The sequence below is a fragment of the Mchenga conophoros genome, linkage group LG1 (assembly GCF_057382185.1).
Source record: "Mchenga conophoros isolate Kocher_MC1m ecotype Shallow Benthic linkage group LG1, M_conophoros_male_GT1.1, whole genome shotgun sequence".
NCBI lineage: Eukaryota > Metazoa > Chordata > Actinopteri > Cichliformes > Cichlidae > Mchenga > Mchenga conophoros.
In genome coordinates this window covers 24,909,938-24,978,034 of record NC_140526.1, presented here as the reverse complement: position 1 = coordinate 24,978,034, position 68,097 = coordinate 24,909,938, and the positions used below count along the sequence as shown (strand labels likewise).

The window sequence follows — 68,097 nt, the reverse complement described above, 5'->3', positions numbered from 1 at the left end:
CAATGATATTCTCGATCGTCTGAATCAGTTTTCATCTTGGACAAAACTCATAAAGGTGGTTGCAAGAATCAAAAGACTGAGATCTCAACAAAAGCATACTGAACATGTGACGATCGAGGAGCGTGAGAAGGCTGCTGAAGCAGTGATAAAGATCGTACAGCAGCACGCGTTCCCTCATGAAATAAAAACGTTTCAAGCCAAAGGTGACCTTCCAAACTCAAGCTCTCTCTTCAGTCTTGACCCCATCTGGTCTGATGGACTCTTGCGCGTTGGTGGGAGATTAAAGTGGTCGTCTCTTTGCCACAAAGTGAAGCATCCACTCATCGTACCAAGCAACAGTCATATAACCAAGCTCATTGTGTCCCACTACCATGCTAAGACATGCCATCAAGGTCGAAGCCAGACACAAATGGAGCTTAGAGCAAATGGATTCTGGGTCATTGGTGGGAGCAAGCTGGTGGCCAAAATGATACACACCTGTGTGCTTTGCAGGAAACTTCGACGACCTACAGAGAGCCAGCGAATGGCTGAACTCCCTAAAGAACGTCTTGAAGCCTCAGCACCCTTCACATTTAGCGGCATGGACTGCTTTGGCCCGTTCATTGTGAAGACAGCATGCAAAGAACACAAAAGATATGGTCTGATTTTCACGTGTCTGTATTCAAGAGCTGTCCATATTGAGATGCTTGAAGATTTGTCAACAGACTCTTTCATCAATGCATTGAGATGCTTCATCAGTCTTAGAGGAGCTGTCCAACAATTACACTGTGACCAAGGTTCTAACTTTGTTGGTGCCAGGAACGAATTCAAGGAAGCACTTAAGCAATGCGACGCCAAGCAATTGGAGACCTTCTTATCTGAAAAACAGTGCGAATTTGTCTTCAACGCCCCTTCTGCCAGCCATGCAGGAGGTGTCTGGGAAAGGCAAATAAGAACGGTTAGGAATGTGTTGAATGCAACCTTCGCACAGTGCCCAGGTCGGCTTGATGATGCCTCCCTCAGAACGCTGCTATATGAAGCCATGGCTATTGTCAACAGTCGCCCATTATCAGTTGACGGAATCAACGATCCTCATGCACTGGAACCTTTAACGCCGAATCATCTCATCACGATGAAAACAAAGGTTGCTCTTCCACCCCCCGGAGTGTTCATGAAAGAAGATTTGTATGCTACAAAAAGATGGAGAAGAGTCCAATACCTTATTGAACAGTTCTGGGGCCGCTGGAAAAGGGAGTATCTGCTCAACATATCAACAAGGCAAAAATGGCACTTACCTCGGCGTAACCTCAAAGTCAATGATATCGTTGTTATCAAGGACGACAATCTCCCACGAAACCATTGGCAACTAGGTCGAGTTGTGGAGACCTTTCAAGACCATGATGGCTTAGTCCGTCGAGTTAAAGTGCGAGTTGGAGAGAGAAAGCCTCAAAGAAAGCAAGATGCCCCTTCTAAACCTTCAGTAATTGAGAGACCAATCCAAAAACTAGTACTACTCCTTGAGAATTAAATAAAACAAAATATGTTAAGGCAATACTAGTTATGTTTATAGACTACCTTAATCCATTAAGTATACTTACCTGTATAACTCTGATAGTTCAATTCAGTCATTTATTAGTATAAGAAATACTGTACAATTCACTTGCTTTGTGAATTTGTTCGTTCATTGTATCAGGATTTGGTGGGAGTGTAAATGCCGGCAAAGCCACTTTACTTTGCACTTTTATTTTGAAGAGTACCTTAGCACTTCCTCTTTTATTGTGTCAGACTTCCTGTTCTGTTCTCGGTGAGGCGACGCAAACACGTTGCTTCAGAGTGAGTAAAAGCGTTTGTTTTTGAGGGTACTCATGCAAAACTATGTGTTTTATTTATCTGTCACATGCTATAACTTTGAAAGTTTACTCAATGTGGTTGAATTCGTTTTTTATTGTGTATGCATGTCATTTGTTTGTGGTGTGGAAAGACTGGCTAAGAGATGCGCATGGAGGAGGTTGGCTAGCTGATTCAGCATGATTAGCACCCTTGGAAGCAGAAAGAGGTTGGTTAATGATTGCAAACGATTGTTTATGTATTTAAGACACAGAAAGGTTGTTGTTAATTCATTTTATTAAATGCTGTAACATAAATAGTTTAAAAACTATTGATTTATGTCAATATCACTATTTGGGTTAATCAAAATAATTTTCTATAGTAAAATGCGAACATTTCTGCACTTTCTACTTGAATGTTTAATGGTATTTGTTTGTGCATCTTTATAGTTTTCACGGTGCCATATTGTCGGTGGTTTAAAAGAGGAGAGAATAAAGTTGCATCAGTCGAAGCTCTCTGCGTCACGAGTGGTAATTCCAAGTGGGCAGCTACATCTACTGTTATCTATTGTTAGCTAGTTTATTGTGATGGTGTTGTTTTTATTATGTTGCTCTTTGTTGTTTGTTTTCTCTTCTGTTTTTTTTATCTCCATACAGGTGATCCAGGTGTTTTGTTTGTTTTTCTTTTTTTTTCTTCCCCCCTTTCCCTGTCTCTTCTTGCCTCTATTTTTATTTCTCTCCCTCTCTTTCTTTCATTCTTTTTCCCTGTCCTATCCCCCAGTCATGTCTGTCCCAACACGAAAATAAAATAAATACATAATTATAATAAAGGTCAATCAAATGGACCAATATGGCAAGGCCATGATGAGCCACTTGGTAAAGTAAATCCACTTGGCATCTTTCTTGGCCTTCAGACAACAATTCTGATGGCTAAAGATCCAAACGGGACAGGGGAATAAATAAAAAATTTTTTTTAACTGTACACTTTAGAATGGGTTCAATTTACTTCATTCTAAAGCCAGTGGTCTCAGAGCACAAAAAACAGTGTATGTACAACACTTCCTTTAGGACCGCCACGCCATGGCTGAGTGCAGTTGACCAAGGCTGGGCTACTGATAGACTGGATGGTGTCTGAGCTGTTGCTGCAGCCTCGCATGTCGATAAACGCACCATCGCTGATCTGATTGTTCTTGGTGTAAATCTGACAGAGGCACTGAGATGAGGCGTTCTAACCTGTACTTGAGCTGTTTCAGCAGGACAGATGCGAGAGTAGCACAGGTCTTTCTGGATCAGGAGCATATGCAAACACTTCCCTGGCCAGCTTTCTGTCCTGACATGTCTCCCATTGCTGTTGCTTGGATGATGTGTTCATCAGAGGCAGTCAGTGCTGCTCCACACACTTGCGCAGTCCAAGAAGGGTAACTTCATATTAAACATCCTATATATACATACATGCGTTATTTTTTTTTAACTAGTCTATCATGAAATATAAATTTAAACCACTGAACCTACAAGGCTTTTTTGTGAAACTTTTTTTACTTTTAGCTCAAACTAAAAGTAAACTTACCTTTTTTATTAAAAACTTAATTTCATTTACATGTCAAATATATTTAGAACAAAAAACACATCCTACTGTTTGAAAATAAGGATGCAGCGATCTGATATTTTGACTGGCATTTTAAGATTTGTTGGGAACCAATGTTAATGCTATGTTGTTATGGCAACGCACCATGGCCACAGTTCCACTAACATTATCTTCACTTCACCTTTCTCTGTTTGCTTTCATGTGAGTGAGGAGGTGGACACGGTGAAACTAAGAGCAGAAAATTAAGACTGTTGCTGTGTTCCTGTTTGATGTGTCAGCACTGTGATGATTGTGATGTTTAAGAGAGAGAAGCACTTATTTGCAAGTTTAACCCATGGCCGAGCATTTTTTTTTCTTTTTTGGCTCATGTTTAGCTATATTTTCTAAGCATGAGCCATTTTCTCTCTATAAAATGGCTCTATAAGAGCTCCTGCAAGGGGATTTAAGGCAGTCAGATAACACACAAAAGCCACCCCGAACTGTATGCTATTCCAATTAGTCATTTCAAGATGAAGTTCATTGTCTGGTGGTCCCGATTAGAGTTAGGTAACTTGTAAGGATGTCGAATGCAGTATATATCAATGTATTTATGATGCTTTATTTCCAAATACACAGTTAACTCTCACTCTCAGACATAAAAGACCATGTGTGTATCTAAAAATCTCAGACAAGTTTGAATCTCAGTGACCTCAACCTAAAAGTCAAGGGTCAGAAGTCAATATTTCTAAAAATGTTATGAATGGAATAACTCAAAAAGGAAGTCACCTATGATTTTCAAATTAATTCCATAAGTGCATCTACTAAAAGTCTCAGATGAGTGACTCTCAGTGAACTCGACCTCAATTTAAAAGGTCAGAGGTCAAGTTTTCTGCAAATCTTAGGTGGTGGTTTAGTTCAGTGCATTGAGCGGGCGACCACATGCCATACCGTCGAGAGTGCCCCCCGGCCCTTTGCTGTATGTCTTCCCCTCTCGCCCCCCACTTTCCCGTCCTTTCTTCACTGTGTCTGTCAATAACGCAGAAAAGGTTTTCTGAAAATCTTACGATATGTGTGTAATTGACACTATAGGTGCGTTTAATATGAGAGTATTTTTATTCACTCTCTTGCGTTTTGGATGCTCTCTTCCTGTGTTGTGTGCAGGCACAGCTGGATCTTAAAGGAACTTTTTAGGACTAAATGGAATGCTAATCACACTTTTCCCATGACTTGTTATGCAACTGCATTTCCTCTAAAAGATGTCTCCCAATCTGTTTTAAGAGATCATTTCAATATCCTCTAATCCTACTGTGCAATTGGAATTAAAAATCCTATAGCCTATATAAACACAGATGTCTTTATGACTCTAGTCTGTTTTGTTTGCAGGTAAACCCCTCCTGCAGCATATTGAGTTAAAATCGCCCATGTTTTGTTTTCTGTCTGTTTTCCATGTGCACTAATTATAATGACCTGCACCATTGCATGTTGATACAGAATACACCATTTCCTGGAATAAACACACACACACACACACACACACTGCAAAATGCAGCAATTTTATGAAATTTATTTCCCAGGTCGGAGCATCCTGTACTATTACCCTTGACTATTACCCCATTCTCTATCACATGTCCAGACAGTGCAGCAGACACATACAGCATACAATGCATCAAATAGCCAGTGTGTGTTAGCCTTTCCTCATGTGATGGTAACCACTGTTGGTTTTCAGTCAAATCCATCAGCGTCTTGTTACAATGTAGCATAAAGAAATTACAATGTCTGTTATTTGTAGTTAACTACAACATTTTCAAAGATCGCATTTAAAGTACGTTAAGATAACAAGGCAGATTAACAAATACATTTTTTTATGTAGTATCAACATCATCTTGCGCTCATACTTTGTGATAGCTCCCATAAGAATTTCTTCTGTTTTAACGCAGTCTGTGGAATTGTGTTAATTAAAAATTCCATCTGCTTAGGAGACTCCACGGCCTCTCTGTGGTGGAAAACACTCCTTTCCGTAATATCCTCTGTGCAATCTCACAATGAAAACTAAGACGGAGCTCAATCAATTTAACTCATGAATTGCTTTCAGTAGTGTGATGAGCTATAACAATTTAATCTGCTTCCTTCTTTCGATAACATTACAGAAGGCATTTTTGGTTTTGTGTGTGTGTGTGTGTGTGTGTGTGTGTGTGTGTGTGTGTGTGTGTGTGTGTGTGTGTGTGTGTGTGTGTGTGTGTGTGTGTGTGTGCACGCGCATGTCTGCTAGCTGAATCTGTCAAAGGCACAAAAACAAGTTCTACCTGGGTTGACTGGGAGTAAAGGGAATACAACAAAGGCTGTTAATAATTCCCAGTAAAACTTATGTTTACCTGGTGACAGACACAGAGGGTGGGCTCACTGATTGAAAAAGCGCAAACTAGCACTCGGTATTTCAACACCTGCAAACAGCATCTCTGTGAGTATCTACAGAATAATTCGGTCTACAAAGCAGAGGCAATTCTGAATGCATACATTTATATGTGATAAAATCCCCTTGGATTTAAGGCCCCAGTCACAATGGTCTAGAGGCCTGTTAGTGACCTCCTGGTCAGGAAAAAAATGTGTCATCAGTCAGGAAAAAAATGTGTATTCACCAAGTGGCTGGCAAGTGGTTGCTGCTGTTTTTGAAAGTGACTGCTGAAGCTCCATTCTTGTTAGCCTAGAGACTGCTCTTCTACCCCTTGGAAATCACAGGTCATTAGGGAAAAATCTATATTCTCCAATCAGTTGGAGCGTGGTTGCTGGAAGTTGCTGGCAGTTAGTAGGTGAAATTGGTTAGAAATTCAATTCAATTCAGTTTTATTTATATAGCATCAGCAGTCACTTCAAGCTGCTTTATACTGTAAGTTAGAGATCCTACAATAATACAGAGAAAACCATAACAACCAACTGACATCCTTTCAGAAACCAGTTGGCGACAGTGGGAATGGAAAAACTCCCTTTTGAGAGGAAGCCTCCAGCAGAAACAGGCACAATCATGGAGTGGGAGCTATCTGCTGTGATAAGGGGGTGATGGGAGAGAAACGGGACAAAAAAAAGAAAATGCACTTATATGTATAAGTATATGGTTAAAAGAGGCATACGGTGCTCTGATTGCTAGCAGTTTGCCAGCGTTAAATGGTAAATGGCCTGTATTTGTATAGCGCTTTTACTAGTCCTGCCTAGGGACCCCAAAGCACTTTACACACCCAGTCATCCACCCATTCACACACTGGTGGAGGCAAGCTACAGTTGTAGCCACAGCTGCCCTGGGGCAGACTGACAGAAGCGAGGCTGCCATATTGCGCCATCAGCCCTTCTGGCCAACACCAGTAGGCGGTAGGTGAAGTGTCTTGCCCAAGGACACAACGACCGAGACTGTCCGAGCTGGGGCTCGAACCGGCAATCTTCCATTACAAGGCGAACTCCCAACTCTTGAGCCACGGTCGCCCCAACGAGTGATGCTTGTAGTTTCCATGTATGATTTTGTCTAAACACTCATCGATTACTCGGCAATTGATAATGACCAACAACACCAAGCAGTCATCTTGGTCCCTGGTTTCAAACAGTTTCACCTAACAAGAATGATTTTCACATTACTTTCAAGTTGATCCCAAAATACGTTGTATCTTTAAAGCATTGTCATGAGAAATAGAAAGACTCAGTCCCTACTATCCATTACCCTACTCCTACATAATGTTTATGTTCAATTTAGTACATTTAAGAAGAACAACGAAAACAAAATGATTGTTAAGAAAATAAAATACTACTCCCTTAAAAGTAAATACTGCCCAGAGGTCTCAGAGTGCTTTTTGTATTGTTTTATTTTATTTTTGTTTGTTTTTGGTGAGCAATTTGACAAAACCTCAGGAACAAGCCTATTTAGTAGATAAGGTGATGTTTATCAATGGCACTGGGTGATTCTTAGAGGGGTCCTATGAGATTTGCACTGGAATCTTCTAGTATCTTATCTTGTTACTTATTGCTCAATATTCATCAGTAAATTGCTAAATTGTGCCCAATGTGGTGCTGGAAAAATCTTAGAATATCTTGTTGAGATGAAAATAATCCCAGCTCTGTAACTAAAACAAATGAATTTATTTGATAAGCATTCGTGTCTTGAAGATAGTGTTTCATTTTACTAAAATGAAGTGCAAGAAAATCCTAGGAAAAGCTATTACACCAAGTAAAAATTACTTTTATATGTGGAATACTACACTGATAATACACTGAGAGGCAAGGCAAGTTTTTCCTGACTGAAATGGAGAAAGGGAGAAAATTAGTATTTATCTGGAGCTTTGTCTTTAACTATCCGGCAAATAGAAGACAGTTATATTTTTAAACCAGCTTCAGTTTCCACAAATTTCTAAAAAAGAAGTTTGGTTTTTGAAATCTTATTAGAGTTTTTGAGATGTTCCTCTGTATTCACCATTAAGTAGATAACAATGTCTGCTCCTATGTTGGCAGCAAAGAGGTGTACAAGGGATTATCAGAGCTTTCTTACATCCATTTGTATAAAAAAAAAAAAGCTGTTGCTAATTTATGTGTTTTGGTCAGACTTAAATATTAAATTCAAAAGAGAAACTAGGAGAAAGTAGCACTGATTTAGTGCTTAAACCAAAGGTCAGCAGATGTAAAGCAGGAAGCCTTCCACACCAAGGATGAGAGCTTCCTCCTACTCCTTTGTGTTTCTTGCTCCTCTTGTGCTTCTTACCTTAATATACCCTGTTTACAAGCTGTGGCTGAAGTCTGAACGGCATAACAAAAGGCACTAAAAAACAAAACTGTCTTCTAAGTCAGTGCAAAATCTAGATAAATATTTATGAGCATCTTTAATGAGTGTAATTTTCTCCCATGTTTAAAAAGGTGAGAGTGAAAAAATATTACATTTGTTAGATTTTGTAACAGATCAAGTAGTTCTACAACATTTTATTGGACATCTACTTTAAAGAGTAAAAAACAGTTTGGTACTTATGTATGCAAGTATGTAGGTAGCTTCTGAAATTGCACATTGACTTTTTTTCTCCATATGAAGGACAATGCATGATGCATTTTGGACCCTCTTGAGAGAAGTGCAAGGTCAAGTATGGTTGATAAATAGTGAGTAAGCTGCAGGACTGAGAGTGGCAGTACAGAGAAATGTTCCATATTGACCCTGTAGAAGAGGGAATGTGCCATGAAATGAGTTTCTGAGCATGGTGATGTTTAATTTAATGCAAAGTAAGCAGGATGCCACTGCTCATTCCCAGGTTATTTCATGAACGGCACTAAAATGGACTCTTTTCACAAGGGGAAAGATACTAAACAACTTGATTGGTGTATGCGTGTTTGGCAGTAGCTTAATTGGTCAGAGACTCTCTCCTTATTATCTATCACATAATAAATAAAGCAAGCACAGATCGATCTGTAAACTATAGTACTGTTAATTTTATCACTGCATTAGAAACATACATGGAGTATATTTTTTCATTCATATAATTATGATACAATTATGATTAAGTGCTAAAAAAAAAGAAAATAGAGATATGACCCCATCCGTGGCTCGAAACAAACCTAAAATCTGCAGGCCTCTCAAATAAATGCATTTTTAAAAACATATCAAAAATAGCAACACCAATAGTATGGAATTTTTTTCTAAAAAAGGAAAACATCAAAGTCAGGGATGCCCCCAATCTCACCTCCACTACATCACTGAGAAAAACCAAAATCACCTGTCGGTGGTAAACAATATTTGAAGCGCCATGGCCAGTTTTTAAAAACCCAGATGGACACTGCTCAGTTTTACACTGCTAATGGAGTGTGAGGCACAGATGCATTAAAGAATGAAGCATGTTGGCCAATTTATTCCATAAGACCTGCTCATACTGATACATACACGGAGAAGTATCTCTCACAGGGTATGACCATTAGCAGATTTTAGTGGCTGAGTCCCCGAGAAAACTGGATCACATTGCTGCTCATATAGTCACTTTTTATTAAGTGCAATAAATATGATTTTAACAAAATATGACACTTAATAATAGTCACGATAGAAGCAGACGGCATACAGACGTCTCACTGAAGCTCTCATTAACCAATTACTTTAAGTCAAGTACAAAGGTTCAGGTACCCTCTAAAGACCATATGGCATATCCAAACTAGGCTCCAGAGGGTATTAGGAGATTTTTTTTCATTTCTCTGTTCTTTCCCTCCACAATATCAGAATAAAGTAATATGCAATAAAAAAATAATCTTCTGCACTCAAGTCTCTGTGCATCTGCACAATCATCACATGAGGCAATAACAAGAAAAGGCAGAAAAAAACATAAATACATGTTAAATTAATTCATTTTATATGGTATAATAGCAATACTGTCATGGTCCTGAGTCTGAGGACTCAGTGTTTTGTGTTTCCTTATGCTTTTGTTCATTCCGAGTGTGTATTCTGTTGTGATTTTGCCATTTGTTAGGTTTCTGTTCTTTGCCTGCCTGCTCCCACTTCTCTGTGTTCCCTCTGTCTGTCCATGGTGTTATTGTGTCTGCTCATGAGTCTGCCTGTCATGTTCAGTGTCCTGTCTGATTCTCTGTGTCTGTTAGTTTCCTGTTTTATTCTGAAAGTTCATGTCTCATGTCAGTGTGTTCAGTTTTACCTCTCCCCTGTCTCGTTAGCCTTATTGCTCCCAGCTGTGTCTCCCTCCTGTGGCCCATTCCCTGATTACTCCCCGTGTATTTAAGCCCTGTGTTTTCCTGTGCTCTCTGTTGCGTCGTCTGTTTAACGCCGTGTCCGTCTGCATCATTCTGTGTAACCTGGTGTTTAGTCTGCGTCTCTCCGCCATCTTTCATTGTGTATTTTGTTCCTCCCCCTGTGCGTGTTTGGTTTAAGTTGAGTTCTTTAGTTTTCCCCAGTTTAGGTTGGTTTACTCCCCGCTCTGCTCCTCCTGTTTTTGTCCCCTTATCACCTCTGCAAATAAATATTCACTCGCACCCCAGTCAGTGCCTGCATCTTGGATCCTTTACTCAATTCACCACACGACTGCTGTGCAGCCGTGACAGTACGACGCGACCACAAGATGGATCCAGCGGCCCTGACCGGGGAGAGCGACCTCACACGGGCCCTACGCCTGGTGGACTGGGTAACCCACACCTCCAATGCACGAGCGAAGGTTGTGGGGATAAATGCCGTTGAAGCAATCCTGGCCGGAAATCCCTATCTCCACCAGGTCCGGGGATTTACAGACTTACTCGCTGAGCTGCATAAAGCCCGGGAAGCGGTGCAAGCTCGGGAAGTAGCGGATTGTGCCCAGCAACAATGGACTACGACCGCCACAAAGCATCCGTCTCAGAGTCACCCACCGGAGGTTTCACGGCCCGACCCCCCAGAGGTTTTTCCCTGCCTGTCGGAGCCGTCAACGGTTGGAAGGAAACATTCGCACCACCGGCGCTTCACCCCACAGCCGGATTCAGGGACTCCTGTGCGACCAGCTGTGGTGAGTTTTAAGGACGCTGGTGCTTCTGGGACTGTGTTTTCTGGGGCTGTTCATAGTGAAAGTAGAGACAGTACACGGCGTTTACCTACCTTCGTGGTAACTGACCTCTCACAAGTTGGCATTTTCAAAACATCCATAACAGTAACTGACTGTGTTTCATCCACTCCACCACCAACTCCAGTCTCACTTCAACCAGTACATCAGCCTTTAGCCAGTTCATTAGCCCAGCCTGCATCTATGCCATTAGCCCGATCACCCGTTCCCTCCATACTGGAGGCTGTGTCTGTGCCACCCATTTTGAATCCCGTTCCTAGCACCCATTTTAAGCGGAGAGACAAACCCATTAAAACCACTCTAGTTTCTCAGAAACTGGCTAATTTAGAGACTGTTACTCGCCCCAGGGCCTCCCCAGAGGCTGGGTCTCAGCCCCCAGCAGACTCGGGACCCCTGGCGGTTAAGAAGCCAGCTGGGGACGGCACCCGGCCGTCGCAGCCTGAGCAGACTCAATGCTCTGTGCAGCTGCCGTCTGCCATGTGTTTGCCAGAGGCCCGTGCGCCTGCTGGTTCTGTTGCGTCCCTGCCAGAGGCCCGCGCGCCTGCTGGTTCTGTTGCGTCCCTGCCAGAGGCCCGTGTGCCTGCTGGTTCTGTTGCGTTCCTGCCAGAGGCCCGTGTGCCTGCTGGTTCTGTTCTGTGTGTGCCAGGGGCTCCAGTGCCCACTGGGTCTGAGACTGTTTTTGCTGGGGGGCCCGAGGAGCCCGTCCAGCCTTCTGCCTCGTCAGCTGGGGGGCCCGAGGAGCCCGTCCAGCCATCAGCTGCAGTCTCATCACCAGCTGCAGTCTCATCACCCTCGCCTGCTGCGGCCTCAGAGTCTTCGGCCTCGCCTGGTCCGGTTTCAGCATCTGCTTTGGCTTCATCCTCGTCGCCTGGTCCAGCGTCTGCTTTGGCTTCATCCGGTCCAGCCTCTGCATCCTCATCATCTTCGTCTGGTCCAGCCTCTGCTTCATCATCCTCGTCTGGTCCAGCCTCTGCTTCATCATCCTCGTCTGGTCCAGCCTCTGCTTCATCATCCTCGTCTGGTCCAGCCTCTGCTTCATCATCCTCGTCTGGTCCAGCCTCTGCTTCATCATCCTCGTCTGGTCCAGCCTCTGCATCCTCGTCTGGTCCAGCCTCTGCTTCATCATCCTCGTCTGGTCCAGCCTCTGCTTCATCATCCTCGTCTGGTCCAGCCTCCGTGTCTTCATCCTCGTCTGGTCCAGCCTCCGTGTCTTCATCCTCGTCTGGTCCAGCCTCCGTGTCTTCATCCTCGTCGCCTGGTCCGACTCCAGCATACTCATCAGCATCGCCTGGTCCGGCTCCAGCATCCTCATCATCCTCGCCTGGTCCAGCTTCTGCTTCAGCGTCCTCATCAGCTTCGTCTGGTCCAGCCTCCGCCTCCGCCTCGTCTGGTCCAGCCTCCGCTTCGCCTGGGGCTGCAGGGGCCACGCAGCCTTCAGGTCCCCTACTACCACCTCCACATCGTCGGTCATCTGCCAGGCCGCTTGTTGGGCATCTCCGCCACCCTGGACGCCCTCCTGAACGCCCTCCTGAACGCCCTCCTGAACGCCCTCCTGAACGCCCTCCTGAACGCCGCCACTACCTTCCACGTGGCTGGCCTCCGGACTTGTTTCCACGCCGCTGTTGCCGTCCGCACGGTCAGCCCCCAGAGCTGTTTCCACGCCGCTGTTGCCGTCCGCACGGTCGGCCCCCAGAGCTGTTTCCACGCCGCTGTTGCCGTCTGCACGGTCGGCCCCCAGAACTGTTTCCACACCACTGCCTACTGCGTGGCCGGCCTCCGGACCTGCCCCACTGCCGCTGCCTTTCACACGGTCGGCCCCCGGAACTGAACTGTTTTGGCCTCCGGGTCGGCCCCCTGACCTTGTCCGTCTGGGCCTTTTCGGACTGTGTCCCTCCGTCCTGGACCCCCACCGCCCGCCCTGGTCGGGTCGTTTTCTGTTTTTTGGTTCGTGGGGGGTTTTTTTTGGTTTTGGTCCGTTTTTGTGTTTCTGTTGGGCTGTCGGGTGCCAGCCCTTGAGGGGGGGTACTGTCATGGTCCTGAGTCTGAGGACTCAGTGTTTTGTGTTTCCTTATGCTTTTGTTCATTCCGAGTGTGTATTCTGTTGTGATTTTGCCATTTGTTAGGTTTCTGTTCTTTGCCTGCCTGCTCCCACTTCTCTGTGTTCCCTCTGTCTGTCCATGGTGTTATTGTGTCTGCTCATGAGTCTGCCTGTCATGTTCAGTGTCCTGTCTGATTCTCTGTGTCTGTTAGTTTCCTGTTTTATTCTGAAAGTTCATGTCTCATGTCAGTGTGTTCAGTTTTACCTCTCCCCTGTCTCGTTAGCCTTATTGCTCCCAGCTGTGTCTCCCTCCTGTGGCCCATTCCCTGATTACTCCCCGTGTATTTAAGCCCTGTGTTTTCCTGTGCTCTCTGTTGCGTCGTCTGTTTAACTCCGTGTCCGTCTGCATCATTCTGTGTAACCTGGTGTTTAGTCTGCGTCTCTCCGCCATCTTTCATTGTGTATTTTGTTCCTCCCCCTGTGCATGTTTGGTTTAAGTTGAGTTCTTTAGTTTTCCCCAGTTTAGGTTGGTTTACTCCCCGCTCTGCTCCTCCTGTTTTTGTCCCCTTATCACCTCTGCAAATAAATATTCACTCGCACCCCAGTCAGTGCCTGCATCTTGGATCCTTTACTCAATTCACCACACGACTGCTGTGCAGCCGTGACAAATACAAGCTTTTAATTCTCTTTCTAGTTTACTACATGACCCCTTACAGCAGTAGTAGTAAATACATTCAATAATTACAATTAGTAACAAGTCTGTAGACAGTAATTTCAGTCTCAGTTTTGCTTCTAAGCTAACACGGAGTCAAAATTACAATGAAATATGTTTGATGAGACAAAAAGCACATCACTCAACATCTCAAAATTTCACACAACAAAAACGAAAGCGTTTAAAAACTACGATGAAAAAAGGTTGAAAGACAAGACAGGCTGAATATGATCGAATAGCAGTGTGTTGTATGGCTATGGTCCTTAATAATACTCCAGTTGGTCTCCATACCAAACTGTGTGCAGCCCGCCAGCAGGTTCTCAATTGTGCTTCTGCAGAAGGTTGAGGTGATGTTGACATTCATGAGAAACTACCTGAACCTTAAGAAGTATTAGAGATGACAAGCCGTCCATCCTGTGAAGAGTCTCGGTCAAATCTTTCGTAATGTTCACACCAAGAAACAGATCAATAAACTGCTGATCATTTCAACCTTGGCACCACTGATGTGGATGGGCCCGTGATCTCCTTTGTTTCGTTGACATTGGGAGACAGTTGGAGAAACCTCCAATGACATAAACACCACTACATAAAATTAGTTTGTTAGAGAACATAAATGTTTAATTTATAAGCTGGAAACAATATTTGCTGGAAGACAGGAGCAGCTTATTGCATTCCCTACAATGAATGACACGTAATGATTTTTAGGTGGTAGGGAGAGTATTAAGTGGGATTCCACAGACAGAATAAACAGTTTTCCACAAAGCTAGACCTGGGAGAACGAGTGGCAGGCAGGTACAGCACACCTATGAGCTTTAAGAAATATCACTGTTTCTACAACCAGAATGAGAAGAGTGCATTTGTTAGTCCTCTATAAAATAAGAGTTAATTGTGCTGATTTTTCTCTGGTGACACATATCCATCTGTTTTTAAAACAACACCAAGGTTTGCTTTTCACAGAAACTGAGCAGTATGTATATTTCAGACAATAATCTCTTTTTATGTTTTCTTGTCTTCATTTGCTTTCAGATCGTTAACCACCACTGACGCTGCAGCTGAAAGAATAAAGACTGAAACTGTCTTTTAAACATTAACCTAATGAAATACTCAATTATAATCCATCAGATTCTCCTGTCTTTTGATGATAGAGCTGTGATACTGATTAATGTGTCAACTCACACAGTTTTGCAGACTTTTCTTTCTGCTTTCAAATAGGCTGGGCTTCATTAATATAGTAGGTCTTTTATCTTTCTTTGTAAAATAAGTCTGCTAACACTTATCCATGTTTGTGACTGGTCATATACTCCTGCCATTGCATATCAGAATCAGAATCAGAATCAGAATACTTTATTGATCCCTGGGGGAAATTATTTTTTGTTACAGTGCTCCATTTTAAACCAACATTAAGACAAGACAGACAATACGCTAACTAAGAATAGTACAATATATACATATATATACATACATACATAAGTCACTTATAAATAAATATTTGGAAAAGAACATGCTGGGGATGCCCTGTGTTAACTTTACAAGCTGATAACCAGCTTTGTGTGATTACTTATCCCAATTGCCAATCTTCAAGTTATTTAAATATTATTTTTGGTCCCTGGTTTGTGTCTTTGTATGCTTACTATGTGTATTCCTTATTTTTCCTCGTGTTTCCTGCCTCCTGTGTCAGGTTTCTTGTATGTCTTCCCTGTTTAGTTACCACGTCCTGTTTTACTTCACGAGTTTCGTTCCTTGTGCTTTGCTTTTAGTTTTGCTTCCTGTGCCTTGTCTTCTTTGATTTAGCTCACTGTGTCTCATTCTTCACTTCCCCTATTTACCCTTCTGTGTATATATTGTCTGTGTGTCCCCTTGTCCCTTTTCAGAGTGTCTGTTTACATTTCTTTTTTCCATGCTGTTCATCCTCTCAAAGTGTTCCCCAGCTCTGCAACCTTAGTGTGTTTTTAAGTTGAAGTTTCAAGTAGTTGAAGTTTTTTAAGTTTCCTTTGCATAATAAATTTTACATTTGTTTGGAACTGCTATCAGCCTTCAATAAACGGGTCACTTTTTCTTGACTTTAGTCTGCCTAACTTTACGTCTCGTGTTTGGATCCTCAAATTCCCCATGACAGTCAGATGCCCCCATGTCTTAATGATACGCTGTGATACGGATGAATCTTTTAACTCACATGGTCAGTGTTTGTCCAGGTTTTCTTTCTGGGCTCAGCTAATGTAAACTTTATTATTATAATAGTAAGTCTTTTCCAATCTTACTGACCAAAGTATTTTTGCAATATTGTGATTTTATATTGCTTTGTAAAAAAAAAGGAGTCACTCTTCAGGCAGTAAACTCCATGTCTCTGATTGGTCAGATGCTGCCTAACTTAGACTGAATGCTAATGTTAGCATAAGTGAAGCGAGATAAGGGAAAAACATCCTGGGTATCATTTACAGTGAAGGGCCCAGGTTTTGCAGATAGTGTTTTGCTTTTGTTAGAACATTAAAATGAGATGGTGGAAAACAGGCCTTTAGGCACATTTCAGGGGGTTTTTTTGTTTTGTTTTGTTTTTCCCCGATTGATCAGTGACTAGAGTTCCTTAAATAAAGTGCAGTTTTCTTCTATAAGCTTTTTGAATTTTACTGTAAACAAAGAAAGAGATGTACATTTTGTGCAAGGAAAGATGCATGCAAATATCTTCTTCTGAACATCCGCCCAGAGGGCAAATGTCACTACAGGTGGCACTTTGATGAACGAGGAGGTCACGAAAAAGCCCGGCAGAGGCCGCACGTTATGACCGGGTCGATTGGTTGATCACAAGCGTGAAATTGCTGTCACAGATCAATCGCCACTAATCTGGAGAAGGAACAGATTCAAATCGCAAGGTCTCTAATCAATGGTGATTCATTTTCAGGAACACATTTTCTAAATAAGACACTTCATTGTGTGCAATTAGATAATTACCCATTTCCATTTGAGACATTAAGCCAGTGGATGAAACGCTTTACAGAGTCAATTAACAATGAAAATGTTATAACTGTGATGGATTCGTGGAGTAAATGTGTAAAGGTATATCACATTGCAAACTTAAAAGTAGTCACTTACCCTTGTAACAACATATTTATGACAAATTATTAATTAAATTAAAGTTACTTGAATGATTTGTAATGTAATATGCTAATCCACAGCCATACTGGACAAATTGAAATGTTAATAACTGCTGCACTAAATCATGGAGAGTGTTTAGTGAGTAAATTGGGACTTAACCTTTTGTTGATTATTAAATGACACATAAAACACGACCGTAAACAATTTAATGAGTGAATTATCTGCATGTTGTTCCTTGACAAAATATTTAACAGATCTATTAGCACTCATTCGAAGAGATGCAGGGCAGAGGATGTCTCCAACAGATTTCGGAAGTTCGTACACTGTACATATTATAACTGGAAACATAATGAGTTAGTGGTGTGATTTTATTCACGATCATGGGGGGAAGTATGGCAGGACCACGTAAACTAATAAGTAAAATCTGCAACCAAAGAACACTAAAAGAAACATGAACATACAAACCATAAAGATCAATGTAGAACATTGTAGTCTAAAGCAGGTCGCTGTTCTTTCACTGTAGCGTGAGCATGAATGCCTGTGTCTGTTAATCCTGTGATGGAGAGACAGGATCAAGTCTCCTGAGACTCTAGTTGGATAAATGGTTAAGAAAATGGAAGGCTGGATGGATGAACAGATGGAAGGATCAGTGTTTCACAACAGAATAATTTCTACTGCATATATGGATATTATCACACATACACATGATACTGCTCCATAGTGTAATTATCCAACAACCCAGCTGCTGGACAAGGTGACACATATCACCTTGTACATATATTTATTAGTTTCAGATTTAGCCATTCGTATATTTTGCCTGTTTATGTTATTGTATTTTGCACAACTCTGTTGCTTGTGAAGCTCGCACACAAGAATTTCACTCGCATGTGCTGTACCAATGTACCTGCACATGTGATGTGACAATAAAAGTGATTTGATTTGATCAGTGGCCAAAGGAGGGGGAATGTAAGTTGTGTTTGAGGAAGAATAAATGCTGCAAGCTGTGGCTATAGGCTAAAAACAAAACCTAGCTGTTCTGCGCTCTCACACTCCAGCAATCACTTCCAAAGAGCTTCAGCCATAAATTGTCAGTCATTCACTAACTGCATGTCATCCAGCATGATTGAAAAGAGGTCAGAATTGCAGGCTATGAAAAAGAAAAATATAGTCTCTGGCCAACGCTACATCCTATTCTTCTCACGTCAAGCCATGGAAAGACTGGGCCCTGCAAGAGTACAAACTGGTGCAAGCATGTTGCATGTTAAGCCTAATGGATACCTCAATAATCTAATACATGGACAATTATTTACATTCTGTTGGTAAATATGTGTCAGGCTTAAAAAATGCATTTGCAAATGACTCGAGTGATTCAGAATGTTTCAAACCTGAAACCCTGAAACCTTTTTTGCACATATACAGCAGTGAGGACAAACTAAACTAATTGTTGCATGTTCTAAATTTTCTTAGTGTTTTCAAGTGAATTTGCATATTGTTGCATGTTTACCCATCCAAGAATGGTCAGAGATGGAAACACTTTAGAGGTGCATTTGTGGCCTCCAAACCTACTTGGAACCTATTTCTTTCTCCACCGAATATGGATTTTAGCACTTTTAAAGTCCACAAACAATAAAATTGGAGCAGAACAAAGTCCCTGCTATTAAAAATTCAGAGTGCCATTCTCGCTGTTGAGTGGCAATGATGCTGAACGTGATGAACAGATATTAAGAGGAGCTGATCAGGCAGAGCATGGCTCTGTAAGTGAAAGCAAAAGTACTCAAGTTGCCAAATATTCTATCAAAGCCCAGTAGCACAACATGCTAATGTAATGAGGGGCTCTCTGGGGCATCCCCTCTGTTTGAAAGGCCTCCTCAGCTAAATGGCTGTCCTCACCTGCCCCAGTGAAGCTATTCACCATCTGTACAAATGAGACTCAAGTCCATGCTCACTCCATTTTTCATCTAACATCTAAGAAGAAGTGAATATGTAGGGTGCTTACCTACAGAGTAGAGTTATGGTTTGCATTGGCGTGTGTGTTTGTCACCTTCATACGCCGACATTTATAGGGGCAGCTGACAGAGAAATATCAAATTCTCCTCTGCTTGCAGATAACCTTTCAAAGAGGTTGTAGGGGTTACAGTGTGGTGTGCATAGCACCCCTCTTTTGATTGTTTTTGGACACATTATCTGAGATGCATATTTCATTACCCAGGAGGAGTTGATAAAGCCGCTTTTAGGAGGCAATACATCATATCTATTAAACCAAACTGTCGGGCTTAGAAATTTTTGTTAGCAATATGAGCAAATAAAGTTCTGATACTTGATCAAAGGGAATACAGCTGCTATGCTATTTGTTTTTTATGAATGATCTGTGGAGAGATAAAAATGAGTCTTTTTTCAATGTCATTCCTACTTCATAAATATTTCAGAGAAATCAGTTTTATTGTTTTATGTGCATGCTCTGTGAGGCGTCATCACTCCATGTAGTAATTCCCAAGACACAAAAGCAGAGCTGTGTCCAAATGGAAGAAATGGTTTCAATTTACTGCTAAATCAAATAAATGTCCTTTTCCCTGTTTGGTAGTAAACAGTGGATTGTCAGAGTTACTGGTGAGCTGGTCAGGATTGTAGAGGGTCTGGCAAGCTGCTAACTACACTGTCATGGCCCTGGGTCTTTGTCTCTGTTTTGAGTTTTGATGTGAACTAATGATTTATTGTATTTGCATTTAACAAATAATTATGTTCAAGCTCTAATTTTTAGTCTACAGCTTAGTAATTCTAGTGCTGCTGAGTTTTGGTTGATTGATCGGTTGAGTATGTTAGTGTCCCCATGTCTGTCTGGTCTCACCGTGTCCTGTCTCCTTGGTTCTCTGGTTTTCCCGTTTAGTTCTGTCAAGTTTGTGCATCTTAATTCTGGTTTCTGTGTTAGTCTCTTCCTGTTTTATTTTGATAGACCCTTGTCTTCTGCGCTTTATGTTACGTTTTGCTTCCCCTGTCTTATCAGCTGTGTTCTTGGTTTCTGTCTAGTTAGTTCATGCATGCATATATATATATATATATATATATATATTAGGGGTGCAACGATACTCGTATCGATATTGAACTGTTCAATACAGTGCTTTCGGTTCGGTACGCATATGTATCGAACAATACAAATTTTTAAATTTATTTGATCAACTTTCCTTCTGACGATGCTGTCTGTGTTGAGCGCTCAGTGGATCTGCGCTCCACAGTGCAGCCTAGGCGGAGTAGTCGAACGCAGATTCACGGAGCGCACGGCAAGCTAGCGAGACAGAAGTTAAGCTCTCATTGCAACATGGCAAATTGAACCTCCCCCACCCTCATTCAGATGTGACGTTTGGAACTATTTTGGTTTTCATGTGACGTATGACCCTCAAGGTAAGCGCATCATGGACTAAAGTAAAACAGTATGTTGGATGTGCCACGCAATGCTCAATTACATTGGTGGGAACTAGTGTGTTAGCGCAGTTAGCTCGTTAACGTGTTGGCGTCCAGCCCCACGCACGGGGCGATACGCGGTAGCTCGTTAACGGAGATTTGCCGTGTTGTGGCGTTAACGTCATTTCAACGAGATTAACGCTGACAGCACTAGTGGGAACACAACGAATATGACTGCACATTTACTCCGACATCATCCTAGTGCAAAGACAAGTGGAAGCAGACAAAAACAACAAGCACGCATGCTACAAACTTTACCCGAGTCATTTAGACAGCCGTTAGCACATGATTCTCCTTATGGGGACCTGATGTGTTTAATATGCTGCTGAGAATATAGCCCAGAAGAAGCGTATAGTATAGCTTTTATTTTGGAAAGAGCCATTTCTCTGTAATAAACTCTTTTCCAAAGATAAGTGATTTCTCGATCAGATAGATTTTTTTTTTTATTACTTTGTTGTTTCAGCAACATTAAATTTAAAAACTGTACTTTTGAGTTAAAATATATATTTATAGTTTTAATAAATGACAAATTAAAAAGGCATGAACATTTTTTTTTTGTATCGAAAAAATATCGAACCGTGACACCAAATTTTGTGTATCGTTGCACCCCTAATATATATATATGTACACATATATGAAAAATTCGGGCTATCCTTTAATCTTGGGTCCTCTACCAGAACTTGAGGGTCCTGTGCAGTATCTTTGGTGTTCCTAGGACTGCGCTCTTCTGGACAGAGATCCAAGGTGTTGTTCCTGGGATTTGCTCAATCTACCACTGGGACCACTGTTACCATCACGCTCCACATCCTCCAGAGGTCATCGCTCAGCCCTTGGTGTTTCACTAGCTTTTCGTGTTCCTTTTTCCTGCTGTTGTTGTCATTCAGTTTTGCTACATCTATCACTACAGCTGTCTTCCTCTCCCTGTCCACCATTACTATTTCTGGTTGGTTAACCATCACCAGTGTGTCTCTCTGTATCTGGAAATCTCAACGAATCTTAGCTCGGTCATACTCAACCAAACTAGGTGGGGTGTCCCATACTCAGTGTTCCTGTTTACTATGTTGGCCACTTGGTTATGGCCTCCCATGTACACACACACACACACACACACACACACACACACTCACTCCTGAAAGTAGCCATGCTTTGCTTTGTTGACAGTGCATCAAATGTTTGGCCTTCTCTTAATTAACTTCATGATGTAGTCACTTGCAATTGTTTTCACTTAACAGGTGTGACTTGTCAGGGTTTAATTGTGTAAATTTTTTCCCTTCTTAATGGAGTTGGGACCATCAGTTTTGTCAGGTTGGTACACACCTGACAGCCCTATTTGACCACTGTTAGAATTCATGTTATGGCAAGAACCAGTCAGTTAAGTAAAGAGAAATGACAATCCAGAAGAGCCAACAAGTGCTCAGCATTTCTGGGAACTCCTTGAAGACTGCTGGAAAACCATTTCAGGTGACTACCTCATGAATCTCATCAAGAATATGCCAAGAGTGTGCAAAGCAGTAAATGTAGTAAAATAACAAAAAAGTGTTAAAGGAGAAGGTGTAACAGACAGACAAACAGACCAAACACTAAGTCACTAACAAATTAGTTATTGGAGTTTTCATTCATATATTGAAAATGAGCTATGTTACTATAACAGAACCATGTACATGATTTTATGCCAAAGTGATATTTTGATAATTTTTGCTTATGTGTTGTTCTCAATGAGTTCATCTTGTTGCCCAAGTATGAAACATTATTATGTATCGCTCAATTAAACTGCAATGTAAAAACAGCCTGTAGATGCAGAGGTACTGCAGTTGTGTGGTACCTACATCAATGAAGTGCAGTTTTTAACTTCAGCTGTATCTGATCCTATGTGCTACATCCGATGACGCCATAATAAGGTAGATAAATCTCTACAAGCTTTCAGCTTATCTCGAAAAATTCCTTAGGGCTAAGTGATCTATTGCATATGCTATAATATAGCCTAACATATTTACATAGGATGTAGAAAATGAAAATACTGTCAATACACACTTATTAAAGTCTCTCATACATCTTGAAGATGAACAAATTAATTACAAAATGCAGGGATTTTTATAAATATTGTGATATTTCATTTTTCAAAATCATGATATAGCTTTTATGATTCTGGCAAATTAGTTAAGAGACATATTGCCCAGCGTATCTGCTAATCGGGCTCTGTCATTTTTAAGTATTGCTGTTGGCAGAATAAAAGAGAAGGGAGCAAAAGAGAATGAACTTTGCTAATGATGTAAGGACTCTTTTGGTAGGGTGATTTTAGTGTATCTGACACAAGGCTGATTACAAATGGTCATAACAATTCATAGAATGACATGTAATTGACCTTCTCATGGTTTATTAATGCTGATGTGTTCTGTGCGCTGGCTACAGCTCATTAGTCTGCCTGTGAAATGGTCAAATGAAAGATGTGGAAATTAGGAAAACATAATATTCATGATGACAACACTAGTGTCAACTCTTATATTGTGCAACAGTTCATTTAATCCAGTAAAATGTAGTTAGGAGCAGTGCAGTATATCCTTTCACCAGTTTATCATTGCATCTTGTGTCCAATTTCCCTGACTTTTTACCATGTCCCTCTGAGGGCTGCCACAGACTTCAATGACAGAGGACAAACAAGAGGAAGAGGACAAAGATGGTAGATAAGAAAAGGTGAAAACATCGTGTTCCTGCAGAGCTCAGTCCACCAATACACACAAAAACAAATGCTAAACATTAACTTTCAGCTAAAATGTTCAAAATGTTGTTTTTAATGTTTTATGACTTCCTATTACTTGTAAGTTCGGACATATTAAAGAACCTAAATAACTTAAAGACGTGTTTCATTGTCACTCATCACGTATTCTGCGAAACCTGACTTTATGTAAGAAGGCTCACAGAGCAGATCTTTATCTGCTTTCAGGGAGTGATACCCTTTATTAGGCTCTAGTAGCCATCACAGTGTATCTGACAGAAAATGAATCAGATGAAGCTTTTTTACCACGTTTCCCATAATACTACGTTTAATGTGAGTGTCCTCACTCCTCTCTGTGTCTCTCTCCTCCATTTATCCATTCGTATTACAGAGTACTGTATTCTAACAATTGCATAACTCAGTTATGATATAAAAATATATAAATATGTAGTACATAGCTAAGGAGTTAGGGCGTCTGCGGCTGAGAAAGTAGAGTGAGTCGTCTACCAATCAGAAGGGTCAGTGATTCGATCCTTGGCTCCTCCAGTCCACATTTCAAAGTGTCCTTGGGCAAACTACTGAACCCCAAATTGCCCTAATGCATCCACTGGAGTTTGCGAGTGTGTGTAAGAGGTAAAAACCACTTAAAGGCATAGAATGAAATGTTGGATGAATGTGTGTATAAATGGATGAATGTGGCTGGTAGTGTAAAAAGAGCTTTAAGTGCTCAGTAAGAGTAGAAAAATCACTACATAGATTCAAACAAACAAACAAAAAAATTGGAGCTAAGCCTCGAAAGCAAAGCCTGTTTGTTGTGAGGTCCACAGTGGTGCGTACACCTGGGTGGAATTATGATTTACTGATCAGTACATTTCAATTTCTTACTTGGATAAAGCAGTTAATATGACCAAGGAGTTGCTTCCCATTCTCCCACAGAGTAAAGATGTCTGTGTTTATCAAGTACCTGATGTCTAAATGCACTGCACCCATCTCATTTTTGTGCAATAGGCATATTACATAGTTAAAGTGCATTTTAGTGACGTTAAGCTTTTATTAAATTCCTTATAGTGGGTGTTTTTATTAGTGCTGGAAACTTTTGGTGGGTGTGTTAATCAGTTCTTGAAACCGGTGATATTATGTGGTCTGCAAAGCCAGCTCGCTGCAATATTCAATCTCTCAGCTCTCTGTATGAATAGAAACAGACAGAGACCTCATCATATGATACTCATGATAAGGTAAAGAGGATGCTCTAGTGCTGCATACTATAACGATCATATAAAATGCAGTGGAGGTGCGTTGCACACAAGATCTCCCTCACATATTATTAGCTGCTGTTCTGTGATGAAGAAGCAGGAATCAGATCATGTAATCCCCTCCTGAGACACTATTAATTAATAAGAGCTTTGCTAAAGAGGCCGTCCTCCACTTAGGCGCTCTGTGCTTTCTTGCAGGAAATCGATTTGTGCCTCTCCTGCTGCCAATGTGTCTGGCGGACATCTTTTAGAGTACAACCCTCACGCCATAAGCAGTCTGCGTGTCTGCCATTGAACCATGCGGGGCCAGATGACACCTTCAGAGCCAGGGATCACATTTCATTCATGGTCTTTGCTTCTTGCTGGACTTGCAAAGCATTGTGCAGGTTGCAGGTTAGACGGTGACAGTCTAACGGTTATTATGGTACAGTATGTTATATATCTTCCTTTTCTCTGTACAGACTTTCCTCAGAGGAACCAAACTTTCTTGAGGGAAACTTTCTCTCTGACAGAGACACCGTTTCTTCCAGGATCCAAACTCGCTTTAATTAGAAATAAAAATTCTGACTTCTAGAAGATTCAGCTTCAGTTGATGCAAAAAAACCAAAAAAACACGACGTTCCCCAAAAAAAAACCCCAGAAAAAACCCCAAAAGAAAATAAAACGAAGCATATTAAGAAAAACATATATCCAAGCATTTTTTAATTGATTGGAGCTTAGGGTGAAGCAATGCAATAGAACTATGAGACTGACACATATGAAGCAGCACTATTAATAATTGATGCACCAATGCAATAAAAGAATAATTAAATAGCGCACAATCAAAACCTTCAGAGAAACGTGACATATTTATCTATCAGCATTATACAACAAAGCAATAAATGCATTTCACCGCTAGACTTGAACAGTCTGACTAATCTGTTGCTTTTTCTCTAAGCCAGCGACTACAAAGAGCACACTCTGCAGAGAGATGCATCAATACAGTGGCGTGCACACACTGTACTTCACCTTTTCAATCTATTAAATTGAATTTTGTTGGAGAACAGCTAAAGAGTGACATTGTGGGCTCGGCTGTTATTTTTAATTTTAAAAGAAACCAGTGAGTGTTCTTCAGAGCAAGTATCTTAGAGGAAAACTATTAAAAACTTATATAAAGGCTGACCAGAAGTTCTGTTTGCCTTGAGATCTGCAATAAGCCTCTAAAGCTCTATGATAAAGGAGGATCTTAGAACTTAAAAGGGACCACAAAGCACCCAGTACTGTGCATCCAATATTTACTAATCATCTGGAATGATTTAAAGAATATTAAACTGTCGTGCACTTTAGATACATTAGCATATGATGAACGAGGCAGTGCTTTTGTTTAGCGACATAAAAATTAACCTCAATTTAACAAGTTAAAACATCTTCTACAGCTCCATAGACCTTTCAGCACACCCGATTTTGCAATTCTGCGTAAGTTATAAACAGAACGGTTGAATCTACTACTAAGGTTTTGATTCTGTGATCTTCAGAGGTTCACCCAAGTTCACAAGTCTTTGAAATTTCTAATAACCTTTTGTCAGGAATTAATTTACTGCTAATTAAAATATGCATGACAGACAGTTCATCTAAATACACAACGTGTGTTTCGATTATCTTTTTCTTTGAGCATCTGTTAGATTTGACGCAGTGTTTTAAAAATGTATTCTTGTCAACACGATATCTGCGGATGGTAATGAACAAACAGTGAAGCAGAGCACATACAGCTGAGGGACGCACGAGCACTGGCTTTAGTTTTTGAAGTGACTGGAGACTGACTGGCAGACAGTTTTAATGGATGCCCCGCCAGCACTGACTTCAGTTTATTGATTTTTCTCTGACTGCTAAATGGATCGATCTGTCCTTCCACTGAATGGATTGATCTACTGTAGAAGATTTTTGGTGTATCACTGAAAATACAAACAAAAGTGGTTCGCTCGCTTGAACATAACTCAGACATCAGCAGTCCGCATATAAATCTATCCGTACTTGGAGAGCATGGCTTTGCCAGGCAGTCGTTTTTATGTATTATTAAAACGAAATAAAATCATTTGCATAAACACATTATATTCTCTACTATCCTACTGTTGTAAAATGCCATATGTTTACAAAATTATCCCGGAGCATGATAAGTGGAGACTACTGAATGCGCAATGTTCTTAATCTTATAAAGATATCTAAGGAAACACAATAAGGCAGCTTAATTGAGCAGTAGATCAGAAAACCAAGAAAATCTTCAAAGGGAACATGACGCGTCTATTTGCAGTGAATCAGTTCGATAATGAGACAGTTACAGTTATTATCCCCATCTCATCATGCAACCACCATTCCTCACTGTGTTAGTATTTGTTTTACCTAAGGGATGAAAACCTTTTGTGTTACATTAGTGCAGAACAAGAGATAACAGTAGTTTAGGGCTCAGCATCAGTTAACAGTGTGTTTGAAGAGTAAATGATTTGTTGTCATGTTGTTGAACTAAAACAGGCGTCTTGTCTAAATTCTCAGCTGACACACCAACAGCACTGATCCAAATTTAATTAGCAGAAACCTTACGCAGATCACACTCAGTCATTTCATTAAGTACACTTGGTAGTAGTGGGTTTTGACGCCCTTTGGTCATCAGAACTGGCTTTATTTTGCATAGCACGGATTCAACAAAGTGCTGGAAACATGACTCAGAGTGGTTAAACCATACTGACATGATGGCATCACACAGTTGCTACAAATCTGCCAGATTTAGATCGGGTGACTGTGGAGGACATTTGAGTACAGTGAACTCATTGTCAAATCAGAAACCAGGTTGAGGTGATCTGAGCGTTATTACATGGAATGTTATCCTGCTGGAAGCAGCCATCAGAAAATGAATACGCTGTGGTCATAAAAGGATGGACATGGTCAGGAACAACAGGTAGGCTGTGGCATTCTCCGTTTGTTACTAAGGAGCACAAAGTGTTCCAAGAAAATATATCCTACACATTTACACCACCAGCATCCTGAACTGCTGGTATGAGGCACAATGGAGCTTTGATTTCATTTTGTTTGAACTGTACCATCCAAATGTTGGATGAGAAATCAAAACTCATCTGGTGTTGTCTTCTGCTGCTGTAGTCCATCTGCCTCAAAGTTTGATGTGCTGCGCATTCGCAGATGCTCCTCTGGATACCTTGGTTGTAATGATTGGTTACCTTCCTATCAGCTCAAAGCAGCCCGGCCATTCTTCGCTGACCTCTGACATCAACAAGATATTTTCACCCGGAGAGCTACCGCTCACTGGATATTTTATCTTTCTTGGACCATTCTCTGTAAACCCCAGAGATGGTGCAGGAATCACAGTAGATCAGCAGTTTGTTAAATTAGTAAGGCCAACACATCCTACATCGCCTTTCTTCCCCATCCTGATGCTCATTTTGAATTTCAGCAGGTGGTCTTGACCTCCTCTACTTTCCTGAATGAAGTTTTGGTATATAAAAAAAAAACTTTATACTTTATGACACTTCTCCCAGCTACAGCCCACTAAGATGACCTGGAGCATATAAACAGTGATTTTTTTTGCTGATAACAAAGAAAATCCTAATATGGCAGATTTATTAAATCAAATCAAATCAAATCACTTTTATTGTCACATCACATGTGCAGGTACATTGGTACAGTACATGTGAGTGAAATTCTTGTGTGCGAGCTTCACAAGCAACAGAGTTGTGCAAAATACAATAATGTAAACAAGCAAAATACAAGAATGGCTACATCTGAAACTAATAAATATATGTACAATATATAATAGTATATGCATTTCTGGATGTGTATACTAAATATTTTTCTACGTGTGTGTGTTTGTGTGTGTGTGCGTGTGTGTGTGTGTGTGTGTATACACATATTTTACAAATTAAATAGAGTAAACAATAAATAAAATATATAAAATATACAGAGTTGAGACATGTGCAAAACAGTGGCATTACTGTACAGTATGGAGTGCATAATGTTAAAGTTCCAGTAGTGAAGCTGAGGTGTCTATGACGTGTTCAGCAGTCTGATGGCCTGATGGAAAAAGCTGTCTCTCAGTCTGCTGGTACGGGACCGGATGCTGCAGAACCTCCTTCCTGATGGAAGCAGTCTGAACAGTTTATGGCTGGGGTGACTGGAGTCCTTGATGATCCTCCCCGCTTTCCTCAGGCAGCGCTTCCTGTAGATGTCTTGGAGGGAGGGAAGCTCACCTCCAATTATCCGTTCAGAGCACCGCACTACTCGCTGGAGAGCTTTGCAGTTGTAGGCGGTGCTGTTGCCATACCAGGTGGTGATGCATCCAGTGAGGATGCTCTCAATGGCACAGTGATAGAAGGTCCTGAGGATGCGGGGGCTCATGCCGAATCTTTTCAGTCTCCTGAGAAAGAAGAGGCGCTGCTGTGCCTTCTTCACTGTTTTGTTTGTGTGTACTGACCACGTAAGATCCTCAGTCAGATGTACACCAAGGAACCGGAAGCTGCTCACTCTCTCCACAGCAGCGCCGTTGATGGTGATGGGGGTGTGTACTTCTCTGCACCTCCGGAAGTCCACTATCAACTCCTTTGTCTTTGCGACGTTGAGTGTGAGATGGTTGTCTTGACACCAGTGGGTCAGGGCGCTGACCTCCTCCCTGTAAGCCGTCTCATCACCATTGGTGATAAGACCCACCACTGTAGTGTCGTCCGCAAACTTATTAAGCGATTCTTTCCCGGTGTTTTGCAGGGAAAAGTACACTGTAAAACCTGACAAGTTAAGTTAACTCAAATGATTTGGGGAAACCGATTGCACCAATTGATTCAAGTTTTATAACTTAAACAGTTTGGGGTTATTTAAGTACTTTATTAGAGTCCCAAGAACCCAAAGCAAATATGATAATGTAACTCAAATGCATTATGTTTATTTACTCATTGTATTTAGTATGTTTCAACTTAAACCATTAAATTTCTTGTACTAAGATGCTGTATTTATTCAAACTTATTTAAAGTGTTACATGCTCATATTCAAATTAAGTTAAATTAACTTAAATAGTTGTATTTAAACAACTTAATCCAATTGGGGAAACCGATTGCACCAAATGGTTCAAGTACTATTAACGCAAAACCAAGCTATTATTCTTTCCATTCAGTTTTTATTAACTTTAACTGCAGAGAAAATACAGAATGAATACAACCATACTTTCAGTCATAACCTATGACTGCTAAAGCCATTATCAAATAACAAATAATTAGGCATTTTAAAACTTGCACTTTTAGGGAATTTTGAATGTTTTTTGTAGCATTTTGAAAATCGATTAAATGTACAAAACACAAATTTAGTCATGTAGACCTGATACATAGGTGTACATCATAAAAAAACAATAGTCTAGAGGCAATTAGAGCCATAACAATCACAATTTTAAGTAACATTTAGTATAATAATGAAATCACATGCACTACAGCAATGCAACTATAGAAAACAGCTGAACTAAGGATGTCACTAACAAAAAGTATTCTCAAAGGTATTTGTGGCTTCGCAACAGTTTTGCCCAGACCTCGAGTGAACTGGCACTCATCACACAATTAAAAAATAAAGCATGAAAGTATACTGTACATATTGACTAATTATCAGTTATCTCGCAAAAGATTTCCATGTAACTAAAATATGTTTTTAGAAATAAGCTTAAGATTACACACTATGTGAAGATTTTTTTCAATCACAAACAAAACGTCAAATATGGATTTTCTCCTTATTCTTAGCTTTCTCCACATTGCCTTTTAGAAAGCTAATTACCCAGAACAAATAAAACTATTGAAGCCATTCACAGATAACTGAAAAAGCACGAATATAGTGACCAGTGAAAAACAAACATCATCTGCACAAGCTCATTTTTTAGTGTCTGCAATTTTGGTTTTAGTTGCTTTCTCTCATCGTCTAGCTTCAGCAACACTACTTGAATGAACTCAAAAAAGCCAGTATACTTCATAGGATAGCTCAGATGCAGAGCATAGATTAGCCCAAACAAAGACACCAGGGCATCAGTCCATGAGTGATGAGTCATAACAAACTGATCTTCAAGTTCTATGAACACTTGGGGTGGTGAGAAAGGAACTCCTCCAGGCACCTCCTCTTCATCGACATCAGCAACCAGAGCAATTCTATGGCTTCATAGAACTCAATTTCACCCTAAGATATAATACAGAGTGCACAATTATTCATCTGTAATATCTCTGTTAAAAGCATAAATACAAATGTTCAGGCACCTTTCTTCAGTTTTTCAAATTCTATATATCATAACATGTTTTAAGTTGACAGTGAAGGTTCATTTTTCATTCATCCAGGTAGTCAAATCAAGGATGAAAGAAGTTTATAAGTCATTCAACTTCACGTCTTCAACTTTCAACCCAAGTCCAGATGACTTATAAACTCCTTTCAACCTTTTTTAAATTCAAATGTGCAAATTATTGTAATACCAAAGTACCTTGCATGTTTTGAAAATCTCTGAGGTACATTGGTAGGCCGGCCAGAACTGCTGTTCTAGTTGCATAGATGTCGTTTGTGTCCTTATATATATATATATATATATATATATATATATATATATATATATATATATATATATATATGTATATATATATATATATATATGTATATATATATATATGTATATATATATATATATATATTAGGGCTGCCACGATTAGTCGACTAGTCACGATTACGTGGACTATCAAAATCGTCGACGACTGATTTAATAGTCGACGCGTCATTTGAAGCTTTGTAAGATCCCAAAAGCAGGAATAAGTAGCAGGATTTAAGAGTGTAATAACGGACTGAAACAGAAGATGGCAGTACTGCATGTACAAGGATGCCAGCTGCCGTTAAACCCCGAAGAAGAAGAAACTGTGTCCCAGAATTCATAGCGCGCGCGGCCCAGCGCAGTTGTCAACAATGGCGACAGCTAGTTAGTTTTAATATTACTCTTATTATTCTTTCTGGGTCACAAAATAAACGTTTAACATATTTTCAGGCGAGAATGTAGCTGTGTAAACCTCAAATATCTGCTCAGTTTATCAAGACACCACATATTTTCAAAAGCGCTCCGACGTTTTCGGAGGCGTCTGTTACCCACTAGCTCGATAGCTAGCCGGGGGCCATGAGAGCACCGGACTCCCGGCAGATCGTTTTCAAACCCACCGCCCTACTCAGGTTAAACATATACAAGTCACTTAGATAACTTAAAAATGTTATTGTTTGGCTTTTTTCAGTATTTTATTTGTTCCTGAGTAAATCGGCTGAGTTTATTAAACTCCACCGAAACAATCTGCACATTTAATTAGAATTCAATTAACTATCATCTTGTCTTTATTTTTAGTTAGCACAGACCTTAAACACTTAAAGCTGTAAGCTAATGATAGTTATATAAGAGCAGATGCTGCTGGTGCAATAAGCTGTACTTTTACGTTCAGTGGATGATGATCTGATTAGTCGACTAATCGCAAAAATAATCGGTGACTAGTCGACTATCAAAATAATCGTTTGTGGCAGCCCTAATATATATATATATATATATGTATATATATATATATATATATATATATATATATATATATATATATTTATATATATATATATTTATATATATATATATGTATATATATAAATAAATAAATAAACAAACACATAACAATGGCAACTACCAAGCAAGCAGAATAATAATTAGTATCTTTTAAATACCTGTTTTCCATATGCCGACAAAAGCTGCTCCATCCTTTCACCGACCCGTCCAGTTTTCCTCTTTTTGTAAAGTCCAGTCAGCTGAGGAGCATAATCATCCAGCGCAGCATAAAACACATGTGGCAGATTCTGATTGGTGATCCGATGAAATTCAAAGTAGAGCTGAAGAGAATTCCAAAAATATTATAAGCAAAACACAGCATACTATATGAGCAGCAAATGTTATATACATAGTTGTACTTACCTGTGTCTCATGAAAGAGTGCTGGCCATGGTCCCTCGCCTGGCAAAATTTGAGGTTATTGGATGAGGGCGATTAACTTTGTCAGAATGTTGGTATGGAAAGTGCAGAATTGCTCTGTTTAAGTCTTCTAAGTTAAAATATCTCTTAGAAATCAAACCTTTAAACAATGTGCCAACTCCACTGAAATGACACCTTCAAACAGGTCGTGTAGGAAGTCAGGTGGGAAGCCTGTGACAGGATGAAAGAAAGAGAGATGGTCAGAAGGAACACAGGTGTTTTTAACACCATAGTTTTCCTTAATGTCATCATTCTGAAGCTCTTGCACAATAATTATCATGAGCATCTTTTGTTCTCATTACATAATTCCCTGTAACAGCATTTTCTGTTTGCATTTCTGTTTGGGTGGCATGACAAAACCTACAGAAATATGTAGACCTGAAACTCTCATTGAAACCAGCAAGTCCATGGGCAGAAGGTTGTCTGCCACAACAGAGTAGACAGTGCCTTTAAGACATTCACCAAGAGTCTCAATGTAGACACCTACTTCTTCAAGAGTTTTCAGATCATTTAAGAGTGGTGACAGCATTTCCTTACACCCAAACTGGCGTACATCATTGGAATTGCACAGCAGAGCAAGCTGGGTGCAGTGTAGAGCAGAACAAGATTTAACTGGAAAGTTTTCCAGTGTCCAATAAACTGCAAAGACTTTATGTATTTTCTTTGAGGTACCAAGTGGGTTTGTGATCAAAATCATCCACATAAAGTATCATTGACGATTTCTGTCCCTCTTGTGACAGTAGAACATTTTCCTGGTAGTAGGATCCATCACAAAATGACATGAAATGTCCAGGAATCTGTGTGGGTGCTTGTTTAATTTCTTCAAGCACATCATTTTTTTTCAACAACAATTGCAAAGATGTGAGAATAGGCACATACATATAAGTGTGCTTTGACGATTCAATTAAATACTCCACAGGTTTGACATATGGAAAATTTTCTTCATAATATGATTTCCTCCTCTTTGCTGTAGATAGTGGTCCTTCAGATGTGACACATTTATGTAAAACATTACTATCAGAAACTGCCTGACAAATCTCATCCACCAGTTTGTCCGTATATGTACAGTTGTGCTTTTTCAGTATATCTACAACTGATTTTCTAACCAAAGGTTGTGATAACAAAAACAACTGATCAATATGCTCAATAATCTCCTGTGTTGCTCTCTGGGACACATGGAGAAGGGTCTGCATTTTCAAGAAAAATCCAGCCAGATTGTATTGCAACTGCTCTTCTAAACCCTCAATTCCACTGATTTCACTGGTGGATGCCACTTGATTGTCATCTGATGACTCTATTGAATCAAGCTGCATGTCATCTTTTTGTTCTACATTTATAACACTTTGCACAATGCCTTCATCGTAACTTGTTGAATTTTGGTGGTCTCTGCATTTGTGGGCATTGAAGGTTGAGTAGACATTGGTTTTAAAATTGCAGTTCTTGAAAGGACATGGAACAGTTTCTTTTCGTTTTAAATGCCCCCTCAGATGGATAAACATTTGGCTTTCAATAAATGGCTTTTTAAAATTACACATAGAGCAACAAAATCCATAATTATTCAAATCTGGATAAGAAACGTCTTTTCTTTGCGTGGGAGTGTGCATTGTTCACATGTGTATCTTTAATGAATTAAATGTATTAAATGTACACATGCATGTGTTGTAGAGACAGGGTAAGGGTGAAATTGTGGAGTACTGACCATGGTTGAGCCGATAATGCTTCAACAACATGACTTTTATGGCAGTAGAAAAACTAGACAAACTACACAACTTGCAATTCCACATTTTGATACCAAATCGTTTTAAAATCACCTTTACTGGTTGTCTTTAGTGCAGTGCTGGATGATCTCTCGGCATGCTACTGCTCCTTCAATCGTCAGACTGTAATAACACAAAAGCCATGAGGACAGAAAGCTAGCAGAACAGTTTTTACTTTTACTTCACTTAAAAACAGTCAATCTGAATAACACAAGCTTGGAAAACAGTAAGATTTATTCTTGCACTACAGTTCATTTTCAATTCAGGTTGGTCAACTACTCTATACGTTATAAAATAATAAAGCAATTTTACACAAGTGAAGTACACAATAGGCTAACCCTTGGAAAGTACAGAGTCAGAAACGTTTAGGTTTGGTGCAGTGCAGCTTTGAAAAGGTAAATTATTTCGCGACTAAAATGCCACTAACCATCATATTCAAAATTTGTGAAGGCGAACTTGTCCGTTAAACTCTTAAAATTAACACTAAATAAATTTTCTACTATTTTCACTGTGCAAAAGTAGGCTACATTTGAACTTGATAAAGGTCAGAGTCAGAAAAGCGTAAACACTGATTTTACCAAAGGTTTTGTGGCATGCAGTTTGCAAAAATCAGACTACTTACCAACTATTGATTGAAACAAGCCACCAACCGTTAATTTTTTAAATTGTGAAGGCAGACTCCATACAGCGCTAGGCGGGAATTGTGTGCTGGCAAGCTAAGTTACGAGCTACTACAACAAAGTAGTCTGATAAATTACAACGAAGTACAACTAAAACAAAGCAGTCTGATAAATGTACGTTTTGTATGCTAGAAGTAAGCATTAACAAAAAAACATAAAAATAACTTTATCTTGTACTTTCCACTCTCTTGACGAGGATCCTGTCTCATGGCCGACAAGTCCAGGCAAAACACTGGGGGCGGGGCTGTGGATGATGACTAATACAAATGAATTAGCACAACTTAAACAGTTTAAAGCAACAGTACTTAAAACGTTACAAAAACATAATGTGTACTTATTACAATAAAGTTATTATATCATATATATACTTTTGGGTCTACCTAACACACTTCATGAAAGTTACTTTAACTATTTTTCAGAACTGAGTAAGAACAACTTACTTCTTTTAGTAAGATGCACTGTTGGGTTTTACAGTGTAGCTATCTGAACTCAAACCTATAAGATTGTACCATGTTGATTGTACCTAATGTTTTACTTTTGTAGGAAGTATGAATATGAGTTGATGATTAAATTATTTCCTTTCTGTCTCCTCTTCCACCTACTTCTGTATGTTAAAATATACACAAAATGTTCATTTGCAGATGTAGAGTTACACATGAAATATGGGCCATTTTAAATGCCTGCGCTTATTAAACGTTGTTACACTAATGAATATGCGCATTCAAGCTACACGAAATGAAACCTTAATGGTCCTCAAGGGTATGTTCAAGAGGTTTTTCCTTTTTTCTGCTATTATCATATTCCACTGCATCTCCTTTGTGAATAATTATACCATTGTGACACTGACTGTTGAATTCTTATATTTTTAAAAGCACTTTGCTGTACAGCACAGCTCTGAGGGTGTGGAGCCAATCTTTAAGGAAAACAGCAGACTTCACCTTCAATAGATGACTTTTCTTCAAAACATCTGATCTTAGACATTCAAATATCAGATATCGTATGGGGAAATGTGAACGCAGGAGATAGCTATCTCTAAGGAGGTTCTGTGGAATGAAGCAATCTAAATGCATTTCTGCTCCGACAAAGCCGACTTTGACCAAGGCCTTCATTTGGCTTATAGAAATGTTGCAGTTGCCAGAATGATCAATAACCCCATTAACACTACAAAAAGAAAACATACTCCATCCACTTTTTGGGGGACTCTTCTAAAGGGTCTGCTCTGGGAATTTATTTGGATAAATGCACTCAGTTAAATGTGTGTGTGTGTGTGTGTGTGTGTGTGTGTGTGTGTGTGTGTGTGTGTGTGTGTGTGTGTGTCAGCATGTACGCCTTTGTGTGTAAAAGTAGAAGCAGCTAAATGAAATGATTCAATCACATGCTGCACACACTGCAGCTATGACAGATGAACATTTATCCAGAACACCTGGGAAAAAATGTTTTCTTTACAAGTTCACAGAACAGCTCACTGGTATACAGTAGCACAGCAGACTCGTAGGGGGATAAATTGTTCTTGTTCCCAAACATTTCATTACTTCATTACCATATTAAAGTCATACACCACTGCACTAGTCTTTGCAAACCAGCGAAGAGTCTCAAGTCATATAGAAAGGCAGCTGAAGCTGCCTGAAGGAAAAAGAGACAGTAATGTAATCAACTAACAGGCAACTCACTCACTAACAGACTGACAGTGTCATCACTGGAGCCACATGACTGGAACAGTTAGAACATTTAGGAACAAGGTATATTAAATTTGATTTTCTAAGCAGGCTATATTGAACATCATAGAGTCCTTATAAACTTGTCACAGCTCCCTGGTGGGAAAAGTCAATAAAGCAAAGGCTTTCTGTAAATTTATCTCTAGCATTTCAGTTGTGGTTTTTGGCTACATATGAGATAAACTAATATAAAATGATTTATCAGCCCCACAAACTGATCAAGGGTAGACATTAAAACACATCTCAATGAGGGCTGGAAATTGGGATGACCAGTGTTTGCTAGTTCTCTGACATTTTACAGACTAAATAATTCATTATTCTTTTTATAATGAAAAATTAATGAATAATTAATGATGAAAAGAAAAAAACAAAACAAAACAAACCCTCACAAAAAAATAGGCTATGTCTATTTAGGTCACAGGCAGGAGATAATGTCGGTATAAACACTGGAGATATCCAAAACAGGAAGGCTGCTGAACCTGCCTGAAAGAAAATGTTATTGAGATGTGCAGTGGGGCGGACTAATGGATATCACGTAGATTGACATTTTAAAGGAACAAAGCAGTCGGGCCACAACTGATTAATAACAGGTTTTCCTCCATCCAGAAAGATGCTTATTAAAACATGAATTTTTAATGAATCAGTCATCAAAACGTCCACCGTCGTCCAGCTGTAATTTGTTGAAGCTTTTAGACGATGGTATCTCTTTGGCCTGAAAGAGAGGTGGTAAAAAGACCCTGGCTGGCAAATATATGGCATAACCATAATTTCCAAATAACTAACGGATTTGTTACAGTTCTGATTTACATTTAAATGAAAACCTTTTATCTGCTAGTCTAACTGCTAATGAACAAATTCGGCTTTGACAGATGTGACTCCTCTGTCCTTCATAAATGGAGCGAATCAGCGCTATAATATTGCATCCTACACTTACAAACACTTGAAAATAAATCAAGAACAAAAATGTGTTTTTATACTGTTACTCCTCTTGCTACATTATCCCTTTTTGTACATAAATGCACAAAAAGAGGTCAAGATGGTAAATAGGAGTAGGTTAGAAAAGGTGCAATCTTTTGTGTCTGTCGGGGTGAATATAAACACTATCGCTTGTGCACAGATCAAATTACTGACAACGCTTTGTTCTAAAAAAGGAACGTAACATTTGTATATAATGCAAAGTTATGGGTCTGGATCACAGAAGGTAATTAGTATCTATATATTGCTACTTTAACATTTGATATAGATATCTTACTCTTAATCATATGCTGCTGAGCTTATGTTACTAATTAAAACAATTGAAATAGCGAACATGATTTTGCAGACATGTTTTCAGTGTTTGTAGGTAACTCTTTGTTTGCTCTGGTTTTAGACAACTAGTGTTAAAATGTTTCAAAAGAAGCGAGTTGAGTTGGTAAACTCTTTTAGGTACTAAAGAGTTATTTCATTTAAACATTTGTTTTGTTTTTTTACCTTATATGAATAAAAAATGGCAGACTGCTAATTTATGAGCTAACATTTGATAGCTTGGTTAGCAAGCTGCATTCATGAACAGTGTGTTTGTGCAACTCACAAACACAAAGAGCTAATTAGTGCCATGTATTGGACAAGTAAAACACAAAACTCTCACTTGCCAAAACTGGTCTGTATCACCAAACAAGACGTGATATTAGTCACATCCATTTAAAACAGCGCATACACAATGGTCCAATTCAATGACTTAAGGTAGTTGATGAGTCCTAGGTCAATCAGCTTAATTATCTGGTGGATGAGTTATTAAGTAGCAGTATAACATTAAGTAGCACATTATAATGTGGCCAGTGACTAAATGTCTAGTTTCCCCCAAATTGAAAATTATAATTTAATGTCTTTTTTTAAAAATTGGGGTGTTATATAAATTACCCATTGGCACACTGGAATAAAGTGGAAGGAAAAAACAAATTATACTGATTATAAGCAGTGTGTAAGTAATTATTGCCAGTCGGATCATTTTTTTCAAATAGTATGTTAGTAACATTGAGCCAACTCATGGGCCTCTCCAGTCTGACAGTCCCCCATTATAACTCTAAGCTCACCTTCCTGCCTCAACACACCAGCCAACAGGCTTCTTCTTTTCAGCCACATGCTCTTCTTTATTTAAGATTTACTGACATTAAACCAATATCTTCATAATTAACCTGAACACCAGATCAGTTCTGGGGTTCTGTTTCTTGCATTTGTGACAGTATAAAACTTAATCCACTCGCATCAGCAGGTCACTCTAACAGCAAAGTCCTTTCCTGCTGTTTTAAATTAGTTCTATGACACACCAAGACAAAGAAAATGCCAACATGCTGCATCGTGACTACAGCGGATATGTTTCTTGATCATAAAAACGGTTTTGATGTTAGCATGTTAAATGTCAAAGTTTATGACAAAACAATTAGAAAAAGACTGAACAAGTATAGCAAAGTTAGTTCTGAAGAGACCAAAAGACTCCTGGAACAATTTCCTATAAAGTCTGAGGAAAGACCAAAATGGTAATATTTGGGGAAAACAAACACATTAACACAAACTCCTCATGAAAGGGTAATGACCAGGGCTTGTTTTACGGCCATACTTTGCAGTCATTGAGTTGACCATCAGTTCCTCTGTAAACTGGGTCATGCATCAGGGCAACAATCCCAAGCACACTGTGCAACTCAATGTCAGAAAAAGAAAAGAATTGAGGTGTTGCAATGGTCCAGTCAAAGTCCAGACTTGAACCTCTTTAGAATGCTTTTGTGGGACCGTAATAGAGCAGTGTACTAATGCCCACAAACCTCAATGAACTGAAGCAACATTGTAAAGATCAGTGAGACAAAATGTCCCTGCAATCCTATGAGTGACTGATAAAGTCATATAGATAAAGATTACTGTAAGGCAGACCTTCCCAAAGTGTGGGGCCCACCTCCTAGGGGGGGGGCGCAGACCCATTGCAAGGGTGGGGGGGGGGGGGGGGGGGTCGCGGTATGAAAAAGGGAGGGGGGAGGCTTGGACTGCCACACAAATGCAAAGCAGGAAATGAAGCATCGCTGAATATGTTTCCAAACCAACTTCATTCTAAGCCAAAGACTAGAAAATATGGTGAAGCATATCTTCCCTTTGATTTCACCTGTACAAGTGCCGGGGTAGGTCTCCCCTGCAGAATTGGTCTTTCCTTCGTCGGGAGCACCGCCGGGCTCTTCAAATCACAGACAAACAGTATCTCACATTCTTGATTTTTAGTTCACAAACACTTCTCATAATGACTAACTACTCCTGACATTTTGGAGACGTTAGCTCTTTATACAGTAAAGTTACAGTGGGATACAAATAATATCAGGCTGATCCTGCCACGATTTGTTCCCCTGGTTCAAATCACAGACAAACATTGTCCCACAGCTGTTTATGTTTTTAAACCCATTTTGCACAGAGAGGCATTTTTTGAAAAATGTATTGATAGCAATGTTGAATATTATTACACAGGAAAAAAACAACTACATGTAAAATAATTACACTGTGATGCCTTTGCTTTTGTAAATGGAGGGACAGTAACTGCGTGTGTGTATGTAAGCGTGTAAAAACTGCAGATAGTCAGATTAACAGTATTTTGTCTCTATCAGCCATTCTGCAATTCATCTCATGTAAACAATAACGTGGCGCACAGCGTGACGTGAAAAAAGGCACATACCTTTGACGTTGCATGACGAACTCTGTATTCCTTGTCCACAGGGAAATACAAAAAAGGAGTTTTAAAAAAATCTCAGTTTTCGGTGATTCGAAACGCCGTTTACGTGTGGACGAAACAGCTGCGTTTTCAAAAATACCCGTGTAGGTGCGGACGTAGCGTAAAAGAGTTAGTAGTGTATTTTATTACTACCTGTAATTTATTGCAGATTGCTTGTATTTGCTTAATTGTTTACTAAATGTTTGAGGTGAGAAATAAACTGCAATGAAGCAAAATAGGTGTGTGTGTGGTTGGAGGATGTGTTTGTGCGCGAGCGCGTACATCATTCTTGTAAAACAAAGGGGGGCCTAGCAAAAAAAGTTTGGGAACCACTGCTGTAAGGTAAGTTATTTTTTGCAAGTTAATGGATCGTGGAATCACCTGCTGAATTTGTGCATTTGCTCACATGCAAAGAAATAAACAGTCTACAATTTGTTTTTAACTGAGAGATGCAGAACATAAACCAAAGATCCAGGAAAAAAACACATTACATAAGTGTTATATAAATTAAGCTGCATGTCACTGAGTGAAATAAGTATTTGATCCAGTTTTTGAGACCCGCAAGGTCCCGCTGCTCAAGAAGGCAAATGTACAGGCCTATCTTAAGTTTGCCTGTGAACATCTAAAAGATGCATAAGAGACTTGGGTGAAAGTGCTGTGGTCAGATGAAACCAAAATTAGGCTTTCTGGCATCAACTCAACCTGCTGTGCTTGGAGGAAGAAAAATGCTCCATATGACCTGAAGAATACTTTTTTCGCAGTCAAGCATGGAGGTGGAAACATTATGATTCGGGGCTGTTTTCCTGTTCAGGGTACAGAATTATTTCACTGGATTTAGGGTCCAATGGACAGGCCCATGTACCGTAAAATCTCGGACAGGAACATTCTTCCGTCCGCCTGAACACTAAAGATGGTTGACTGATCTTTAAGCATCCCAATGACCTAAAACATATCAAGAAGGCAACATAGAAGTGGCTAAAGAAGAAGCATATTAAGGTCATTTTAACAGAATATCTGTGGCAGGAGCTCAAATCTTTGAGTTGCCAAGAGGCAGTCAAGATTTAGAGTTTCTGTAAAGAGTTGGTCAAAATCCAATGAGATGTTTCCAGACTTGCTGACCAACTGCAAGAAACATCTCACAGCTGTGCTTGCCAACAAGAGTTTTTATATTAAGAATTAAATCATGGTTTGCTTGTAGATCAAATATGCAGCTTAATTAATGTAACTCAATTAAATGGAACTACTATTAAAATTAGAGACTGTTCATTTCGTTGTAAGTGTGCAAACTTATAAATTCAGCAGAGGATTAAATGATTACTTCCCCCAGTGTATTTACATTAGAAAGAGAGACAAAAACGTGATTATATTCACTGATTGTCTTCGTTATGTTTGTCCCAAGACCTGAATGATTATGATGATTAAGTACTTAATTTGCCTTAGATTTAAGAAATACCAACATGTTCTAATACTGTTGAAGCATAGCTTTGAAAGGTGTTTCTCTTTTCTCTTCTCTACATTCCTAAGGAAATATAATAATAAAAAAAAAGCTGATTACCATGATAAATAAAAAAAAGTATACAAGCTAAAGTAACGAAGCTTCATTTTCACATTAACTCACGAAATCAATCAAAACTTGTGATGCTAATAGAAAATACTGACTTAGCTGATGGACCCCATTGAAGCAGAAAATAATCTTACACTGCAGTAAGTTCAGGGAAGGTGCTTTACCAAACGCTGAATCATGTAGCTGGTTGAACAGAAATTAATTACATTAGCAAACTTTTACCATCATTAATTTAAGAAATATGATAAAAATCATAGGGAGACATCTACGGGAAAAAATATTTCCCTATCTCAGTGCTGATTGCACTGACACTGACACATTCTCACTTTTAACCGCTCTTACAATAACAAACAGCACATAATGTTGTCACACGGCTGACATTCAAACACACTGACTCGCACTCAGATCTACTACATAAAAACAGCACCAAGTATCTTTACGCCAAAAATATAACATGTGAATTTATCATAATAGCGTATGCATCACTGCCACCACAGACAGTGGCCTGCTGAAGTGCTCCACCACTGACACACCTTTCCTTGTCATTTAGCCAAAGGGGTTTCTACCAGGGACATGGAGTGTGACTTCCAATTAGTTTCCAGGAGATTTATTCATGGAACTGTTAAAATGTGTTAAAGAATGTTAACGGAGTAATGGATTTTAAATGACTGCCACACTGCAACGCTACATATAGCATAGTATGAGCATTAATGGGTTTTGTATGACCCTTTATGTAGCTTTAAAGCTTCATTTGGCTGATGCTTTTGCTTTTAATGAGACAAAAAAAAAAAACGCAATACATTTACCAACAGTTTATGTACACTTTAAAAGCGTGTTTGTTTTTGCTAACGAACATCTAAATCTCATTTGTAACGTGCCAGTACACACGTCTGTGCAGCTCTTTTCAACAATTCATCAAGGATTCTGGTGATTTTAAATAATTACTTAGTGCGGTAGACAGTTTCTATGGACAGCAACGTTTTTAAAAATGCCATATATGTGATTACACGGGTAGAAAGTAACACAGAGTGTTAGAGCAGGTGGGCAGATATTGGTAAAGGAATCTGTTTGGTGTTTGTTGGTCTTACAAATGTTCATATAGTGAAAGTGGCGAAAACATTATTTACATATACAACAAATAAATGCCACACAGGAATTTATTTGTTTTCATTACACGAAAAGTGACGTGTTACAATCCTTAAAATAATTAGCATAATTCTTGAGTGTTTGGAGATGGGCAGAGAACTCAAACTAATTCGGTGTTTTGACTGGCTTTAGGCATTTCGAGCCCTAATGCAACAATTCAGTCACTTGAGTTAGTTGAACCCTGACGTGAATCACCATTTGCCACAAATATGACACAATATCAGTTTTGTACTGCCGACTCATTGGCTGTTTATCACAATGCAGCCTTATCCGAGGCTGGCCCACCAGCGATGTGCAAGTACATTACTTGCTTTCTAGGAGCCAGATTTTCTTGTATTTGTGCTAAAGAATCTAAATTTGAAATTGTGGGCTCAAATTGCCAACAAAGATACAACAGTGAGTGTCTACAGCCATCTGTAAAGCACAGTGGAGGCTCTTTCATGGTTGTGGGCTGCATTTCAGCCATTGGTGTTGGAGATCCTGACAAAACTGATGGAATTTTGAACACAGAAAAGTGCCATGAGATTTGAATTCGCCATGCATTACTATCTGGAAAGCATCTGATTGGCATCGCCTTAATTTCTCACAATGACAACGATCCCAAAACATACTGACGGTGCAGCAAAAGCATACCTGGATAGAAAAACACACAACAGAACACTATCAGTCATTAATTATTAATTAATTAATTAGTCTCCCCAGAGCCCGGACCTCAAAGTTATTGAAGCAGTGTGGAATTATCTTGACAGAGAACAGAACAAAAGGCAGCCAACATCAAAAGCATAGGTGTGAATATCCTTGAAGAAGCCTGGAGAACTGTTCCTGAAGACTACTTAAAGAAATTACAAGAAAGCTTATCTCAGAGAGTTCAGGCTGTGCTGAAAAATAAAGGAAGTCTTACCAAATATGGACTTTCAAGCTTGTTAGAATTTTTTTTTTTTAAATGTTTTTGCCTTATATACTCCATTTCTATTTATGTTTGCAAATCTTTCAATAAGTCACTACACCTCTTTCCTATTTTCCTAGAAGAATATAAAGAAATGAACAGTGGCTCAAGACTTTTCACAGTGCTGTACATACAGATAACAGAAGAAGCAGCAAAGTTTGCTGAAAGCTAAACCTAACCAAGCAGTGTTGACCAAAGAGAAAAAATAAACAAAATGTGAAAAAGAAGCAGGAAAACAAAAACCTTCCAAAATGCATTCGTGCCCAGAAAACCAGCTGCTCGTGCTCATAACTGACTTACTTCCTTGAGATTTAACCACGCTCATTTAGACCTTGTACATCAAAGTATTTTCCTAGCGGTCAGAGTACAAACACTGGGGACTGATGGAAGGTGTGTCAAATTAGTGTCTGATGCTAATCCAATACACCGATGCGATAGTGTATTTCTGACAAGCAGCACTTTCAAATTTGTATATGCATTTTCTAATGATTTCCCACACATCTCAAGCTGATTATGACTTCCTGAACTACTCGACTCCAATTTCTTGCCTGGAAAAATGTGTTTTTGACTGGACATTGAAAGACACTATTCTGGGTAATTAGTGTAAAATAAAAAATAAAATAGGATGTGAAAGATCAATCAGTGTCATCTGCTGAGCAGAGTGCTGATGGCCTGTCTCTTAAAATCTCTTTGAACTTGAAGGCAGTCTGAACAAAAGCTTCACTCATCAAATAACCGGCCTCTGCAGTGTGACAAAACCTCCAGTGTTTCTCACTCGGGTTCATTCATTCAAGTTACAAATATCACAGCAGGTTGGGTTCATATCAAGCAAGTTAGCTCATCACCGCTAAAATCTCTGCCTCCATGTGGTTAAGTGTCAAGGAAGAATAGTTATGATTGCATACATGAAGGTCTGACTTAATATTGCAGCATATGGTTGTTCTTTTTGTTTATTTTTCAGTTGCTTTTTTTTAGTCTTGCTACAAGTTGTTAAAATACAAGCAAATGACTTCATCATTAAATGTATTCCACTTACTAACTACTCTGGGCTTCTACACTCCATAAACATTATGGAAATCACATTAGTTTCCTCAGAATTAATTGCTAAAATGAGTTTACATTTAAGTTGTGCTATCGATAAAAGGTCATCAAAAGTAAACAATGAACATAGTGCAGCCAGTCATTTTGCAAAGTTAATTGCCCTTAACTATGCAGAGTATTGTGTGCACTTTTACAATGAATACTACTTTAACATGCTTATTTCCACTTTACTTTCTCCCCTGCCTAAAAACAGCAATTGTTGATGACATTTAACCTTCCAGATATGAGTATGGATTTACTTGACCAGATGTCTCAAATGTAACATATAGCTCCCTTGACATCTTAACCACAGTGCAGTAACAGAATTCAGAGTTTCTGCTGCGGTAATTGTCGAGAAAGTGTGCAGGCTCACTGTGGCTTTCTGTTGACATTGTTGATTCTGGTAGGGCTTCTTAGTGGACTCCAGGGGTGGACACCGTGCCAGCAGCAGAAGCCTGGGACCTGTATGGTGGCAGATGTGATGAAGAGGCACATTTAGCCAAGCTTTGTTCAAGCATGCTTCACTTTCTCTGTGTGTGCAGGGTAGAGGGTGGTTGGGGAAGGGAGGGGGCCACGATGAGAGGCAAAGACAGCGAGAGAGAAAATGTGAAAGAGAATGTGAGAGAGCTCAGAGGAATACTCACTCATTATGGCTGTGTGGAGGGGTGAGGGTGTGACAGGGATGAATATATCATTGCCTGCCCTTTGGTCAGCAGCCATCAGAAGTATAACAGATGGAACTGATGAACTGTTTCCATAGAGTTTTGGCACTTTACAAGCCGCAGTGTCCAATTATCTTTCATCATGTGCTCACAGGAATGCATAATACAACAGTGTAGACAAAAGATAAAACTGCAAGCTGCGTTTGAGCTATGTGACCCACAACAGCTTTACTATTGTTAATCACTCCTTTAAATAAAGGCTGAAAATGCAGTATTGAAATTTTTTTCCAAGCATACCTCAGTAACACTGCAACCGTAGAAAAAAAATTAAAAAGTACACACAACATTTTTCATGGCATAGATTCAATAAAGTGCCAGAACTGTTCGTCAGAGAATTTAGTCCATATTTGGTTCATATTTACATGATAATATCGAGCAGTGTCTGGTTTGCAATGAATATTCTTCAAATGAGACTCTTGCAGCTATTATACCCATCTCATCATTCGACGAACACTACTCACAGTATTAGCATTTTCTTTCCTTTTTCTTACCTAATGGGATAAAAATCATTTGTCTTGTAAAAATACAGAACAAGTCATGGTGTTAGTTTAGCGGTCAGCATCAGTTAACAGTGTGTTTGAAGAGGAAATGATTTGTTGCCATGCTGTTGAAAAACAAGTGTCTGTTGTGTGAATTCTCTGCTGATACACCAACACCACTGATTCAGATTTAATTAGCAAAAACAATTACTTACACTATTACTGTAGGTACAGCTTACTAGTACTGGATTGGGCACTTGCCTTCAGAATTGCCTTAATGGCACAGAATCAACAAGGTGATGGAAACTTTTCTCAAAGATTTTGGTCCATTTTGACATGTTACCATCACACAGTTGCTGCAGATTTGTCAGCTGAACATCCATGATGAGATTCTCCTGTTTCAACACATCCCAAAGGTGCTCCATTGGACTGGGATCTGGTGACTATGGAGGCAATTTGAGTGCAGTGAACTCACTGTCATGTTCAAGAAACCAGATTGAGATTATCTGCTCTATGGGACGTGGTGTGTTATCCTGCTGTAAGCAGCCATCAGAAGATGGGTACACTGTGGTCATAAAGGGATGGACATAGTCCGCAACAATACTCAGGTAGGCTGTGGCATCAAAATCATGCTAAATGATACAGAAAGAGATAGAGCACTGTCACTACCATTAACCATTAATACATGGCGGGATGGCTCTTTCCATGCTGTTTACACCAAACTCTGATCCTTTTTTGCTTTTGTGACCCATCCTCTGTAAATCGGTTGTGTGGGAAAATCAAAGTAAATCACCAGTTTCTGAAAAACTCGATTTAAACTCAAGCAGGTCATCTTGACCATGTCTACACGCCTAAATGCTCTGCATTGCTGCTATGTAATTGGGTGATTAAATATCTGCATTAATGGGCAGTTGAACAGGCATACATAATAAAGTGACTGGTGAGGCTGTAAGGGTGCCATGACTTAATACAATACAAAGTACCAAGAGATATTTAACTCCAAATAATAATAATAATAATGAACCAATTTTGCATCAAGCACAGAATAACACTGTTTTACTAAAATGACTAAATGTGATTAATTACTGTCTGATACAAATTTTAATACTTTTTAATTCCTTAGAAACTGAACATTTTTAACTGACTTGTACTTGAAATATGAAAATGTATTAGAAAAGATTAAATGTGTTGTTTGTTATTATGTTAAAAAGACAAATTAATTCTTATCCCATCGGAAATGAAATGTGGAAAGTTCACTTGTTTAATTTGTTACATAAGCACTGATTTCTCAATCATTATAAGGTTCATATAACAGTCACAACATTGTCAGCCAGATCTGTATTACCTTAAGGGATGTGTACTCAGTAACCTTGACAACTGAGGCATTATGCCCGAGGCTTCCTGGGAATTCTGTTGTAGTTAAATACATTCATTTTTCTTGGATGACATACGTAAACCATCCCATTACACATGTGAGACTTGTGGTCTTTCATGGGATTGCACATTGCTGAGAACAAAACCTGATCTATTAATCATGGTTATTTTAATGAGGCTCACACTGTGTGTGCAAGGAGGAGACGGGGAGGGAAAACACACAAACATAGGCTGCACTGTACATCATCATTTCCTTTTTTGTAGCCCAGTTAGAACAAAAAGCGAGGACATGTATTTAAGAGGTGAAATTTATGTTGACATTCACAGAAACGCTGTTGAAATACACCAGTGGAAGTAGGTTAAAGATGAACATAATATTTACAGACTTACAACGCCCAGTACCAAGAGTGCTTATATTTAAAATACAAAAAAGTTGGAGTTCCATCATTCTCTTCTTGGCCTTCAGTGGCCGAGAAGAGACCAGAAAAAGAAACGTTCCACAATAAAGAATTCAGCGATGCATTCAGGTACACGTGTAAAGGTGTGTTACAAAGAAAAAGTAAATGAGACAAAAGATAAATCTACTACAGCTCTCACAGTACATTTGGTTACCACATCAAATTTGTTGGACATTTTAATTTCATGTTGACTAAAACCTCTTTTTTAACATTTCACGTCAGCTGCAGTGATTTATGTGCGCCGGTTTCTTTCTCAATAGCCAGAAAGACCCTGGAGGTCCTTGCAGATATTTGCCACTTAAAACGGGTGAAAGAAAATGAAATTCTTAAAAAAGAAAAGAAAAGCTAAACTAACATCCAGAAAGTTTATAATGAAACAAACTGTGAGAATGTTAATAAAAAAAGAAGCCTACAGCAGAGGGGCACTTCACTTCCACTTCACAATTCTAAATATTTGTTCAGTCCTATTGACGATGAACATCTTTCTGAGGTGAAGACATTTCTGTTTAAGAACCTGCACTAGAGAGCTCCATATAAATAATACTCCACATTCTGCCTCACATACTAGTCTAGGCTCATACTGTGCACGACATGGAAAACATAAACCTTCAGCTTCTTCCTGGGAATTCTCGTCCCTGGCAGCAGTGTTTCTTTAGGGAAAACAAATTCAAGCACGCATTGATTTTTACTATAAATTTAATCTCATGCACGTCCTAATCTTGTCCATCTTTTACTTTACGTAAAGATAAGATACCAAGCACTTACACTCCTCATGTTTCCTGTCCTTGTATTGATTTTTGTAGCAACACAAAAACACAGAGAATAATGATCAGTTAGGATGATGGAGGAATATTGATCATCTCACATTATTTTCTTCTGTACGGTGTAGTTGATCCCGAGATCACGGTTCATAAACGGAAATCCCATACAACCGCTGGCTCCCTTTATTGCCATGTGACTGTGCCAAACATACAATAATGAGACTGCATCCACATCACCTTGCTGTCAAACTCATTTCTGTGCAATGCTATGTTTGGCAAAAGGGTCAGCAAGTCAAAGTCTTAATTTGTGGATTCATTACAGAAACCTCTGGTCTCATTAGCCCATCTTCAGTCAACAAACCTCATCGCTTAAAAATCACTGCATATTTCACAGATGAAGTGTGGCTCACATCAAAGTTTCAAATTGGACTTATCTGAAGATGGAGTAGCTCTAAATGATTTCCAGACCAACAGCTTCAAACCCTGCTGAAAAAGCAGCCAAACAGCTTGCTATTTATTACCTCTCCTCCTCCAGCCAAGGCCAAACATGCCCCAGACACCTGAGCACACACATGCATTGCTGATGTTTTACTTTGGTGTATCAGTCAAACAGATGTTGTGAGAAGCAATAGTTCAGCGTCAGGTCAATGCCAAAATTTGGTGAATGTGCCACACAGATGCAAAGATTCTTTGAATGGTGTCACAGAGCATTTTGGGAGGGGGGGATGGGAAAAACTTTTACCTTATTCACCTTTTTGTTTTATTAAAGTTTTACATAAGACCTTGTGCTCAAAAAGTTCACGCCAGCTGTACTGTACACATTTCTATATATATATATTTATCTATATATAGAGATATATAGATATATAGATATACACACATATATATATCCTCATACATATATATATGTATATATCCTGCCAGAATTGGCATGTTTATTCATGTTTATTCACAACAATTTTAATGAAAGACAATAGGCACACAGTCATTCTCACACTTTTTGCAACCACCACGCATATCCCAAGCTGCCAAAGTAAACAAAAAATATATACCTTAAAACCAGCAACAAACCAACATCTATTTGACCCAGTTTATGTGCACTCGTTGAATTTCAGTGCGCCGTGAGAGTCGAGACTGCAATTTGCAGGCGTGTATGCTTGTGTTAGTTTCCCTCATAGTTTCTCCACCTTGTTGTCACTCTGTGTGTGTGACAGAGGGGAACTGGAGTGCACACAGCACAGTTCAAGAGAAGAGACAAAAGAGAAGATCTCATCACTCGAGTCCATGACCACTTATCAGTTATCCTACTGTAGGTGAAACAAAAGCTTCCTCAACAAGTGTTAATTTGGTGTAAAACTGCAGATGGAAGCACAGAACCTGCTGGATTGTACACTGACTGAACCTCAAGCTTTAATCATGCATTGGCAAAGCACACACTGGGCTTTAGTGGCAAATCCCAATGATTTAATAGAATTTAAAGATTATAATGCTGTAGTCATGACAGAATTAACATTCACTTCACGTCAGCATCGTCATCATCACCATGACTTGCCAATTTATTTGGAGGATTTGAAAACTGCAGAATCTGTATGGGCATATTTCAGCTAACAGACTTCTACAGTGCAGCGACAGGAAGTTGCAGAGACCTGAGATAAGCGTATTTTTTTAAACTAGTGACTGATTGGAGTTAATTAACATAGGACCTGGTAGCAAATATAAAGTACCTAGCCAACTGGAGTCAATGTGATAGGCCATAGTGATAGATGTTGCTATGCCAAGTGACGGCAACATCAGGAAGAAGAACACAAGAAGCTCAAGAAATACCCAGGGGTGAGAGAGGAGCTAGAGATGTGGAAGGCAAAGGCAACAGTGGTCCCTGTGGGAAATGGAGCACTTAGGGCAGTTTTTGGAGCACCCCAGCAGATCCCAGGAACAACATCTGAGATCTCTGTCCAGAAGAGTGCAATCCTAGGAACAGTAATGACATTCAGTCTCCCAGGCCTCTCCTCTGGTAGAGGACCCAAGCTCAAGGATAAAGACCACCCGTGGGCCAGCGGGGAATTTTTTCATACTGATTTGTAAATATTACTTTAAACGCTGCACTTACATTTTTACTATATGATAAAATAAATATGTCCACAAAGATAACATCGCAAAAAAAATGCAAGAGAGAAAAAGGAAGCAGGTATATACCCTGAATCTTTTGCTGTTGTGTTTTAATCATGTCAGCAGAGTCAGCCTGTTTCGATTTGGGCAAAGACGATAGCCTTCAATAAATGTCTAATCAGGATGAACGAAAGACAGTAAAGCCATTCGAATCGCAAGACAAATGGCTTTACTGTCTATCCTTAAGTTGAGTATTTTACACATTAGGTGGCCAAAACATTGTTATTTTGGCTCTAAATTTTGAGGTAATTCTACACAGCTTGTCAGGATGGTATCCTGGGATCATTTAAATCTCTCCTCTGAAAACAGAGAATGTCACACAAAGCCATAAAAATAGCGAGATTACCTATTGCTTAAGGACTGACCTATATATTAAGTGATTTTTAATTACAGTCATTTCTAATTGAGCACCGTGTGAGGATGCTTTCCTCTATCTTTATGTCCAGGGGCTCAAAGAGCAGTAAGTAAAAAGTAGGTGTAAATAATTAATGCACCAGCAGGCATGTGGGACTGACCACAATGTCCTGCCAGCAAGGCTAATAGAAACCCTCAAGCAGTATAGCATCTCCATATTTATGGTACACCCCCTTAAGCAACCACATAAAATTAATCACAATCTAATCTTATTAAGTAGACTGTTTCAGTGATTCAACTGCTAGTCTATGTTTCAAGCTAAACCAACACACCACCACTTTCCATTATAGTGTCTCTCCATTGCATCTGTGGTTTCATCACTAATGGAGAAATGATTGTGAAACCGCCCGTATGTTCACACTGTTATCCTAAAAGACACGGGTACAATTTACGTCATCGCTATGGTATATATGCCCATGAGCAACGCCTGCCTATAGTTTCTTGGGCTCATGCTTCAACTGCCCCCATTAATGTCTTCTCTTGGTCTCAGTGGTTGCTGTCTCTTTGTAGAAGAGGATGGGTCATTACCATTTCATAGCAGTGTCATCCTTCTTCAATTTAAAAGTGCACATAGCATTAAGTCAGTCTCTGTTTTCTCTCCCTCGAATGTTTCTTCACAGTAATGCTACTGTTGAGACTCTGAGACTTGTCATTTTAAAACAAATAATTAATGAAGTCTTTCTTAACTGATACAGCCATAAAAATGGTTTCCCAGGATAATTAAATGCCCGTGCCTCACTTCTGTATCCGTCACAACAGTTGAAGCAACAACTTCATACTATTCATCTTTCACAGCAATATAACAAGCTGTAAAAAAAATAAATAATAATAAATCTTTGTGGAATTTATTATTTCAGTAGTTTGAAATGATGATATTTATGCTGTAACAGGAGCATTCATCCACCATGTAAGGTTATACCTGCTGAAGTCAAGAAAGGCAAGTCCTGTGACAAAGGACCTTTTCCCTTGTAATAATTTTTATTAGAATAGGCTTTAAAATCATCACAAAGAAGAGTGTGACTCACAGCTTCTACTTGTTACTACTTGAAACATGCCAGTTGTCTGCATGAGACCAAAATTACTTGTAATTGACACTAATCCTTGCTATCAACATTACTGGTTTTCACTAGGGGCTGAAGAGTGTAAGCCAAAGTAAAACAGTAGAGCAAGTTACACCAGTAGCCCTAAATTTGAAGGTGCTGAAAGAAAGCAAGTACTGGACACATGTGAGTTAATCACGTACACGTTAATGAATAGTTAATCGTTGTCCTCTATGCAGGGGTGACTGCCCGACATGTTTTTTGCTAAAAAACAAACCACAACAAAGACATCAGCCACATGAAAATAGCACACCAACACATTTATAACACATTTAAATATACAAAATTAGACTTGGAGAGAGATGTGAGACTAGGTGCCAATTATTTAAAAACTCCTTAAGAAGTGGCAGTTTGAATATTTTAAGCAACAATCTCTAACAAAGTGTGAGGAGTCTAGACGCCTTACAAAAAAGAAATGGTGGGGGAAAAAAGTTAATCTCACGAGGAATTTTAACACATCAAAAATGTTTCTACTATAAGCGTGCCCTAAAATATTCAGAATCTGCATGTAATTCAGCGGTGGCGTTCAATACAGTACACCTTTCTGCAATCAGGAAAAGCGTGCACAAGTCTGACCAGCAGAAAAGTTCAAGCTTTTTTTTATTGCAAATTCCAACAGAGCAAACCTAAAGTCTGTTAGTAAACATATAAACAAAGGCCATGGAATAACGAGCTAGCCTGTGAAATCAAATTGAAGTAATAACGTCATACTAAGTAACAGCATATATTTAGGAAAATAATAGGGTAATAGCCTAGTAAGACCATTAACAATGGATGCACTGTATATGGGTAGTATATTGAGCCATACAATAGGGTAGTCTAAATGGGCTAAAAGGGTGAGGCAAAACTATTTAGTATGATTGTACCATATTAAAATGCTGAAATGTATCGTCTCTTATATTCAAAATATTCATTTTTATTCCAGCACAATGCTTTAATAGAAGTCTAATGCTGTTACTGCTGTTGTTTCTCTATAATCACCATGAATCAGTGCTGCAGAAAGTAAACTACATGTTTCTATTTACTGTGATATTAGATTAAACCAAACATGAAGAATGAAAACACTTTTGCTGCCTCCTGTGTAACAACCATAAGGAAGGGCTGTAAAACACCAAAGTAGCTCTTTTACTATTATTTTTCTAATAGTATTATTTTAAATGTAGTAAGTATCGATTCAATATTCATGTATCAGGCGCTAGAAGTGATATAGCTATTTTACTATACAGTGACACCACGGGGGACTATAATTTCACTAAATTAGTTTCATAAAATGATGCAGCTTCCCAGACTAGGTGTTGATCTAAATCTTCAAATGCAGGCTCACAAAAGCTTATGAATAAATGTAAACGACATTTTTGCCCCAGTTCATTTCATCCTGAACAAATTCCAACTTTTAAACTCTATCCTATACAATACATTTGTGCAGGCCCGGTATGTGGCAAGTGGTGCACTTATGTGCAAGTTTGCATTGTTTTTATTCACAACGCTTGTCTCTTTAAAGTGCAAATATGAGGACAAACTCATGCTATAAAGATGCTAATACTGCGAAAGGAGTAAAACACAGTCAACAAGGAGAATAAAATCAACCTGCATTTCTAAAAGATGAAAGCAGAAAATCCTGTGCATGACAGAAAGAGAGAGTGTATTAATTATGAACATGTTTTTATTACAGAGAGAAAAAAACTTATAGCAATTTGTCTCATTAGAGGGGCCTGGATTTAAACTTGTTGAAAGAGTGTTGCCAATGACTGTCTCACAGGGATTACTTCTATGGGGACGTGTTGACTGAAGGCTTGTTTAGTTTTCTGCAGTGTTTCTTGCTGCTTTGGCGCCGTCATTAATGTTGAAAGATAACTCCTTCTGTCATTTGCTAACACGAGTTTTTAATGCCTGTTCCTCTCTTACAAATTCTGACACTGTGCCCATTAAACTGGATCTCATTAGGCTCAAACGGTCCCTTAAATTTAAACAAATTATTTCCATTTATTTGTTGTTTATACAATTAGCATGATGATATGTTAATTTGATTCTTTTCTTCTGTTTCCTCTAAGGACATTGGCCATCAAATCGTTCAGTTGCACACCTTTAAAATACTGAAATAACACAGCAAACAAGACTTTGGACAAAATAAACAACAGGCAGTAGTTTGGGTTTAATTCAGTTTATAAATTGCTGCTGTCAAAAGTGAATTTTAACTACAGTTGTTGTTAAAACATTGCTACATTGCTAGTTGTTGCTTGGCAATACAGTGGCGCCATGTTATTTGATACACACACAGATGGAGAGCTCATGTATTATAGTAAAAGAAAATATATATACACTGAAAATAAATACATTGTCAATATCAGCTGAATATAAAAGTCTTTAAAGGTTTTTCCTTTTCTGCTCTGTCCTTGCTACTGTAATGCTCGCATTTAATGCTAGCTACTAGTCAACATGTTGGTCTGGAGCTAGCTGAGTGGGTTGCTACACAAAATGATTTGGTATTCAACTTTGCTGACAAGGACATGCCTCCTGCAATCTCTCTACAATGCAGCACATCTTTCTGGCAGAGAATCATCTATATTTCTATAGTTAACATTTTATTCCCATTTTAAAATTATGTTTTGATTTTTAAATATTTACTTAATTACTCATGTTCTCGTTCTTATTATGCTGACTGTTGTAACAAAAGAATAAGAAGTATATCTTACCTTACTGTATTTCCCTAGCAGCATGCACATTAAAGTTATAGCATACACTTTTACTTTGCTATTCTGTGTAAAGAAAATAAACTGCCTGCAAAGTGTCCATTTCACTTAGATTTTTTTTTAAATTAATTTTTTGATTCATCGTGTGGGTCAGAGTCCCCATTGGTCCGCAACTCTTCTGGTCACAACCTTTTGCTAGGAAGTAGGCCCTGTTCATTTTGTATATGCATCATTTACATAAACACTAGAAGACATGTGCCCTTCTGGGAGCAGTGGTTAGAACTGTTGCTTCACAGCAAGAAGGTCCTGGGTTGAAATCCTCGATCTGGTCGGTTTTCCCCATTTCTGTGCAGGAACTTCAGCCTCCTCCCACAGTCCAAAGACAAGTAGTTGGTGGGGTTACATTAATTGGTGATTCTAAATTGCCTGTAGGTGTGAATGTGAGTGTGAATAGTTGTCTGTCTCTTTGTGCTGGACCCATGACACACTAGCAAACTATCCACTGTGTAGCCCTCGTCTCCCCCTATGACAGCTTGGATAGGCTCCACCCCCCTCACAACTTTGAACTGGACAGCAGAAGAAAATGGATGTGTGGACAGATGTGGCCTTATCAGGGTCATTGTGTATGCTGTTAATAATGAGGAGCAGAACGTGTATCTGTATGTTTTTGTAACAAATGATTACATCATATCAACAGAAAACCGATCAGTCAGGGAAGAAGGTTTTCAATTGATTAGATCTTTTCTTAACAAAATGTATGTTGTTGTTTCCAAGCTGCCTGTTTAACAGATTTCCAGTTGGAAGTAATTGATGAAGGCAAATGTGAAATGGAATTAAAAGGTGCAAAGCACCACACAGCTGTGAGTAGCAGGGTTTTATGTATCATGGGCCCTTTTTACCTGTCAGAATCATGCACATTTAGCTGCTGCTGTCTCTCATTATGTGGAAAATTCACTATGTGGGGGTTTTAATGCACCGTCTGTCGACACATTCAGCATCCTCTCATCTCACCTCCAGGAGGTTCACTTGGTCATAGCTGTATCTAGCTGAATGCATATGCATGAATGTTCACTGTTTATTGTTCTTATATTTTCTAGTTTAGAAATATTTCTGCATCAAAATCCAGTTATTTTTTATGAAATCTTATAAAATTTTTATAAAAATAACTTGAAAGCAAATGAGGTTTATCCAGATTCATCCAAAATGGGACTTTTATGTCAGTCCAAATACAAATTGTTCAAAAAGTTATCTATTGCCAGCAGTTGTAGATAATAGTGGACTTTTCAAACAATTTGTATCCTTCCTGTATATGATAGCACTCCAGCCTAAAAGCTTTAAGTTATGCTAATTGACTGTGTACTTTTTATAATCTTGTCAAATTATTGATGCTTCCTGTTACACCCATTGTACATTTTAAAAGAACTCTATTTTTTACCACTCCAATAACCACTTCCCAGTATGTATCCATTCCTATTTTTTAGACTGAAATTGTCTGAAAATTTATTTCCATATCCTCCAAGTAAGCAACTTCACACATGAATCGTTGAACCTGGGGCCAACTGAGCCTGTGATCACAAACTTTGTGACAGCAGTAATCCAGGATCACTAAGGTCAGCCACAGTGAAGCCTGGGCAGCCCAAATGATATAAAAACTGTATTTACTCCCTAATACAGCCCAAGAACAGGGTCTAAAATTTGAACATGTTTAACTGGACTTTTTTAAATGGATTCCTGTTGGATGTGTCATGTTGAAAGTGGGAAGCAGTATTCTTCTGACACTGACACAAAACTGACCTTTGCAGAAAATAAGACAAGTCATAGGAAACCAAAATGAGTATACAAAGGTACATTGTTTATTTCAAGATTCGGTATAGCTGACTCCTGTCTTGTATCTTATAGAAATTGATCATTAACATTCAGTGTTGAGGGGTGACAAATTATAGGAAAACGAGCGACACATACCAACAACAGCATAAATGGCACAGACGTTAAGGTGGCGAGGCGTGATTGCGGGTGCCGCTCAGGTGCGTCCGCCTCCCCTGCAGCGGCACTGCAGACCACGCCCCGCCACACACATTAACCAGGTAAAAATACATATTTAGGCAGAATTTTGCAAATATCTGTTTTTCAATTTTTAGCAGCATAGTGCTTTTTTTCCAATTATTTTTTAAAAGTCAGATCAAGGCTTCAAAAGCCCAAAGGCGATATAAGGGTGGCGGCTCACAACAGTTTTTGTTTGCTACATGGATCATTTTAGTTCAGCTGGGTGTCTTTCCTTTTGTTATATTTCGTTAAGAGTTCAAAATGTGTTAATTACATGAATAAAATGTTAAAATGTTATTTTATCTGTAGCACTTCATGGATTTCATAAGCAACACAAAGTTGTTGTTGTTCACACAAAGCATAAAGGTAAAAAACAATATATACAGTGTTATCTTCATTTTAGATGTCAAAAAGTATTTGCGGCTCCCAGTGTTTTCTTTTGCGTGGAAACCGGGTCCAAGTGGCTCTTTGGGTCTTAAAGGTTGCTGACCCCTGTTCTAGCATTTCTGTCAGTGACACAGCCATTACAACATGGAAATGGAGCAACAAGGCACAAAAAAGTCAAAGCAAAGGTAAAAACTTCAGATGCATAACTGAAAAAACAATGAAAGCAAAATCCAAGATTTTATCCAGCCATTGTGAAACATAGTGAATCATATATATTATCATATATATTGTATAGTCACCCAGGGATACACAGGAAAATGCCTCAGTCAAAGTCACTGTCACATCATATCTTATATTGTATTATTTGGATAGCAGCAGTAAAACTAGGTTGCTGTGCATTTACATTTTCTCAAAAGCCTCATTGTTGGTTCTTACATGTTCGGCTGGATCAGAGCTTCTTTGCTACATGCAACATTCAAGATGATTTAATGGATTGCAAGTACTAAACAATGTGAAATTATTCTCTATAGGATGTCGGAGTTTCAAGAGACCTACGTAATCAAATTTGCCTTCTCTCAGGCCTCACAAACTCTGATTGCATGTTACACAGGCACAATGAAAAGGTTACTCATTGACAAGTTTATAGTTGAATACTTAATCCTAACATTTATTTTGGCTACCTCGACCTTCTTTAATTCCCAGCAGAATTTTTTGACCAATGTCCTGCAAAATACGTATTGCAACATTCCTGGTATGTAACGGAATTTGATGAAACCTGATCCCTAAATGCCGAACAGAAAAATAGTATATTTTTCATAGTTTCCATTAACAAACAAGCAGTTTATTCAGCAGCTAGATATGCACTAGATATGCACTTCCTTTAATTAATTAATGTTTTTGTATAAACAGGCCCTTTAGGAAATGAGAGATACACATGAGAAAGTCTGGGTGGTCCAGTTATACATACTAAAGCCATTTGCTGAAGGCATATTGTGCTCTTGGGCAAGACTGTTGTTTGTGTTCAGCTTCCAGATACATTCATTCTGAGGGTTATCTGCATCGCAGAGAGCACCTTTAAACACACAAAAGAAAGCCCTTAAACCCTCTTTATTTTAACCTTATCTGACTTCTCTTTTTCCTATTCACACTGTCCTCACACATCCATTTAACAAAAGACTCCTGCTCCGTACCCCAGCCCTTTCCAGCCAATGGAAAGCACTGGCCATTTGAATATCCGTGTTGTGTCGCACAGCTTGACAGCAGCTTGCCAACGGCATTAATCCTACCTATGGAGCTCCCGGCTAATCGTTAGTCCTCACAGACTCATGGAGAGGTCCACAAAAACGACAGCACAATGTTTTAACTTCACCACTACACTGACACTATTGTTCAGAACCAAAGAGGTGGCAGAAACCCAGTTTGGTATTGAAGCAGAAACAAATCTGTGTTCAGATATTCCTTAAACTGATGATGTTTAAGTGACAGTTTGGAAACTGGTCTATAGTTACTTGGAGCACTTCTTTCTCTTCCCATATGCAAAGGGATGAACTGGAGTTTTTCAGTCAGGGAGGGGAATTTGTATCAGCACTGGAAGAGACTGGAACAGGAGTGAATAGAAGAGGATAGTCTATTAGAGTAATGCATTGCTCTCTATTGCCCAAACAGATTTAATCATCCTGGATAGTACCACAATGTATGGGCCAGGTTGGCTGGAGGAGAAGCCAGAGTGGTCTGGATAAAATGAGGGTGATTGCCAAGTTCCATAAAGAGCCATTAGCAAAATCCGACATTCAGGGTGATAAGATTATATCACAGAATCATGCATTTGCCTGCGGATCCATTTTTAAATTAATATGAAATTTATTTTTCAGTGTTTTCGAAATACAATGATCTCGGTGAACCACTTTTGAGCGACAGTCTGCTGGAATTCAACTCCCAGGCTTTTAGGGAGTGGTTAGCTTGTTGATAAATGTGCTTTTTAAGGCTGAGGTATGCAAGTGCAAAGGTCTCGCTGGTTTATACGGTTTGTTTGATAGTTGCAGTGTTCCTCTTTCCCCTTAAGTTAAGTGCATGTTTTGCACAAGAATTATTAAATTACTGTTCACCTCTCCAGTTATTTCAAATATTTTGTAGCAGGGTTCTCTATGAATATGTAAAAGTTGATTAGCAAGAGAAAAGAAACAGATATTCAATTTTGAAAATTAATATTCAATTGTAGAAAAAAAAAAGAGAACTAGTAGCACAGAATGCGAGACTGGATTTCCACTATAAAAACTGTTAGACTCAGTGATGCTAGGCCGTTAATGGAGCACTATACACCCACAATACCACATAGTGTGCGGCAAAGTAGGACCAGCTGTGTGGCGTAGGTGAACCTCTCGCTATTACTTCAGGTATACTCCTGCTGGTTTGAGGAGAAAGGGCGGTAAGTGATTCACCCAAATTAGAGAATATGAAAGGATAGATATCAACTGAAGAACTGGAGATAAAAGGTGCTACCATTTGCCTGATAAATTTAAAATTTTATATTTATACATTGTAGTGGTAAAATAGGCAACAGCAAGTTAATAGATCTACAAATGCCATGGCGTCAATCTACAAGTTGAATACTTTAAAAGAAAAAAAACTGTGATGATGATGGCAGCGTTCAGCTTCCCAATATTCTGGGTTTTATTCAGTAGATAGCAGAAATTGTGGAGCCTTGACTGCTGACTGAATGATAAATAAGTTAGATGCAAATGTTTCGTGCATTATTTCTGTTTCATGCTGAGGAAAAAAACATTATTGTTCCATGTTTCTCATAGCAGAGTTTGTCCCGAGTCTGTCATGGAGAAAGAACAGCTATAGCTTAAAGACCGAGGTCACGCCCACACATACACAAGCAGGGAAGTGATAGAGTGACCCAGAGCATTCATATCTTCCTCGTATCTGCAGTGTTTTTCCTGTCTTTGCATCTCTGTCTTGTCTCTTTGTGCCTTTGTCACCCTTTTTTCTACTTTCTTTTTCATTTTGGTTATTGGTTTTCCCGTTGTTTTACTTTTGCTTCTGGTCTTTGTCGTGATTCTGATTCCCTGATTATTATTTTTTTTCCTCTCACCTTTAACTTAATCTGTCTGGATTTCTTGCCTTGTTATTTTCTGTCTCACTATGAACCCAGCTCCATTTTTGCACAGTACTGTCGACGACACTACTGTGCAAAAAAGTCTTGAGCTAGCCTCTATTTTCTCAGATATCCACTGTTGTCCCTTACTCCTCACCTTCTCTTTAAATACTGAACCAGATTTGATGCAAGAGTCTCAAATTTGCATTCATCCGGTTGCATTCATTTTCAGTCCGGTTCTTGTATAATTTGACAAACCTCAGCCTTATCTCCCTGTTTCCATTCCTCAAGAGTGGCTTCTTGACAGCTGCACTTCCACTGAGACTAATTCTGATGAAGGTTCAGTGAACAGTAGATGCATTAACTGAAGAGTCAGATTTCTCAGGTCCTGTCTCAGTTCTTTATTGAATGTTTCCAAAGAAGAAGACAGTTTTTTCTTCTTTTGTCCTCGACTCCAATTTTTAAGAACCCATTGCTCACCATGCCAAGATATGCTAAGTGTTTGGTTAATACCGCTTTGGGAATCACCGTGTTGGTGCTAAAATACTATTTTATGCCTGTCAAACTGCGTTATCTTTGGCATTTTTCAAAGGTTCAGCTAAACAAATCGGAACAAATCGATGAGTTTTTGCAACAGCCTGCTGGTAACAAAGTGCTTAAAGATACAATTTAAAATTGCGCTTTGCTAAGTTGTCTGTTATGTCTAGGCACAACAATGGCTCATCAGTTGAATTGCTTGAATAGTTTATGTTAAATGGCATAACACAAAAAAATCCTCTGAAAATTTTCAGGTACAAGGACTGAACTGAGTTTGTGAAAAAGCAAAGAACCAACTTTGGAAAAACCTATTGTTCAAGAGCACTTAAAAAAAATGTACATGATAGTCTGGATCCTTGGAGCAAAACAGCAAAATATAAAGAAATGATGGGTGGATCAGGACTTTTGCACACTGTAGTATCCTGTCTGGTCTTTATCACATCATCTGTATATTCACCTTGTGTCTACCTCCCATTCTTTTTGTTCATTACGCCTGCTTCCTGATCCGCCTCATGCATTGTTCTCTCCTACACACACAATAATACCTACAACACTTATGTCGTTCATTGAATCAGTTTTACTTCTTGTAGATGCAAAGCAATATTTCAGTGATCACAAACCTACACTGGTATGATTCAAACTAGAATGTTACATATTACAGATTATTAGGGCGTTTTTGAAAGAAATTGTGCAGAATTTGTACACAAGAGCAGAATTGTGATCACTTTGGTGGACCACATTTGCCTTCAGACTTAAAAGGTGTGTTGGGATGATAGTGAGAAAACCGACTGCTGCTTTATGATCATATTACATTTACGTATCACAGTCAACCATCATAGTACGTTTATTTTCCAATATGATAAAGATACACTGCAATATACTTTATCTTCAAAATACAAATTTTCATGTTTCCTGCTGGAATATTTGCATATTCGATTAAAACTACTTAGTAACAATAGTGTATTTAATTCTTTAGTTATACATTAGAAAGTTATATATTCAAACATATATTTTTAAGTATGAATGTGGAGTTCTCTCAAGCATTGCACTTTTCACAAAGGTTACCTATAGCATGAACCGATCGCTTTCTGGATCCTAAGCCTTTGAATAAGTCAACAGAAAGCAGGATTTTTTCCAGGATTTTTTGATTATAATCGGGCATGTAACTCTGAGGGGTCCTGGTTTTCCAGTCCCCCCGCAGGGATAGACAGTTGAACACATTCAGCTCCCAAGCAATTCAGAGTCTCTGATTCTTTATGTGACCTGCATGCCATTAGACTGGGTGCCTCTGTTTCCTGTGAAGCACAGAGCCGGTTTCAGCCAATATGTAGACTAAAAATAACCTTTCATCAATTTTAAACCTAGAGCAGGAATACCAACAAACCTTGTAGTGTAAACAAAACTATTGAACTGTAAGTACGACATACCATAGATTGAAACAAGAATTTGTCAGTCATGAATATGCTCTCAGCAATCTTGTTTAGTTTTGCTCAGCTTTGTTTGAGAAGGGGCTCGATATTACTGACATCAGCACGGTATCACAATATTATCATCAAAAATCAGACACAATCTCCTGCTTCACCTTGGTAATAGAAGCTGGTCATTTTGGAAAATGTAGCCTGAAATGGAAAGGGTTTAAAGGTTTCTCAAGGGTGCCATTGAAGCCAGAACTTATTGAGTACCTTCATCTGTGTGTGTGTGTGTATCTGAGGAAGCATCGGGCTTCATGTGCTTCGGGGCCGGGTAATGATCGATCAGATCTTGTTTTTACAATATGTTCTCAACCATTTTAGGAATCAAATAAAAGTGTCGGCTACACTCAAAGGCGAGCTGAATGAAAAGCGAGGCAACAGCGAGCAGAAAAATATAATATTGTTTAAATATGAGGATAATAACAACCTTTTATTTTCAGTCTCTGAGGAAAGGCATTCATAGCTTTGCACTCAGCCTTTCACAGTGGCTGGTGATGGAAATCCTCCATCGAGAACGGAAAGCTAGACAGATGTTCAAACCTTGGCTCATTCTATGCATCTGTATGAGATATTTGGTTGCACACAAGATATTGGGCTCTACAAGCAGTACTCCACTGTGGTCACAAGTGAGAATTCAGTCAATATCAAGACTTTCTAAAGACTCTTTGAAGGAACCAGCTCAGTTAGTTGAGGCAGATGAGCCACAGACCAACCTAAGACACCTCCTAGAGATAAGGATATTTGCTTTGCTGTAAGAATCCACATGAACCCTTTTTGTGGATGTCAGTGGGACACCCATGTGGAGTGTTCGACCAATAAGCTGGCCACTTAGACACAACAAAATGTTATGTTTGATTCTTCTGAAGTACTGCATGTATTCAATTCTCATTTTTTCTTTCTATTCTTGTTAAAGTTCTGCACACAATATCTTCACAGTGTTCTTCACACACATACAAAAACCAAACAAGGCAGTCTGATGTTAGAAAGTCACTGTTGAGATGTCTTGTAGCACACGTCGAACATGTCTGCAAATGCATTCTTTGATCCCAGTATGTGCACGAGTAAAGTACTGCACCTCGCTACAGGCAGTGTGAGACTTTTTTTAAGCACGAGCAGAATTAAACTAATTACACTATTGTCGACATTTAAAACAATTGATTAATTCAGCTCACTCCTTAAAAGGCTATATTAGATTCTCCACTATCAGACACTACTCTCTTGGTAACTACCCTGCTGACAAGACAAAACAGAGTGGGAGAAAGAAGGATTAATGTCTGTACCACAAGATTCATACATACTGCAGTGGATCACGCCAGCTTGGATAGATTCAAACTATAGAATTACAAGTCAAGTGCTAGGGAGCACTCAAAAATGTGTTTTGAGAGTTTTGAGAGTCAACTTTTTCAAATGAACTTGCAGTCGTTTTCACTGTTATTTTCAACATCCTTCTTCAAAGCCACTGCTCCATTCTGCAGATTTAAAGAACCTGAGATGTATTCACACCAAAATGTAACAACTTCTTTCTTTGCCCTCTCCACCAAGTTTTATGAAATTCTGCCTTTTGGTTTACTGTAAGCTTGCTGACAGACATTCAAACCTTTAAAACTTGCAGAATTATAACTTGAGGCAACCTGAATACTGCAGATTTTTAACAGCTGTAGACATTCTGCCCACTGCGATGCAGGTCGAAGCACACTGGTTCGCACTGCTGCATTGGTTTGCCCTTTGTGCCGGGGCATCAATATTCTTGCTAATTAAGATTTAGGTCGGTGTTGTCCCCTGTTGAGTCTTTTGTCACCACAGTGTAAGTGATCTTCATTGATTTTATTTTCTCATTTCTTTTTAATTGCATGGATTGTATCCCAGTAAATTAATCCCACAATAGTCAGGTTCAGGGAATCTCGGGCATTTTTCTACACAGAACGAAATGGTTTAAAACACCAAACAGCACCTTCAGATTTTCAGGAGGTTTTTTAGTTTTGGGGGGTTTTTTTGTAACTTGCAGTATATGGAGTATAAGTACACACAGGCACAAATACAATGCCCAGTACCTATATTTGCAGACAGCCTGCAATCAATGCCAGACAGTGAATGCATTCTCTTGTAAACCAGAGAATGAATGTCCAAACCTCTCTAGTACGAATTAATTCATAAGCACAGCAAGTCTTTATGATATGAAAAAATAAAAGATGTATCGATATTTTTGGATATTGTTCATTTTTGCAAATAGATGTTTTAAGAAGCTTTACACCCATTAAAAACAACAACCATCACAAAACCACCAACAAACACAAATACAGGCGTCACTATTTAGTCGCATCAGTTCTTGAGACAGATTGTCGGTGCACAGCAGACAGTGCCAGCAGACAAAACCCCCCAAAACTATCCACTATAGAGCTCTGGTATTAGCAACATGGATTCTGCTCAACACTTCCATCATTCTAGATTTGACAATGCTGTTGTTCAACTTGCAAATGATGCAATATAAACAATGAAATCCTATTTTGGCATCCAGAGCACCCACTGAGACAAATCTGTAAAAATCTGATTGTATTTGTTTCTCAAAACACCTCCACATGTAGCTTGGATTGAAGTTTTTCCCTCTCCAGTGTCTACGGGTTAAAATGGGATTCAGCAGGTGGGAGAACCCTATGAACCAGCTGAACCAGCATCGTTGTGCAGCATGGGGCAAAGAATCACTTAGATATCATTTGTATTGCTAGTGCCTGTAGATTTTTCTTTGTGAACAGGCTATAGTCAGCCAATAATGAAATTCACTGCTCTTTATGGATGCAGCCTGCTGAACATTAGCAGATGTTACATGAGCTATAATGGCTGCTAAAGAAGGAATTTGGCAAGTCAAACTAAAAAGCATCATCATCTTAAATTTTAATTGATGACTTACATAATCTAAGAGTGAAAGTGGACACCACATATGCGCCGTCCAATATAGTGCATTACTGTACAGTTTTCCTGCACTAACACACCAACATAAACTAACCAGTTTGTCATGTACCACACTACAAAAAACTGCCTAGTATTGTAGTATAATACACATTATTATTCAAAATGGTTATAAATACATTTTCTTACAGACATGTCCCAATATGAAGTAACCAGATAGCCATCATGTACAGATTAACAGCCTTATTTTAAAAAAGCTTTGTATTTCACTTGCTGAGCAGTTCTTACCTTTAAAAATAATCTCTCTATCTTGATCCTGTCCTCTTTTCTTAATTTAAGACACGCCCACTTTTTTCATCCTTGTGCACATAAAGCCTCTTTACAGCTTTAGCTAGCAGATAGTGTACCAAACTACACAAAAACAACATGTCCTTGCATTTGTTGAGCTGCTTAGAAAGTTGTATCTGACATTATTTGATGCTTATGCTCACTCCTGTTACTGCTAGCTAGATGCTGAAGTACTTGACTACAACTTTATTGATATCTGCAGCATGAACATCACAGAGATGAGAAGAACGAAAACAAGCACTGAGGTTGTTGACACACCGATGTGACTGACAGTGACTCAACTGATTTGTAGAATGAGCGTCTCCATGGCATCAGCTTGAAGCTGATCAGCACATAATTTTTGTTATTAGGTTTAGCCACTGTTGAGGTTTAAATTTATCATCTTAAATGTTTATATGCTGATTACATTGCTCATTAACTGTAGGTGTCAGAAGTCATTTTCTTTCTCTCTTCGATTTTTTACTTTTCTTGATCTTTCCACCACACTTTAACCGATGCCAGAATCCAACCTGCGCACAGTTCAGGCTGAACAAGGTCTTTGAAAATTCTTCTACTACCAAAAGAACCTATATTGGTTTTTGGAGTAAGGTTTAAATAAATGACAGTTTCCAAAATCCTTCAAAGTGTAGATTCATTGGATTACCTCACAGTCAATGCATAGTATGCAACCAAGGCATGTATCATCTTAAGAAATAATCGATGCTTAACCTTATTTTTATACAAAGCTCAGTTCTCCCCCGCATTGTTTTCTGTTTCCTTAATTGTCTCTTTTAATCACTTAGAATAAAAACAAATTATGATGTAAATGAAGGAAATTAAGTTATATTGTTTCTGTAGCTTGTTAAAAGCTGAGTGTAGAACGAGGGGGCAGATACCCCCAGATCTTCTGCAGATGTAATCCCCACAAGCTGTTTTGGAGAAAACAAAATAGAGAAAAGAAAAGATGGGAGAAAGATTTTAAAATTATATTTCCAATTAAATAGTGTTTGGGTACCATCTGCTGTTTCAGACAAATCCATAGCATAGTTGGATCTTTTAAAGTAAGACTTTTCTAAGAGCCGTAGCTCAATCAGGACGGCTTCCCTAGAACTTTAAATGAATATTTATAGAGATGCATTAAGCTGGGAAAGGCTTCAAATCTGTTGAGGGTTCATTAATTCACCATAAGACAAGAAAAACACAGAAAATTCAGGACTCCTGCGAAGATCTCACTAATATCATAAAACTCTATCCTGAAACAACCACATTTTCACATTTTAAGACAAAAGAAACTTCTTATCAGTATAAAATCATGACTGTCTTTTAGACAGAAGAATATTTGCCTTATTGATATGATAACATTAAATTATGAGATTAATTAAAATTCAATTTATGACATTACTGAGGTCCGGTGTGTTACTATTTCACATGAGCCAATCTTAAGGCAAATTAATAATATTCTAATATATTTTTGGCCAGAACTGCTTTTTAAGGTATTTCAATATGATAATAATAATAATAATTTTATTTATATAGCACTCTTCAGAGGATAACAACCACAAATAGATAGATGCACATAAAAAAACCCACAATCGATCATATAGCACATATCTAGTTAAAAGCCAGTCTAAATAAACGACTCTTTAGCTGCTGTTTAAAAGAATACATACAAATCAAGGCAACGTAAAGATGGAGGCAGGCAAAGCCTTCCACAACCTGGGGCCACCACCCTGAAAGATCTTTCTCCTCTGGTCTTAAATGTGTTCGTGGGACTACCAACAGCCTTTGATTAGATGATCTCAGGCTGTGAGAGGGAGTCTGGGGTTCTAGAAGATCCCCCACTCAGTGACTGATCTCATTTAAAGTACTCCCTGATTTTGGTGCTGGAACAATAATCTACAGCACATGAACTGTTCCCTCACAGAACAACAGCTTTTTACAACAGCTGAAATACTCAAAAACAAGAAACAGAGCAAACTAACTGAAGCATGAAGGAACACTGGATAAAGGAGGATGTCGGGGATAGATGGCTGCACAATTAATTTAAATTAAACATGCAATATTAAAATATGCATGGCATCTTGTACCACTGATTAACACTGCTCCCTATTTTCTAGATCTGGACCAAGTATTTACTGTTGTCTGATAGTTTGCTTAAAAATGGAACTATAAGTATTTTTAATATAAAAAAAACACTGACAATATAGATGGTTTGAGTGAGAGTATCATATCATAATTAAAAATTACTGATGTGGTTAAATGGTGGTTAAGGAGGGCTTTAAGCAGCCGCTTGAAAAGCTAAACCTAAGATAAAACATTCCAGAGAGAAAATATGTTTTAAATTT

General features: G+C 39.0%; 1 long non-coding RNA gene across 2 annotated transcripts; it reads right to left on the bottom strand.

Annotated features, from left to right (window-relative positions):
- Nucleotides 1–29,301: 29,301 nt before the first annotated feature.
- Nucleotides 29,302–34,819, bottom strand: LOC146583434 (uncharacterized). Of its 2 annotated transcripts, XR_014893135.1 has the most exons (6): nucleotides 34,586–34,819; nucleotides 34,018–34,086; nucleotides 32,307–32,377; nucleotides 32,151–32,188; nucleotides 31,907–32,068; nucleotides 29,302–30,355 (listed from the first exon to the last, which is right to left on the bottom strand). It is a non-coding gene; the product is annotated as an uncharacterized LOC146583434 (long non-coding RNA). The 2 variants fall into 2 exon arrangements; XR_014893134.1 differs by having other exon boundaries at nucleotides 34,018–34,819.
- Nucleotides 34,820–68,097: the final 33,278 nt, after the last annotated feature.